The 67,668-nt window shown below is 38.6% G+C and overlaps 1 protein-coding gene across 4 annotated transcripts; it reads left to right on the top strand.

Annotated features, from left to right (window-relative positions):
- Nucleotides 1-7,779: 7,779 nt before the first annotated feature.
- Nucleotides 7,780-57,010, top strand: LOC134208663 (uncharacterized). Of its 4 annotated transcripts, none has more exons than XM_062684433.1 (5): nt 7,780-8,458; nt 37,512-37,830; nt 43,850-44,132; nt 54,742-55,066; nt 55,124-57,010. In XM_062684433.1, the coding sequence occupies exons 2-5, from the start codon at nt 37,527-37,529 to the stop codon at nt 56,357-56,359; spliced, it is 2,148 nt and encodes a 715-aa protein (XP_062540417.1). In that variant the 5' UTR covers nt 7,780-8,458; nt 37,512-37,526; the 3' UTR covers nt 56,360-57,010. The 4 variants fall into 4 exon arrangements, with proteins under 4 accessions (XP_062540417.1, XP_062540415.1, XP_062540414.1 ...); XM_062684431.1 differs by having other exon boundaries at nt 43,688-44,132; XM_062684430.1 differs by having other exon boundaries at nt 43,667-44,132.
- Nucleotides 57,011-67,668: the final 10,658 nt, after the last annotated feature.

The following is a 67,668-nucleotide window of genomic DNA, read 5'->3' as shown; positions in this document are numbered from 1 at the left end:
GTCAATGAAGGAAAAATACATACGATTTGACAGTTCGGTACCCAACATGTTTCGGACAACAGAACAAAGGGAACCAAAGCGACAATCTTTATCTTGTAACTAAAATATCTTTTGTCTTATTGCATGATTCACGTATAAGTTATACAGCAATATTGCTTTCCAAATTCAACATGGCGAATAGATCGAATGACGCATTTGAAAGCAATAATAAAACTACTATTAAAACTTCAAAGCTAACAATATCTCTGGATATCTCAAGAGTGATATAAAACCTTTGTTCGTTAGCATTGCTTATGACCACCATAAAATAATAGGCTTTAATTATTCCCACAATTGTTACTTGGGTTGTTTAACTATTACATGAGGTATAAAAACCCATGAAAATCGTTACAGCTAAGACATTAGAGCAGTATTTGCTTAGCTAGCGCATATTGCTCCTCCTTCCCCTAACAGCAACCAAAACCCCTCAACTTCTACTAACAAAATATCACCGATAAAATGCAGCGAATCTAACAATTTCGCATATGCCCAGTTCCTATACAGATTTTGGTGGATTCTTAAACAGAATTGTTAGAAAATCTAACATCCGCCGGTTGGGTGCAGGAGTCCAGGAGCAGTGACCCTACACCTATCTATCTATCTTCTATCTTCTATCTTCAATCTTCTATTTTTTTTTTTTTTTTTTTATATAAAACTCAATGTTTGTATGTTTGTATGTATGTTTGTATGTATGTTCCAGCATAACTTCCGAACCCATTGACCGATTTCAACCAAATTTGGAACACACATTTTTTTTATCTTAAGTTGACAACGATAGGGGGGTTAGGCATGCTCTTTGGAAAAGGGGGAGGGTGTGGGGGGAGGAGTATTGCTTAGTTTGTCGATCAACTCAGTGTAACTTCTGAACCCCTTGGCCGATTTCAACCAAATTTGGAACACAAATTCGTTATCTTAAGGAAACGACTATATGGGGATTAGGGATGCTCCTTGGAAAAGAGCGAGGGTGTGGAGGGAGGGGCATTGCTTAGTTATCTATCAACACAGTATAAGTCTTGAACCCCTTGGCCGATTTCAACCAAATTTGGAACACACATTCTTTATCTTAAGGCGACGACGGTAGGGGGTTAGGCATGCTCTTTGGAAAAGGGAGAGGGTGTGGGGAAGGGGTATTGCTTAGTTATCGATCAATTCAGTGTAAGTCTTGAACCCTATGAACCAAATTTGTATCAAATATTTTCTGTCCTAAGGAAGCGATTTTAGTGGATTTTAGTTTAGTGCGTAGATCATTTTAAAAGAGGAAGGAAGTGAGAGAGGAGTATTGTTTTGTTATCGTCTAATTCAGCATAACATCTGAACCCATATTCTCTGTTTAAAGAAGACTATATCAGACCGGGTAGGAGTGTCATAGCTGGATGAGAGAGAGGATATATTTATTAAACTAACAGTTTAGCATACCTTTTTATCGTATGGGTCAATTCAAACCAAATTTGTAAGCACGTAATCTCTACCCAAAGGAAGCTATTAAAGAGAGGCTAGGAGGAATGCAGGAGGTTATTGCAGTTTGGTATTGTTTAAAAAACTAATTAATTTAAAATCCCTCTTATTTAGTTCATCCGATGTTCTTTGACATTGTACAAGGCTCCGAAAACAAATTGCCCGAACTCCTTAAAATTAGAAAATCCTCGACAATAACGTTTTTCCACAAATGACTTTAACGAAAATGATATTTCCCGTAAATAATACTTCCCCATATACATATCCCAGAATATGAGATTTCGCTGGAAATGATATATCCCTGAATGAAGCAGGTCATTAATATGACACTATTCGGCCAAAGGTCATTCGACATGCAGGGCATTCGGGATAATTATGAACAGCATCAGAAAAATCATGCATAGAAAGCAAGCATTTGCTGGGTATAATACAATGATTATTGTTACCCTTAATCGGAATAATGGTTGGCCCAGTGAAAAGCATGAGCATGAGCATGAGCATGATTGACCGCCCACGGTTGCTACTCTGTTATTGCCAGGTCAGCTGTAATTACACAGAGAACCAACAGATGAAGTTTGGGACTAACATCATCTTCAATGTGTAAGAACTGGTGACCCGAAAATAAGCAATACCAGCGCCGGCCGTGTCCGATTGCAGGTCAATTAGGGAATAGGTAGGAAATTGTTGACGTGATACTCGCTTTGATAGAAGCCGACGAGTCATCTGCACTTCCACGAGAAATCACTGGGATGTTGGATAGATGGGGTAGGGAGTGTGGCAGGGTTCGTTTTGGTAAACGGTATGCCGTGTATAGCGTGTAGTTTGATCGATAAAAACAAAACTAATAATTTTAATTGAAGCAGAACAAAATTCCGGTGACCGGCCGGTCGTTCTGCTCACCGCACAAAGCAGAACAAAATTGTGATGACCGGCCGATCGTTCTGCTTATTGAAGAAAACATGTCTGCACGCGATCTAAACTTTTACTTTCTAGTTAATTTACTAACCCGTTCTACGATATAAATATTGATTGAGGATTGATTAGTCGTTGGGAGTGACTTAGCTAAGAGGGTTAATATACACTCCTTGGGTCCTCAACGTCTTGGGATGGGACACAGTTTTTAGTCTAGTGCCCTGGCTTATGTACTGATGGACAAAAGTATTTGTATGAATTCATACATATTACTATGAAAACATGACGAACACTCATGCTCCTCAGTGTACATATACGCCTAGGATCAAGCGCCATTACTCGCCCTCTGAAACGAGAGAAAAAATAATAATAATAATATTGAATTGATGGAATGTATATGTACTTACATGGAGCTTATCACCACTGTTATTTTACTTAGAAATATCGACAATAATATGTACTCACTGCGTTGAATATAAATAAATGTACACGCAGGTTACGCAAAATAATAAAAAAAAGTGGACGCGATAGTGGTGGTATAAACTCTTCAAACAATGCTCAGTGATTGTAAATTGGGATAAATAAAATATAAAGAAACCAATTTAAAAAAAAGAAGAAAAAAGTGCAGATTTTGCTGAGCTGCAAAAATAAAAACTGAGTGTATAATAAATATAAATTCCTTTTCTTATGGATTTTCAGTAGCGGTAAAAATTAATTCTGTTTCGCATAGTGGTGTTATCCACTTTTTATGGTTGGCCCAGTGAAAAGCAATGATTAATGTGTTTTCTTCTGGATAGTAAATGTGAATGCTTCTTCAAAAGTAGGAATTTGCCCGGGATAAGGCAATGGAGGGTGTGATTCCTTCTTTAAAAATATGCTTTCGCCCGGAATAAGGCATCGGTGGATGTTTTCCTTCTTTAGAAATAAACGTTTGCCCGGAATAAGGCTATTCAAACTCACAATCCCTTCTTCAAAATCAGTCAATGTTTCCAAAAGCCTTCTTTTAATCAAATGATGAAGTATCAATAAGTAAACACAATTACCCTGTTGACCAATTGGTTTGATCATTTTCCGATTGTAAAAATTCTGCGAACCAAACTGGCAATTCCGAGCAAGGCCGGGTACATAAAGCTAGTAATAAATAAGTACGCCCCACCAAAATGTCCCGCTCAAAGGGCACAAGCCCAAGTCCTGGTGCCAGGTGGGACACTGGCTAGAGCGCTGTTCTGGGTCATTACAGGATGGAAAGGATGGGTCAGGAGCAGAGTCTCTTAATTCTCGTGTATACATGGATGAGACAGTGTGCCATGAGCTACAAAAGCTCACGTAGCACCGATTCTGTGTGACGAGAGAAGCTAGCGCGCGCATAAAATAACTGAGTGAGCGTGTCTCAATGTACGTCTCATGAGACTCATCTCATGCGCTAGGAATGCATAGTTAGCGTTCCTTAGGCGACGATATTATTGAATGAAAATATCCCGCTGTTTTACGCACCTCCGCTGTTGTTTGCAAACAGCGCATGAGCTGATCGCATTGAGATGTCTCTATGCGACTCACCAATGTTAATGTGAGGCACACAAGCTTCGTGAGACACGCGTGCGCTTAATTTTATGTGCGCGTAGCAGTCGTTGCTCAATCTCATGTACGCGTGCATGATGTCTGGTCAGGAGTGGATGGAAGGTGTCATGTGTCCCATCTACAAAAAGGGCGATAAGCTGGATTGTAGCAACTACCGCGCAATCACATTGCTGAACGCCGCCTACAAGGTACTCTCTCAAATTTTATGCCATCGACTAACACCAATTACAAGAGAGTTCGTGGGGCAGTACCAGGCGGGTTTTATGGGCGAACGCGCCACCACGGACCAGGTGTTCGCCATTCGCGAATTACTGCAGAAATGCCGCGAATACTACGTACCAACGCATCATCTATTTATCGACTTCAAAGCCGCATATGATACAATCGATCGGGACCAGCTATGGAAACTAATGCACGAAAATGGATTTCCGGATAAACTGATACGGTTGATCAAGACGACGATGGATCGGTTGATGTGCGTAGTTCGAGTTTAAAAACGCGCAGAAGGTTACGGCAACGTGATGGTCTATCGTGTCTGCTATTCAATATCGCTTTGGAAGGGGTAATACGAAGAGCAGGGATTAACACGAGTGGTACAATTTTCAATAAGTCCGTCCAGCTATATGGCTTCGATTGATATTATGGCACGTAACTTTGAGAAGATGGAGGAAGCCTACATCAGACTGAAGAGGGAAGCCAAGCGGATCGGACTAATCATCAACATGTCGAAGACGAAGTACATGATAGAAAGAAGTTCAAGAGAAGACAATGTGAGCCACCTACCGCGAGTTTGCATCGGTGGTGACGAAATCGAGGTGGTAGAAGAATTTGTGTACTTGGGCTCACTGGTGACTACCGAAAATTATACCAGCAGAGAAATTCGGAGACGCATAGTGGCTGGAAATCGTACGTACTTTGGAATCTGCAAAACGCTCCGATCGAATAGAGTTCGCCGCCGTACCAAACTGACAATCTACAAAACGCTCATTAGACCGGTAGTCCTCCTCATTAGACCGGTAGGCGAGTTGCATGAGCTGCTGGGAGAACCATCCATCGTTCACACTGCGAAAATCGGACGATTTATTTATTCTTTTTCTTCTTTTTTCTACCACAGGCATAACATTCATGAAATTCTTATCGTTCACTTATAAGCTGGTTAATTTAAATAATCTTTGGTTGGCCTATTGATCACTCGTGTCGCGCGCATCGGATTCGCTCGAATTTGACGTTTGTTCACTACCGCTATCTGGTGCGTGATTTGCCCAACTTAGTGAAATCAACAGATGTCGTTAGTGTGAAAACGACGATAAATTTGATAAGTGAATGTTCAATGTGTTATGTCTGTTTGTCTGTGGTAGATCCATTGAAAAATAAGAAAAAGAATAAATAATTCAACAATAATTTATTAGATACAAACAAATATTTAATGTTTTTTGCCTTTCTCGTATACTAAGTATACGTAAAGGCCATATGTTCGCTTCAAAATCGATTTTCTTTATAGGAGGCCCGGAGACCCATGGTGTTATATACCCATCGACTCAGCTCGACGAATTGAGGTGATGTCTGTGTGTATGTGTGTATGTATGTGTGCGCAAAAAATCTCGTAGTTACAATCGATACATTTCATAATGAACGAGAAAGGCATCATCACAGCTAGGGGTTTTTAAACTATCCTGTACCATCTCCATACTTTCCAGATAAGTACAACAAGTTCGATATAAGACTCAGCATTAGCCAACTGCTTGATTCAGCTCTATTATTGATTATATAATAGAAGCGCGAATTTTGTTCTAGACAGCCTAATTCACTAGCGGATGTATGCATGTTGGTAGGTAGGGGAGAACAGTCCAAATTGTACCCCTTAAGCTTACATTTAACAATGATCTCTTATTCACAACAACAAGGTTTTAATAACTGTTTAATAATAACGCATTTGAAATATGTTTAAAATAGGTCTGGGGAAAAATGCCCGAAAGGTGTTGTACAAAGTATCGCAAATCGTTAAATTTTTGTGAAATTGAAGGGATTTTTTTCATTTCCCTTATGAATAACTAATATTGACTTGTAATGGCAATGTTCGTTCATAAATGCCATACAAAACATTATATAAATGCACTAGTCATAAGACGGATTTGTACTATTCCATTTAATTCCACCACTTTCTTACCTTTGACAGATACGTATTTCGACCTCAACAGTAGTGTTGTGCGTCTTCAGTGTTTTGTACCTGTCAAAGATACAATAAAGTAGTGGAATTAAATGGAATAGTACAAAGTAGTAGTCTTAAGACAAGTGAATGCAATCCACTAAAATTTTCTTATCATGATATAAATGGTTTTATGAGTTGGGAGCGTTATGTACTGTTCTCCCCTATCACATTAGAGAAGACGCGTAAAGCGGTCAAAATGAAACACGAACACGACAATCGTCATGATTGATGAACGATAGAGCTGCAAACAATGTAGGCAGCATTACTCTCATCGCGTGTGATCTCTGCTTCTCGCCAAAATGATGCGATTTCTCATTTGAATTTTAGCAGCTGCTTGTAGCACATAGAAGGGCGGTGAAGTGCGTCTTAATTTATCTCGAGCACAGAAAAGTGGTAGCGCTAGAGATGCCTTACTTAAACTGATCAGTTATGCATATTCTGATACATTTTTTGGTATTATCAAATATACTGCAGTTTACTCATGCAACATGAATCACGGCATATGAATCGTATTTTATCTGATCGATCTTCTATAAATCATTAATTCATGTATAATCGATCCATCTTGCTCACACTAAGATTTCTGGTATATATTATGATAATCTCAAACATAATTAATTGGATCTTTTAACCTATTAATTGTCAGAAACAATAACGAACATTTTTGCTGAAGGTATGAAGAAAATTCATCCAGCCGTTTTCGAGTTACGCGGATACGAAAACAGACCATTGATCATTTTTATATATATACAGATGGTCATAAGATCTCCGTTTCCTATAATAAGATGGAAGTGTTACATAATGTCGTTAAGTCAAGCTTGGGGAAGGCCGGCTTCAGAAGGCCAAAGTTGGTCCAAAACGACCGAAAGGCCTCCCGGTTCACCAAATGTAAACCTCTTGGATTATTTTATGTTGTATATATGCTGTCGAGGAAGAAAAAATGATCATAAAGTGCCTATATAGCCAAATTCAAAGCCTCTATTGCGAAACACTGTGATTAACACCTATGTTATATTAACTTTCACTAGAAACAATTACCATTCCAATTCGGATTGATGTAAATAATCGAATAATTGATGTGAAATAATCGAAGTTTGAATTTATATGAGAATATAATGAACATATATTTGATTTTTCTTTCCTATCTTCTATTTTCTTTTTGTTTCATGGATACAGAAAAAAAACTTATTAAAATTTAGCTTTAATAAAAACTCATTTACAAATCTATAAAAACGTTTTTGCTAAGCTTATCCATCTTTCAAAGACACTATGCATAGCGAATCACTGCAAACTTGACGTAAATAAGCAGCATGTTCTTATATGTATAACCTCTGTTATAAACAAACAAAAACATTCGCGCCAGACACTCACTCTCGTTCTAGGTATGTAGCGTTTCTGCTAAAACTCACTCAAGTCTTATCACATCAAAAATAGCACGGACTAGAGTTCACGACGGGCGATGGGAGTAGAATCGCGCTCTTTCTCCACGCGAGCAGAAGGTACCTACACCCCACGTATTCGAGACCGACCCAGCGTCATCGCATCGCACGCTCTCGGCGCGACCCGACCCAGCAGCGACTGGCGGAAGCTCCCACCGCTCAGAGTGAGAATGTCCTTTGTGCAATGCGGTTCAGTCTGCGAGGACCATGACCGCTGGCGTTGTATAAGGACGACGGTCGGTGGAAAATTCAGCATTCGGACCAATGTGTGCAATTGAACACCGTGGAAAACTTTGCAGCTGGCGCCATAGGATAAGGGGATTTTAAATATGTGCAAGTGACGCGCCAGGAAATAATAATATGGATGCAAGTTGTTCCTTTTATCAACGAATAGTAGTGAAGGATAAGGAAAATCAATTGAAACAGAGGCAGTGGTGAATCATATGCTGGGTACAGTCTCGTGTTCCCTCCTAGCCATGGGGATGAAAAATAAGATGAAATCTTGTGAATGCTCATTTCCGACTGAGCAATAATTGAGAAGTGCGAGGCAGCAGACGGCGACGGATTCATGCATTGGATAGGATCCAATGGAAACTGTGCAAATCTTATAGGCTAGTAGTGAAAATTGTGCCCTTTCAAGAAAAACGGAAAAAAGAAATTCTAGACTGCTGTAGTGAAGGCGCTGGTAGTGAGACTAGTTTTTTTTATGTCTAAGTGGCGTATCGGATGCTGAGTATCTCAAAAGCATTTCATTCAGTATATCGCACCACGAAGTGAACCATATCCTGGCACAATTGGAGTGACGAAAGCGAAATTTGAGCGAAAGGTAGGCAGTTCTCGTGAGTTTGTGTTTATACTCGAAGTGGAATCGATGATTGCGCGTCAGCAAAAATCATTTTCCAACTTTATTTTTCTCTGTTTACACGAGCGGCTCGAAAAGTTGTTTACAATCGGCGAAGAACTCAGCGTTCTATTTCTATATTTGTATTATGAAGATGATACTCTATGACGAGTACATATGTCAGTTATTCTACAGAACAGCGGGCGAGCAAAAAAAAAGAATGGTGAAGCATTTTTGGTTGTGCTATCAGCTACAAATATTGTCTTCATGATATGTTCGGGGCCGGCAAAACGACATGGAGCATGGTTGAGCGCAATTAGATACGATTTGTATTTGTATCAATCGAATCTACTACACAAAAACTTGAGTAAAAACATGAGTACTTTTTTTTGCACTGTAGATTTCCTACTGCTGCACAATCAAGAAAGCAAATCATGCCGTAAAAAAACATGTTTCTTTTGTAATCAAGAAACATGTTTTTTATAGCACTTTTTAGCACTTTTTACAACTCAATTTTGAGACTCATTTTTTTAAATTGATTCCTTTCGCAAAATAATGTTCAGTTTTTGCATCTTTCATATTATGCTATTCTATCAGCTGAAAATATTGTTCGAATAGTAAAATATGTATATACAACTAGAAGTGATGTGACCCTTTCCATTTCTTAATTGGTGTTTCTATTTAGAATCAGTATAATATACATAAGCAATAAATAGGGAAAATTCCCAAAAAAAAATGTAGAAAGCAATAAAATTGAGCATTTATTTTTTCAAATGACTTTTTCTGCAGCGTCTTTTCAACGCTGCGTGCACGTGCACGTGTTGAAAACCGCCACGTGGGCATCGACCCTTAATCACGAATTACATTCCTCACAAGCGGAATAGCGAATAGCGGCAAAAAAAATTGAAGTTCATTTTTTTCCTCTTTATACGTCGGAACTTCAATTCGTATGGAGAATTTTCTGAAATGTTTTGTCAATTGAAAAAACTAATAGTTTTAGCTTGTTTTAGTATAGTTACGTTCTAGTAAGACAAATTAATTCAATGCGGCAAAATGATTAAAAGACAGTCTGAGCTGTGCAATGAGGATCAGGTGTCCGAAGTTTAAATCTTTGTGTCCGAGATATGAATCCAATGCCTGCTGCTGTCTGAGGTTTGAATCAAATAGAAGCCGGACATTTTCATAAATTGCAAACATTTTACGCAATATCTCGCACATATTAAAAACGTAGTTCAAAGATGTTTGAACCACTGCGTCCATTGAGCCGAACTTTTGTGGTATACCCCTGATTACTATTAACTATTCGCATCTTGAAGGTTGATCACGTAAACAACCTAAGACGCGTCTTTTTCCAGTCCAGCTAAATTGAGTTGATCAAACCCACTACATTTTCAGGATTTGCAGTCCACTATTTAGAAATTTAGATCTACACTTGCACAATGCATCACAACTGCAATGCTGATGTTCCGAGGTTTCACGTTCCATGTTACAGACACGACAAATATCATTCTGAACCTGGCCAATATTTTTCAAATGATATCTATTCAGGCAATGTCCGGTTATTAGGCCAGTAATAATGGTGCAAAGAGCACTTTTATTGAGCTCCAAGGGCTTGTTGGTTACTGAAACATTGGGAATTATAAATCTCTTTGATTAAGCACACTTTTTGGTGACCAACCAGTTGATCATCAATCTTTGTGCTTCCCAGGATTTCAATTCCATTTTTAATGACACAGTATGATATACCGCAGAAAGGTGCTGGGCCAATAAACTGTGTGTTTGAACCTTGTTTCGCCAGATCGTCTGCCTTTTCATTACCTTTAATGTCACAATGTCCCGGAACCCAGTACAGCTTTACGGAGTACAGATGAATTCTATGCATAGTGATTGCAATGGTAATTTAAGAACAATCCTCATGGAATCCAAACTTAAATGTACTCGCGTTTTCAAGGACACGCCACTCAATACGGAAGCAATGCACAGCTGTCATTTTTATTATTTTACCTTTGCTGCGTCCATTGCTTCCGTATTAAGTGGTGGTTTCTTGAAAATGCGATTAAATTAGGATTCCGTGAGGATTCTTCTTAAACGATGTTATTTCTAGACCAACATTTGAAAATGGCGTAACAGCCAAATTTAAATCCTTCTGATTCTTCTTCATATATTGCTATATATGTGGACAAAGAATCAGAAGGAACAAATTTTGGCTGTTACACCCTTTTCAAATGCTGGCCTAGATTTAAAATGTGAGTTAACAGGCTGATTGTATGTCTTAAAGTACTTAAGCGTCCGAAGTTTGAGTTTACACGGTACAACAAAATTTGACACGTTAGTAAAACAAACGTCCGAATCACAGCATGGCTCACTTCGACTTCATAAATACGTTTCTGAGCCGATGTTAGAAATCTCGCTTAACTTTTCAAATGGACCTAAGTAACATTTTGTCATGAATTAATTTGAATATTGCAATCAACCAATATAATACTGGCTGTGCATGTATTTGAGATAGTAATACCAATTTCGCATTACGTTTCGTATTGCGAAACATGGCTTCCCGACAGAGTTTGCAGAATTTGTTCTCAATTGTATAATAGACAATAAAAAAAAGACATAAATTCGCATTACAAGTCACAAGAACTTTTAAAATTAGGCTGATTTTCAATATTTCAATCAGTACACAATATGGACTTTTGGACTTTGGTAGCCGAAGACGCACATCTGAAAAACTAGTTAAAGTTGAAATCATAACAAAATTAATATTTGAAGATTTTTTAACAATTGTATCTAATTTATTTAGGCCAATACAAATATTAAATTTATTTTATGTCCGACGGCTCTTGGAAGGTACGAGGGGGGAGGGGAATAAAAAAAATAACAAGGAAACAAAAAAAAAGTCCAAAATGCAATTATTCCGTGCAAAATTTAATGAATTTAATGAAATATTAATGAAAACAAAGAATATGAATATTTGTAACATATTTTTAACCAGTAGTGAATTTAACACAAAATTTTATATAAATAAAAAAATACTGAAACTTATTTCTGAAGAAAATTTGGTTTTTGTTTTTGGAATTGCATACTTCCCGGGCTACATATACGGAATACATAGGTGAAGTCTGAAGTAGAATCGGTGGAGCACATCATATCAGCATGCCCAATGCTCACGTTCCTAAAATGATTGGAATGCCATGCTTGTTAGCGGCATAGTTATGACCTCGGACAAACCCATAGACAGGATACAGGACGCGAAATTCACCCATGCAAGAAACATGCACGGGTGTGCATACGGGGTCATTATGGCTCATCTGAGACACGATCGGAGATGTCTTCTCAGGTGTCTGGTTGCAGATAAGAGTTAAAGTTCCACTTTTTATATGAAAAACTAGCAGACCTTTCGAACTTTGTTTCGCCTAAAATTAATTAGTTTTCGAGTTATGCAGAAATTTATGCTTCATCTTTCCAGAAGGGGGAGGAGTTTCGAACCACCACTGAAACATATTTTCCCTTCCAAAACCTCCACATGCCAGTTCGGTTCCATTTTCTTGATTCATTCTCGAGCTATGAAGAAATTGGTGTTCCATTTGTATGGGAGCCCCCCCCCCCTTCTATACTAGCGAGGGGTCACGAATCATCTTAAGAACCTTCCCCGGCCCCAAAAACCTCTGCATACAAATTTTCACCTTGATCTGTTCAGTAGTTTCCCTGTCTATAAGGTGCAGACCAACAGAAATTCATTTTTATGTATATAGATAGAAGATAGATAAAACATTCTTCCAAACAAGTTCAAAAATAAACTCTATTACTCTGTGTTTACGTATAGCGATGGGTATTGTTACATTGTTACATAGGCTATACGGCACTGGGATCGGGTTCCATCCTTGACTTGGGCCCAAGTTTGATTCTTAACGACTTCGTTTATTTCTCTGTTAAGTTTCCGTCGCCAGGATATATTAGGTCTGCCTCTGCTGCGATGTCCGGCCAGATTCATGTCCAGCGCTTGCATGCAGATTTCGTCTCCGCTCTTACGTGGTGTGAAGCCGGCCTACGTCCATTCACACCGTGGAGTTGCTGTTGATATTGGATTTCGATGGCATTGTCGATGGGGCTCAGCATTCCAGTTGTGAGGCTACCAGGCCCGAGCTGTAAAACGTAGACATCGGCTGATGCATACTTGCAACTCTATATGAACTCTGCTAATACGCACCAAGTCTCACTGGCGTATAACATCACAGATTTCACGTTAGAGTTGTGTATTCGAGGTTTGGTGCAAGGGCCTGGGCCGATTGGATGTTCTATATTGATCTTGGTCCACCACCCGACGTTGGCTGGATTTGATTTTCGACCTTCTCCACTGTTTGTCCGGCTACCGTAGAGTTGGAGTTGTTCATATAAAGCGATTTGGTCTTGCTGACGTTTATGAGTGGGAGTGTTCGACCAGGTCATTCAGTTTACTCTACATGGTAGAGCGCTCTTACGTTGGTAGAGCAGTATCATCTTCTGAGTCGAGGTCATTCGATTGCTCTATGGTGGTGGGCTGCTAGAGCGGCCCTTGATTTCGTCGATTACGATGAGCAGCAACAACAACAGAGATACAATACATTTATCCTTGCCTCACTTTAGCGACTCCATTGCACAGGACTCTCGATTTTGTCTAGACCTCCCTGGGACGCCCACAGTTTTTTTTTTGCGATTCAGACAATCGAAGGCTTCTCCGTGACCCCCCATTTGGACTCTTGAAATTCAATGACCTGCTCCCGGATAATGCGAAGCATGACAGTATGATTCTCACATGATCAACCTGCCGGCTGCCGTCAGAGAAATGTCAACCTTTCCCTATATACGAATTAGGATAAGTCGTCAGAACTTGAAGAAGTTGTTCTAAGTGGTCGAGCCAACGTTTAAACTGATCAGTTAGATCGGTGAGTGACTGACATGTCACGTCTTTCTCTGCCATCCACCAATTTGTCCTTGCTCCAATCAGATTTCGTGGAATATCTTAGAGGAGGCGATTATCGCCGGTTGTTGCGGCTTTCCCCCCCTTGCATTGTCGGCTGGGGAGTCGCACCCGCTCCTCCCGTCTGCAGCAAGCGTTTGATTTACTTCTCAGGAGCTGCTTTTAGTTGGCAGGACCAAGATTAATACATTACTAGGTTTCCAATCTGCCAAATTCATGGAAGAGAAGAAGGCGGGGTGGAAAACTCATTTCTAGTGCAAACAAACTCGCTGGCTCTGCCATACTTTAATCCAAGATGGCTGAATCGTGAATCTGGCAGATTGGAAAACCGAATAGTGGGCAGGACTAGTGTTTGGATTCTCTAGAAATAGATCAGCTGAAAACGGAGACGGTGCCTTCTTGAGTCCGTAATAAACGCAGAGGTAGCATCGCGTTTGACTATCATCTTCTAATTGACGAGATCCGACAACGCATTGCTCAGATTCAGCGGCTGGAGGAGAACCAACATAGATCGACTAGAAGATCTGAGAAGAACTAAGATCGTTCGTTGAAGAACTTGGAACTCGGGTAGTGCATGTTCTGGAAGGTAGCAGTGTAGAAGAGAAGTGGGTGGCGAAGAATGCTTTTATCGAAACCGGCGAAAACAACTTGGGTGAGATGCGCATTAAACGAAAAGAATGGATTACGCGGCGGAAGATTTAGGAGCGTAGAGTAGCAAAGACTGAGAAACAGGGAGGACCAGAGGAGTAAATTACGAGTCCCGTCAACGGTATGTTTATCTGTAAGTGGGAGTCGGGCGCTGCTGAAAACAGGACAGTCGGGCATAGGTGGACATCCTGACCGATGAAGAAAGGATGGCTCAGCATCCGGAGATTATTGCCTCAATTACTCACTGACTTGGACAGCTAAAATGTTGGTTCGAGCACTTCAAGTCTCAGCCATCCGACGCATGTGTGAGAGGCTGCTTGATAACCCTATCGCACATGCGTAATGCATAGGAATTATGCACTCCTCGATACATCCATGATCTACGCGCATCAAAGCAGGCGTTGCTTTGAACGATAAAGAGTCATCCTCTTTGGTGTTCGAACTGCCGGGTGAGCAGGTTGTGTGCTGGGCGATAGTGCGTGCTTAATACGGATTTCACAGCATGAAATCTAAAGAGGCCCTCAAGGTCGATCGGCTTTCGGCAGAGGTGTTCAGGGCTGACCCTATTCTGTCTGTGCGAATGTTGAAGCAACTATTGTGCAATATCCGCTCCGCATCATTCTGGAGCAGGTCAAACAGGTTGAAGTGTCCCTTTATTTGCTAAATATTTATTGACTACGGAGGGGTTCATATTGTCTGAATTACGAAAATCTGTGTGGCGCCCATTAATGCAAGCGATTTACAGATAGGGTCGTAGCTTCACCGACCCCATTCACATAGTCGCTGATGTGAAGTAAAGACGTATTTCATCTCCACGGTTACTTCTCATCGTAATCCATGAGATCTTGGTAGGTACGATTGACCTTGAGCTGTACATACCTTGAGCTGTTTGACAGTTTATATTTGTGAAACACCTAGACGCTCTTTTCTGCGGAGAGGGCTCAATGAGCTGACCGTATGCTTCTTTGGGACGTCTTACCATCAACCATGTTGTTGAGTTTCATCGAGAACAACCCCTCAAAGTAGTGGAACGATCGAAAGATTTCAATATCTTGATAGTCTGATATCATCAGATTGCAAAATTGGGATCAACATGGAAGCACTAGTCAGAATGGCTACCTTCGCGAGTTTTCGAAAATTTCGGAGACCCAATCGGATTGGATTTATACACGCACCAAAATTCGAATGTTTTACTCTATCGTGAAACGCACATGATTGCACGTCACCAACCAAGCAGACTGCGGAGAATCCGCAAATCGTCCTCCACCTGATCGATCCACCTTGCCTGCTGTGCACCTCGCCTCCTTGTTCCCGTCGCATCGTTGTCGAGAACCATTTTCACCGGATTACTGTCCGACATTCTGGCTACGTGCCCGGCCCACCTAATTCATGTTGGCTTTGAAATAAAAGAAATTTGTGGTGCTGAGTGCTGATAATCAGTTCACTAGAATAATGAGGACATTTTTGCATAGAGTTGTTGAAAGGAATTGACTCGGTAACCCAGAAATATGGACTTACATGTCGGAATTTGCTATCTTGGATGTGACCAGTATAAAGGATCAGAAGATCAGATCATCGATCAAAATGGCTTTCAGATGTTCGGGGCCCATTAGTTTTGATTCGACCAATTTAGTTTTATTTTCATAGCAAACTTTTCTCTCTTGGAAGGAATAATCACGGAATTCTATTGAAATACCGATATCTATTGTCTAAATTTATTTAAAACAAATTTTATTTTGAATCCTTCGAAGTGCATTCTATCTGGTATTGCAGCAACTAGTTCATATTGGCATAGCATACAACTTGGCTGGTCTAAAAATTTATTTGTTAATCAAAAATTTGTTGTTGTGCATTAATTATTTAAAATAGTCTTTTCAAACAGTTTGCTTATTTGAGAAAGCAAACTGATCGGGCGATAAATAGAAGCCTCAGCTGGATTTTTGTCCTCCTTAAAAAATGGATCAACTTATACGTTTTTCAAGTTATCTGGGAAGTATGTCAATTGAAAACATTTGTTAAATATATTTACCAAAAAGGATAAAGAGCTCTCAGGAAGTTTTTTAATAAATATGTAGAAAATACCATCATCACCCTGGGCTTTTATATTTTTAAATTTTCTAGTAATAGATCTCACTACATCCAAATAAGTTCCCAACGAAGGGTCAAAAACATTCTCTTAATTAAGAATGTTTTCGAGCCTCCGCGGGACTGATCCTCAATAGGACTAGTGAGACCTAGACTAAAATTATTGGCACTCTCAAACTGCCGGACAAGTTTTTGAGCCTTTTCACCATTTTCACCAGCTCTGGAATTGGCTTTTGAGGTTTTTAAAAGAGAATTTTCGTTAATTTCCAAAAGGGTTTCGAACTGGGATTCAACTTTGTGACATAATTCTCAAAGTTGGTATTTCTCAGAATAGCGGAACGATTTTTAATTTCATTTTGCAAATCTCGCCAAAAAACATTTAACGCGGGATCGCGAATTCTTTGGTATTACCTTCGCATCACATTATTAAGACACTGTAACAAGACACTGACATCTGACACATGATCTTCGTCAATGATAATGTTGTTGTTAAATTTAATTTCACATTCAGGAATTGAATTTGTAAAAGATACGAGAGCATTATCAATATCAACATCAAATCATCAACATCAAAATTCCTATCGATATACGTTTTATATAAATCCCAATCAGCTCTATGATAATTAAAAGTAGAGCTAATTGGATTGTCAATGGCTTCTTGTGAGATTTCAAACGTCACAGGAACGTGATCAGACAGCTGACACGAATTCGTTAAAACTAAATCAATTGTAGAATGATTTCGCCTGGAAGAAAAACAAGTTGGTCCATTGGGATATTAAACCCAACTAACATGTTCAGTTACATAACAACGGTCTTGAAACAATGTTTTGCTCTACAAGACTTCCATAAAACCATTATAAAACATAAATGTAATCCACGAGCGGTAATGGCCGCCAGCTTAACCGCGGTTTAGTCTCTGAGATGACGTCTGTGGAGGTCAACTGCACCCACCGATCCTAACATTTTGACAAATGTGGTATATAGAAGGCTTCTTATATGCCATATTGGGCAGAATGCTCGGAGCGGTGGGTGCAGTTGGTGGGCCTCAAAAGACGCCAAACCAGAGGCTAACCCGCAGGCAAGCTGGCGGCCATTACCTCTCGCGGAAAACTGGATAATATCCCGCGGATAAATCTTCAAATAAAATTCTACCATTGGAATTGCTTTGAGCATTATTCCAAGAACGGTGTTTAGCATTGAAGTCACCAATTATGAAATTTTTGGATTTGTTGCGAGAATTTGAAGATCAGCTCTCAACTAATTCCTTTTCTGCCCATTGCACTGGAAAGGCAAATAGGCAGCAATAAAAAAGAATTGTGCAAAATTTGTTTCAACAGAAACTCCCAAGGTTTCAAAAGAAGAATATAGTTATGTTTGATACGTCTATTAATGACAATGGCAACTCCACCACAGGCGCTGTCAAGGCGATCATTCCTGTAAATAAAATAATTTGAATTTCTTTTGATGAAGAGTCCAGGTTTTAATTATTTTTCAGTTATAATGGAAATTATAGATAGTATAATCTATAGATGAGCGTCTTCTTTTCCCTTTAAAGAGCGGGCATTCCAATTCAAAATTTTCATAAAAATATTTGGTTCCTTTAAAACGAAGTTCAATAAAAAATGTTTGAATAAATTTGATACCAACCTGAACAGCTTCAGTTTTGGTATTTGCTTTGAAGATTGCAGCAATCGTGTGATGCAATTGTTCAGTTATAAAATCAAAATCGGAAGCAGACATGCTACCTGAGTTGTCAGTACAATCGTTATTTTCCGTTGAAGAATGGATATGAAAATTATTCATCTTCGGTAAATTTTCAGAAACGAAATTGTGCCTGCCTGAAAAATTTGAATTCGACGAGTTCGTTCGTTCGTTCGCTACCCAGTCAGAGGTAGGAGCAAAATTTGTTCGTTGATTGTGGTGGGTATGAATTTTTCGTCTGGCAAATGATTGCGGATTTTGAGCGTTTGTAATACAGTATCTCCCCGCTTATCCGGACCTCGCCAGTCCGACGACTCGTTAGTCCGGATCTTGCCAATTCGGAATTTTCCGGATTAAAAAGTATCAACACCCATTTAAGTCAGTTTGCAAATTTGTGCTGTGATTTTGTTTTGATTCATTTGTATGGATTTGACAGTCGGATTAACGAGAGAAACCCCGATAGTCCGGCCATACATTTGTCGGATCAGCGGAGGTATACTGTATTTTTATCCGGCGAATCTGGGATCCTATTGGAATTTCCCGTCATCAATTTTGCACGGGAATTCAAAACTTTTTTGCGTGAAGGGCATTCTCAGAAATTGGATTTATGATTGCCCCCACAATTGGCACATTTAAATTTATTGGAATCTTCTCTCACAGGACAGGCGTCCTTGGCGTGAGAGCCTCCACCACAAATCATGCATTTAGCATCCATGTGGCAATGTTTAGTTCTATGGGGTTTTGGAAATTTCCCCCAGGTAACACGAACATGGAACATAATACAGGCCTTTTACAAACTTTTTACATTATTTCGCTCACTTTTGTTGAAGTTATCAAAATGAAATTCTTCAGAAATACCCTTCTGGAAAGTACCAGAGTGAGATTACATTTTCATCTTGGTGCAAATCCAAGTACAGTACCCCCACCTATCCGGACCTCACTAATCCAACGACTTGTTAGTCTGGATCATTTAAACACTTTATGCTGTCAGTTTTCAAATTTGTGCTTTGAATTTATTTTGATTCATTTGTATGGATTTGACAGTCGGATTTACGAGAGTAACCTAATTTTTCAATAAATGATTGTTATTTGTATGCATGTTTACTAAAAAGGCATGTTTTAGTTTGAAATAATTATAATACCACTCCACTTCTAGGTAATTTTAGGCTTGGATGCAAAATATGTTCTTAATCTAATCGCTAGAAATCAAGATATTGATCTTCAAGCATGATTATTTTGTATGTAAAACCAGCGCTGGTGTTATAATTATTTCCATGGATGTATTGTAAGTAACTCGCCGGTGCCTCGCCAGATTGAAAAGACACAGAACAACATTTAAGTTGTTAAAGAATGAGCTGGCTAAAGTATGAATAGTAGTAGACCTCACCATAGCTCAAAACCATATGAGTACTTAAGGTCACTCCTCACGGAATCCAAGTTTCAAAGTGCTCGCGTTTTCGGGGGCACACCACTCGATACGGAGGCGGCGCACAACTGTCATTTTTGTTGATATAGCTTACTAGCGTTACTTCCGTATCGAGTGGTGTGCCCCCGAAAACGCGAGCATTTTGAAACATGGATTCCGCGAGGAGTGACCTTAAGGCAAAAGGCTGGGACCCGTCTATGGAGGAGAGATCCTATGATACAATAAAGTAAAATCTAAACCATAACATTGCATTGTAGTTAATCCCTAAAAAGAAAATTCAACAAAAATATTTACATTTATACAAAACATGATTTATAACTATAAAGTGTACATATAATTATCACAATTAGACGCACTATTCGGTGTTTGACAACTCAATATACGGCCGAACTATGAGTTTGTCAAATTTCTGTCGAATATCCATCCATTGTACTCGAAAATAACCTATTCGTTATGTAAATATGAAATTCTGCTAAACCGCAAACAGTCCGCAGTGCCACACTTGAAACAGGTGTGAATTATTTTGGCAAATATTCAACTCTGTTGGTTTTCGATCACACGTTCCGAATAACGTGGAAAGCAAATAGGTTGTATGTCGACATTGTTGAAAGTGACGGCATTGTTACACGTTGCTCGTGTTCGATAGAATGAGCAACCAATTTATTAGAGGTTGAATAATAATTGGCGATTCAGAATATTTCAATCGATCGATTCACTACGTTTGGTGAATAATCTGATTTTTTTTCCGTCAACCAGAATTACGTTTTCTTATTTTATTTTCTGTAGAATATTGTGAAAAAAAATTTTGTCATAGTTTTTTTTTATTTCCAGAGAAATAATTTAGATTGAAATTACTATTCGTTAAATTAGATGAATATGACAGCATCATGTCTGATTGTTTGACCATATGAATTATCGCTAACAAGGCAGACTGTTCTTACTTATATTCAAGCTAGTATATGCACAAAGATAAAAGATATGCAAATAGCAGCTGTAATAAAACATATGCGATGCACATTTCCTTGTTGTAGCCAGCAATACCTTCTCACATATCAGCATGATAGCCTCAAACTTTTTAGTCATTTTCTTTAAACCGCAAGCAATCTTCATTATTTAAAACATATGTGCTTCAGTCAAGCCAATGCAGCTTCCAAATCCGTGACGGTTGGCTTCATTAGCGGTGATGACGCTATCGTTCTATCAGCTCAGCCACCGACACAGAAGCATTCTACCCGATGCTTGATTCGTGGGAAATTATTTAGCGTTACCTTGTGAATCTCCACCGAACAGGAACCACGATAAGTCGTTTTAATTGCTAATTTCAAACTACACAGAAGTGCACCTAAGTTCCAAATACGTTGCCTGAGTCAGGAAGGTATTTGCTGGGCAGCTGATTCATGGACAGCACCGGCACCGATGCACACGATAACGAATCATCAAGGTTGTCTGAATAAGAGGTGATTTTTTTACCCAGATGAGATCTTTATTTTTTGGCAGTTCGATAAAAAACGTGGCAGAGTTTTTTTTCTATTTAAAGGTTAGGCTTAGAACCTTCTATGGTAGATGGAACAATGGTTTAATATACTACTGTGTCTCAATGATGATTCGCGCGTAAAGTCATGCTTAAGACCTGACTGGGTGTTTGAGGCATAATGAACACATCAAGCGGATGTGCTATTATGTATGTGATGAGTAAGAAATATTATCACTATCATCACTCTTGTCCAGCGATTGATGCTTGTGCTTACACAAAATTACACGTGAGTTATATACTGCCGCGATTCGCATAAGAGTCCCATGTCGATTTTTGGCGATTTTGATTTTCTTCCAGAAATAAGCTTAAAATGATCTCATCTTCAAGAAAAACATAATTTTAAAATCAAAACCCACTTGTGTTGTCCCATCTTGCTATTTATTTGCATAACAGTCACATTCCAGATATTGAATTTAGTAATGGCGGATTTCTCAGAAAAAGCTGCATTGCGAATTCGATTCCATTGTCTGCTATAGAAAATTGGTGCAATCCGATGGTTCATTCTGGTTTTAGACTGCCAAAGTTCCACTTTTTTCTTCTGATTACTCGGATTTGTTACAGATTTGCTCTCATTTCCTACGAATTCCAAATACTCTCCAGGCTTAACAGATTCATCATAGATTGCGGAACAAGTAGGCATAATCCGAGACGTTTGGCCACTTAACTAGTAGATGCATAAGTATTAAATTGCTGTTATCTTCCATTCGATACAGTTGACAACCGTATACTAATTTTACTGACAACGAGGTAGTGAACAAAGTTCAATGTTCGGATCTAATTGATAACATCCAATAAATGCTTTGGGTGTCTCCAGGTGCTACTAATGGCCATCCTTCTGGATTAATGAACGATTTTCAATTCCCACATCTTATTACTCATTTCGCACTTTTCATTTCTCGGCTCTCTTCAAACTTTTATCTTCAAATTTCTCACTTCTCACTTCTCACTCCTCATTCATCATTTTTCACTTCTCATTTTCAAAATTCTGACTTCTCATTTTTCAGTTCCTATTTCTCACTGGCAACTTGTCACTCTTCACTTTCCATTTTTTCACTTTTCATTTTTCACTTTTCACTATTCATTTCTTTCATCTCACTTCTCGCTACTCAGTAAGCATTGATAATCACTTCTCAGTTCTCACTTTTCATTTCTCACTTTTCACCTCTCACTTCTCACTTTTTACTTTTAAGTTCTCACGTCTTATTTCTTATGAGATGTGAGAGTTGTTTCATTGCTCACTTCTCACTGAATACTTCATGGAATTCTCACTATTTGCAATCCAATTTTTTTTTGCTTTCTACTATTCGGCCAAATGAGCCTGAGCAAAGTTAGACAATTTATTGATTACAAATTCTATTATCCGGTAATTTATCATTTTGGTTGAAAAACGGCCAAAATTTTGGAAAATATAACAGAATTTCGCTCCTGAAATAACTTAATGAATAACAAATTTGGTTATCATTTAGTTACCAGTCATCACTGTTTTACTAACCAAGATATTATTTTTTTTATCGACTTAGTCACGCAGGGCAAGAAAATGCATACGAAAATGCAAGACTCAAACTCGAATCGAGCGAGTGCAGCGTGTCGTGACTTGGCACCCATCCAATTAATCTTACTTGAGAAACAGGAAAAAAGAGTGCTTTCTTTACTTTTTCATTTACTGAAATGTGTTGATATTTATATCGTGGTGCCATGGTCATCATATGTAAACAACAGTCAACAGAGAGGAAAGCTGAACAGAGAGGAAAGGTAATTAATAAATAATTAATAATAAACCCAGTTATTTTGATAGCTAGAATATTTATCATTTTGGTATAATTGCCAGTCAACGTAACAAAAATGATAACCGAGTTTCAATAAAATGGATGAAGCAATTAAAAAATTTGAATATGGAAAGTGAATCGTCCTTTTATTAAATACTATGCAAACATTCCCAACTATAGAAGGTACTATTTAAATTACAAAAAAGTCAAATCCAGGTGAGGTGCCACACCTCAGGGAGAGATGCCGCACGTGGGAAATGTTGGAGAAATGAGATTTTTTTCTCAATAAACGATATTTTCAGAAAAGCATAATCATTTATATTTGTATTTCAATCTATTTAAACAAACAAATTGTCGATTTTAAAATTGCACATGTTTCCTTTTTCTATATCCACGACGTTTTTTGAACGCAATGTTCCATTCCTGGTTTTCTTTCGTACACCCAAAAAACAAATCTGACAATTATTGTATAAAATCTGGGCATATACAATTCTGTAAGCTTTTTATACAAATATTGTATTAAAATAATACAAATCTGTATTATTTTAATACAATAATTGTATTAAAATCTTCCGAAATTGTATATGCCCAATTATGTCTCTGATTTTGTAAGGTTCTTATGCAGAACTGTATTAAAATCTGCCATCCGCTGGTTGGGAGTGTATCTGCCCTTTTTATAATATGTAACCATATTTATAACAATCAAAAACGAAGGATTGGGGCGCAAATTGATCTGTTTCGCATTATTATGATGTCATGTCATGTTATGTGATCAGTAGTGAAATGCGCATGATAACAATAAAAAATGACAGAGATTAAGTCGTAATCGTTCCTTGTAAAAATATCATTAATTTGGGAGCAATGGAGCATGTTATTAAAACGGGAACAAATATCCTAGGACGTCTGTATTTTCCTCGTAATCCTTTGCAGTATCTTGGTCTTCGTATTTCACATGATTTTCCCACTTAAAAGTAATAAATCATTAAAGTGCTGATAGTAGGTAGGTGCGGCATATCACCTTGATTTATTTTTGCGGCATCTATACCGATTGTAATGGATATACTCCACATTGTGCCTCCTTGCGCTCAGCTTCTGCTACACTTGGATGGATAGAATTATACTGCCAATAAATTCCAAAAACAGCTTCATTCCCTATCTACATGGGACTGTTATGAATTTAAGTGCAGTATAGATTATAGAATCTATAGATGAGCAAAGGCATGGATGAGTTTGATTTTTTACCGTGTACCAGGCGCATCTTCTATCTCAATTTTTCGTGGTATTTGAGAGGCTTCGGTACGCTACCTTACCGGGGTCGCGTTACCTTCATCGCGCTGGTTGGGCTGCCACCTTAGGTATAGCTGACGCGATACAGCATTTCGTTAATCAGCCGCTGGGTACCAGGCAGACGCTGTTTGAGCCGCACCTCCTGGTGAACAGACGCTCGAGGCGTACCTTCTCACTCTAGCTGATGACAGACTCAGAAGGACAACAGTGCCCAGGCTGCACAGCTATGTACACAGCTCTTAGCTAGCGGTTTTTTGTCATCGATCGACCCGTGGAAACGTGAGATAGGAACTTGTTGGGACCAGAACTATATTGGGCGCCCCTTCCTTGATGTCAACTCACCATTTTGCAGTCTGGTTTGCAGGTGCTGCGAACAATATTCGGCATGAATCACGAGTTGTGCCAGGTGTATCTTGGGCTGGATATTGTTAAGCTTATAGAACACGGCAGACTATGGTGGGCTAGACACGTGGTTCATATGCCGGAAGAACGTCAAGCGAAGATAATATTTAATAGAGAACCCGAAAGAAGACGTTAGCTTCGTGAAAGGCCGCTTTTGGCAGTTAAAATGGACCTGACGCCAAGGATGTTAACGATCATTCAGTAATTTCCGTTCGATCATTTAGTAGTTTGTCAATAACATATTCCAGAAGCGGAATTTCAAAATGTGTTGTACGGTGGACTTCTAGTGCGAAGGTTTTTCTACAACTCTGCCTATTGGATCGTTGTTTGAATTCCACTAGTAACGGAGTTATAGCTATAGTTTCAGTAACTTAGACTAAATGATAAAAAAAAATCCAATCATTTAGTTTGAGCTACTGCTACTAGCGCTCTAACTCCGTTAAAAGTTGAATTCTAATAACGAACCATTAACAGGGCTGGTAGCGTTAAATGCCGTTCAAAATAGTGACTTAGTGACCAACGATGACGAAAAAAGTGACCAAATAGTGACTTTCAGATGCAGAAAAAGTGACCAAATAGTGACTTTTGTATAAAGTATTAAACAGGTAGTGAGCTGAGTTGCATTTGCATTGTCACTGTGTAACTCGTAGTAGATTGGAAACATTAGTAACTCGTAGTAGATTGGAAACATTAGTTTCCAATCTACTACGAGTTACACAGTGACAATGCAAATGCAACTCAGCTCACTAGTGTCATGTATCATTTTTTTTCAAATCCTTATCTAGAATGATATCAGAAATCAGGAAAAGACAAAAAATACAAAAACATGAAGACTACTACTGCTGACCGCGCCCATCTTCACCGTAACTTCTTCTTCTTCTTCTTCTTCTTATTGGCATTACATCCCCACACTGGGATAGAGCCGCCCCGCAGCTTAGTGTTCATTAAGCACTTCCACAGTTATTAACTGCGAGGTTTCTGAGCCAGGTTACCATTTTTGCATTCGTATATCATGAGGCTAACACGATGATACTTTATGCCCAGGGAAGTCGAGACAAATTCCAATCCGAAAATTGCCTAGACCGGCACCGGGAATCGAACCCAGCCACCCTCAGCATGGTCTTGCTTTGTAGCCGCGCGTCTTACCGCACGGCTAAGGAGGGCCCCAGACTCTCCCTAGTTACTTCACCGTAATTTTGAATTTTAATAAATAATAATAACATTTTTAATAATATCAAATTTTAATACATGCAGTGCCCATTTACCATTTGCCATTCGAGCCCCTGATCTCGGTTGCCCGTGAACCGATGTTACTAAAAAAATTACCAGGGTTCAAATATAACATGAATTTTATCTTACCTAAGTTTCGACCGGTGTCAAATCTGCCCCGACTGAAATCCAATTCGCGCCAACTACGCGAAAAATATTAATTTTTGTTATTACAATTTACTGAACGTTTTCTCTTCCAGTACGTTTCATAATAAAACTGATTTTTTTATATTTTTATAATCTTTATTAAGAAGACTTTCAATCCTAGGCTGGCTTGCTTCCGATTTATAGAGAAAATGGTGGTTGCAGCTTTGTTGTAATTGTTGATAATTACAATAAAATAATGTAAATTCGTTTTTCGAAAAAAAATGTTCTGTATACGAATCATTTGAATTCATATAAAAATAAGATAATTATTTGAATTTATATCCAGAGAGAAATAATTCAGAACCTAACAAAGTTGCTCAAGTTTCGTAAAATGTGATCCTGAATCTTGAATTTGATGCAGAAATAGCTTTGGAAAACTCTGAAGATTTTTTTTCAGAAATTTCAACAGAAGTTAAATTTCGAAAAAAATGATGGTTTGTATCATGTTGTGTGGTTCGTCGTAGAGATATCTCCGAATTATGTCAAAATTGACGTGACAAAAAATGGATATTATAGATACAGAAACGATGAAAAATGACCACAAGTGAAGTTCTTACCCTTATAATGCTTATTAAACGAGTGCTCAAGAGTATAATGTATTCAATAATGGCTAGAAAATATCCACATAATTGGGTAAGCATAGACTTCAAACGTGGAGTCCCTTCTCAACAACATTTTTCTATCGAAAACCAAACCCTAGGCCCTATAAATTCCCACGCGCAAAGCGTCAAAACCGTTATGTAAATCCACGTCAAATCCGCGAGATCCGCATAGTCGTAACAATTGTGCGCTTTATATACGGAGTTGTCTAAACGTATGCCCAAGCTTCGCTGTGTGGTTCGAACCCACTCTGCGCAAATTACTTCTTTTTTAATTGAAAACATCTATCATAAGACGGCCTTTTGAAATTTATGACGATTTCTTGTGACAAACTTCCATAAAGCATTTGATTGAAATTCCTCAGTGCAGAATTACTTTTGACTTGTCTTGCTTTTCAATTTTTGTTTTCGAGACTATTATTGGATCCTGAATTAAAAAGCCTGGTTCCAGTACTCCTTAATTTTTTGTTTTCAACACTTCGTATTTTAACATTCCTTTATTCATGGAGAAGAAGATCATAGTTCACATGAATTACAAGTAACCTGGCGAATTCCACGATACACTTGGAGCTTTATTGGTGCAATTTCTTTAATTTATATATTTTGCTAACAGATTTAAATTAAAGGTAGGTACAAATGATTTTTATTTTGAAGTTTTTTTTACAAACGGCGGTGCGAAAATAGTGACTTAAGTGACCATTTTCCGAAAAATAGTAACTTTAGTGACTTTTGGATGCAAATAGTGACTTTTTAGTGACTTGGCTCAAAATAGTGACCAAGTCACTAAAAAGTGACTCGCTACCAGCCCTGCATTAAGCAAAGTTATAGAAAAACCTTCGCAATTGAAGTCCACCATACAACATAGTTTGAAATTCAGCTTCTGGAATGTGTTATTGACAAACTACTAAATGATCGAACGCAAATTACTGAATGATTGTTAACATCCTTGCGACGGTGCTCAACGTTCAGTTCGGCTGGAAGCGATTGGCGCAGGATCGAGTCCGGGGGATACTCCATTCGGCGTAGGTTCATCGAAGTGATGTAGCCCATCAAGTATCAAGTAGTGCAAGGCGCATGTGACATCACATCCCTTAATATTTTCATCAAAATCGAGACGTCGTGTGACACCAAAAACTTCATGATGTTAAAAAACAATGATGGCCACTTGGGTTCTATCCTGCCACATCACCCATAATCCGGATGACCTATGACCTTCAGGTATCACACAACGCGTTTTGAACCAAACATTCTTCACATAGTTTCGAGACCATCCATTCTGGCAAATGGTGGGTGCAATCAATAGTGAAAGTCGTCTGTGGCCTCCAAATATCCCAGAAACAATCCTCCGGAAAAATGATCCGTAAAAGTGGCCAATTACAAAAATTCATCTCAAAGCATCGCGATTTTGTCGTAACCACCCATCCTGGTGAATTGTGTATGCAATCAATATTTTAAGTCTTCTGTGACCCCTTAAGAGCTAGATTACCGGGCGCGAGTATTAGTCATAGCGCAACTGACAGGTGACCAAGTTTGGTAGCGCGGTAAGAGCGCTGGTATTTAATGGACTGTCAAACGTCACAGTGACTGATACAGAAATGAGTGACTAAACTAAAATTACATCACAGTGCGGGTGATCAAAGTCCACGCGCCCGGTAATGATGCTTTAATGCACCCGAAATGGTACTCCGGAGGATCCGGATAATCCGTAAAAGTGGTCAATTCCAAAAAGGATTCACGGAGGAACTTCCGGAGAAATTCCCGGAGAAACTTCTTATGGAATTCCCGGAGAAACTTCGGGAAGAATACTCGGAGGAATGCCCTTAGGACCTTTCCGATGATTTACTTGATAAACTTCCGAATGGATTATCGGATGATCTCCTGGATCAACTGTCGGAGGAAGTTCTGGAAGAACCGGGGCACCGCACAATGAACACCACCGAGGAGAATTACATCCTTGTTGGCGAGTATGCGTTTTTTTCGCAATAAAGGTGAGAAATTTTGGAGTCCACGTACCGACCTTCCAATCACTTCCGTTTTATTTTCTCACGTTTATGTTTAGTGGTTTTTTGTAAGACTGACTTGCAGGGCCTGACACTATAATCAAAGTTTTAAATAATTTACTTACTTTGGTCTGACTTCTTCAGCTGAATTAGGCGCTTAACCACACCTATGGGTAATCACCGCTTAAGAGTTAAGTAAAGGTGAAAAAATTTGCCCTTAGAGTACTCTCACTGATACCCGAACGATGATCAGCTGCCCATGGAAACAGACGATAATGTAAGCCGCATACAGAAGAAACCCCTTCATTCCTGTCGGCATTCGCAGTTGTCCACGCTGGGGGAGCGGGGTATCTTAAACCTACCAAAATCTGTCCACGTGGTATATGGACAGCTCCTGAGTAGGAAACTAAGGACCACTAACTGGGGTTCATTTTATTCGTTCATAATGGTATGGCACCTGATCTCCCAATTCTCATCGATTATTGACGAGACAAGACAGGGAATTGTTCCATTCTCCACCTTATCTACAAATGAAAGAATAATGCGCGGATTTTATTGATATTTTTGTTAGCAAGTCAAAACGCTTTAAAATCAGTGTTTTTCATCCTTTGGATTTTGATAATATTGTGAATACGCGTTGAATAACCAAAACTTTGACCTTACATCTTTGTGCTTATGTTTCCGAAAAAGAACCAACTTATAGAACATAGTTTATAAAAAATCACCTGGTTAGAGATGAACAAAGCTACCTCTTTATTATTCTGAGTTAAGCTTTAATATTATATTATTATATTATTTAGTTCTGGATAACTTAGTTCAGATGAGTGTTCTTGCGCAAAAAAAAACCTATTTTGTTTGATTTTTAACAGTTCACAGGATGTCGATTGCATACTCAATAAACTATGGAGCAATATCAGAATATGTTATTGAAGAATGTAAGACCCAAAACTCTCAGAATATTTCATGTAAATACGCGACATTGATAATCGATAAGCACTATTCGATCACTCAGTAGCGCTAATTGCGCATATTGATCTCATGTAAACGAAGCTCCATTAATCGGTTGTCCATGTTAGCACCCAAATGAGTGTATATTTAACATTACGCATTTCATTTGAGTACAATAGTTACCTATTATAAACCCTATAACAGGCTCATTCTTCACTCAAACACGAATTGAACGATCCGAAAATGCAAAAAAAAAAGATCTTATTTCGGTATCAGTCACAATATGTTCTGCTTCGACTAGCAAGATAATTCAAGGACTCCAAATGATGACGGTCTGTATTTCGATAAAATAATCATTATGAACGGTTTAATAACGCTTCAATGCAATGGGGCCATAAAATCCTGGCCTGAAGCTTTCCCCGGAGCTGACAACTATTTCAATACTCCCTATACAGTCAGTCAGGGCTCTAATTTTAGACTAATTTGCAACAGCACCGCGCCAGTCGGTCGACCACGGGCCACGGCTATTATAAACACTTACACATCTGGTCTGTATGCATGCATGCATGCATTTTGCACCGTATATGAATTTGACTGGCAACTGCACCGACTCAGCGTCAGTTATATGTCATTTGCTTTATACTGGGGCGTTTGCAGTTTTCCATGCCTTTTGTGACAAACCATGGAAACTGGATATAACGTTCCACTTAGAAGGGGATAGGGTTACTGAATACGGTTGTAAAATTTATTTTTAACCTCATTCCACATTGGTTTCCCTAGTTTGGCTTTCAAGAAAAGCGGAACGACTCATCCAGCGAAAGGAGTAATGAAAGTTCCGCTCCCTATATACCACACTTCCGTTGCCATTCTATGCTGTTCCGTGATGCAATCGGTTTGAAAATGTGGCGGAAGTCGTTTGCCATAACCTTATTCGCTCGCTCACTCACAAAAGTATCCCCAAGCCGTACGGTACCCAAGTGCATAAGAAACCCTTGAATAGCTGTTTCATCATTTCCAATATCCTGCCATGGTGCTCTATAGTCGTGCAGTGTCCATACGAACCGGCACCCACAAGCACGGTGTGTCAAATACTGTTATTATCAAACACGAATGTTCATTATGCATGACTTTCGAGGGTGGATGTTATTGTCTGTTTCCTTGGTAACAAAACGCGCCGACCATTTTCTAGGCACTATCAAAATCGTCGCCAACATCTTTATTCTAAAATTATGTTAGTTTTATTAGAAAATAATGTCAATCTGCATTAAAAACAGGGCTCAATTTTGGGAAATAATGTGATTATTGAGTATATAAAATTTTGTTCACAGTTGATTTGACAGATCTTATGGCCATTTCTGCTGGCGACGATTTTGGCGTCAATTTGTTTTGCGACGATTTCATATCGTCGCGGCCGATAAGGTGGGAAATTGATAATATCCAAGAATCAAACGTGTAAATTGAAAAATAATGAGAGATTTTTACCACAGATACAAAACAAAACCATACAAAGCATATTTTTTCGCGTAAAACATCACGTAAATCCTAAAAACCGTGTAGAAAACGACCTAATCAAAAATCGATTTACGCATTCTTTTCGAGTTAGCCGACCTTTTCGAAAAAAAACGCATAAATTCCGAAATCCACTCAAAAACTTAAAATGAAGTGGCCAGTAAGTCCCCAAGCCGCTGCTCTAAGGCCACGGCAGCTACCGGGGTGGACTCACAAGGCCTCTTTTATAATATCTCCCTAGTCCTAAGGGTCGTATAACTTACTTCGGAGATAATTCCTTAGTTTGTGATTTTAGTCAGATTTTATGTGGTGGAAAAGCGAACAAATACAAAGTGCAGTGAATCAATGGAACACAAGATTTTAGGCCCAAACGAACAACTGTAGATCGGAGGGCCATACAAAATTTAATAATAAATTTTTGTTTTTTTTTGTTTTAACGTTTTATGTACATATATCCATGTGCAAGAGGGGTGAAGGGGGAGGTAAGGGTCTGTTCACAAATTACGTAACGCTTTTGGGGGGAGGGGGAGGTCCAACTTGCGTTATACTTTGTTACACTAAAAGGTGGGGGAGGGGGTGGGTACTACCAAATGTTACGCATAACGCGAATAAAAATTTATTTGAATGTTTTTTTTAATCACTGATTGGAGTATGACTGACATTTGAGGCATTCCACGGGGGCATGTCAGTCGATCCTGAGCGACCATTTCGAAAATATTTGAAACTCTGCACAGTTTTTCAATTTCATCTAAATCGTCATTTTTCGATATCAAATCTTCATATTGAGTCACGACTAACTTTTCAAAAGGGTGTATGTGAAAATGGTTCAAAAATATTTAAAAAGCTGCACAGCAAAAACGGAATGTTCGATTGTTATGATTTTTTCAGCAAAGTTAGACAACTAAATGGTGATTCTTAAGAAAATGTGCACAGTAAAAAAAAATTATTTTTGCCTTTAAAAATATCATTTTTGTCACAAAAACTCAAATATCTCAAAACCCTATCTTTTTTCGAACGTAATTTTTTTAGGGAAAACGGTCCATTATATTAGCTATCTACCATAAAATTTGGTGATGGTAAACTAATAAACAAAAAAAGTTATGACATTTCAAACATTTCACAATTTTCACATTTAGTAAAAAAAAAAATTTTTTCTGTGTAAGGTATTTCGAGAATTGCAGTTTGATGCAGATTTTATTGTTAAGGGACGTGATTTAAACAAGTTGTTTTCATGATATTTTGATTTAATTATTCATAGCATCTATAAGAAACTTAGACACGATCCAGTGTTGTGATAAAAAGTATTGATAGTGTCATAATTTTCATTGCACGTGACTGGCGAAAAATTCTTTTAATAGTGTTGAAAACTTTTGATAATAACGTTTATAGAAACATATCAGAAATGTTATTTTTAAGACAAAAGCTGCAAAATCAAAGATTTATATACTCGTGTACGTCTATAGTTTACCTGCAAAAATATACCTCTTAGAGAATAGACTTTATGATCGGGAGGAAACGGGTATCTTCAACAACAACAAATGCATGATAGGTACATACCATGACAATGCTCACGAAAAAGCAAAAAATTACTACTACTAAGGTTGTTAAAGATCTTATAGTAATTTTTTCTTCAGTCAAGCAAATGACACCAAACTAGTCAGTAAAAACTTAAAAGTGATTTTGTTTATTGAAATATTACGAACAACATGAGTAGCCGCTTTCTCAACTGTTGTAGGCGGTTTGATTGAAAAAGTGTTCAAAAGAGTTACGAAATCTCACCGAAAGCACCATAGATAAACTGAAAGCGACTGGTTATGCTCCAATGTCCACATTGAATACAAATTTACGCATTTGCACGTCCTGCCGTCTAAACGTTGACAAAAGAGCAATCTGTATATCATCGGTTGAGCAGAGCGCAGGAAGTTCGAAAACGACAACAACTGAGGAATTGCCAGATGTATCGACAACAACTGAGGAATTACCAGAAGTATTAAGTGCTGAGAGCCTTGCCACCGTACCATCAGCGAAATCTGTTTCAACAAATCAATCGGAAGATGAGTGTATCCAAAAGGTCAACATCGAACGCTTTAACGAGGGCATAGCTGGGATAAAAGTGACTCCGATTAAATGGAGTAAGATAGACTTCGTTTATTACCCGGAGAAAAAATACCGTGAAATAAACGAAGCTGTACGAAGAAACCTCTTCAAATTAGGACCTGATGATGTGGAAAATACAGACTACGATGAGGTAATTATAAATATGAAGGAAAGGTTCTCGAATGCAGCCACGACAAGGAAAGAAAAATTATTGATTTTGTCGATGCTGCCAAGTTCGTGGTCTATTCAGGATGCCATTGATGAGTTCAAAACCAATAGAAATACAGTAAAAGAGGCAAAACAATTGAAGAATAACTGTCTTTTAACCAAAAATACTAGGTCTAGTACTGCATTAACAGATGAGACAAAAGAAATAGTAGTTCAATATTTTGAAGATGATGAAGTAAGTCGAGCTATGCCTGGTCAAAAAGATTATGTATCAGTAAAAAGATGGAAAGCGTCAAGCAATCCAAAAACGATTAATGATGACGACTTTGAAAGAAGCGTACACACGCTTCAAGGAAATTCACGATAATATTAGAATAGGGTTTTCCCCATTTGCAAGCCTTCGGCCAAGGCAATGTAAGCTTCTTTCCAATTCAGGAACAAATAATGTGTGTGTGCACAACCCATGAGAATATTAATCTTATTTTACATAGTTTGAAAAGAATCAATTTAACAAAGGATATTAAAATGTTAACTGGTAGTCTTTTGTGTGAAAATACAACATCAAATTGCTATCTACGATCTTGTTCGGATTGTCCAGATTCTTCATCATTGGAAAATACTTTATTCGCTGAGTTTGAAGAAAAATATATTGATCAGTTATCATTTGAGCAATGGGTGACCACGGATAGGTGTGACATAGAAACTATTGTAAAACCTGTAGATGAGTTTGTGTCATATTTTTGCTTGAAATTAGAAAGTTTAATCCTCACGATTTCATTAAAACAGAACAATCCAGCTTTTAAAAAATACGAAAAATACATTACAAAATGGTGAATTTTTAGTCATTTGTGATTTTCTGAAAATTACAGCTTTGTATTGCAAGATGAAGTGCAGTCCCATCACTGGAACGTACAACAAGCTACAATTCATCCATTCGTTATTTATTTTAATGGAAGTACGCAAATTGAACACTTAAGATTTATTATAATTTCCGAAGATTTAAGACACGATTCAGTATCCGTAAACTTGTTCATTGAAAAAATGATTAACTTTTTACGCGTTGATAAGCATAAAGCATAAAAGAAGTCAAAAAGATATATTTCATGTCTGATGGAGCAGCGTCGCAGTACAAAAATCGTAAGAATTTTTCGAGCCTATGTCAATTTAAATCAATGTACGGAATTGATGCAGAATGGCATTTTTTTGCTACATCACATGGCAAAGGTCCTTGTGATGCTATTGGAGGAACAATAAAGCGCATGGTCACAAGAGCAAGTTTAGCCAAAGAACGTGAGCATCCAATTAAAACTGCGAAAGAATTTTTGATTGGGCAAATCGTAGAAAAGAAAAAGATTTAACCAAATTATCATTTTGTTTTACTACTACTGAAGAGTACGAAATAAAGGCTTCAGAGCTCAGCGAGCAATTTAATAACGCGAAAACGACCCAAGGAACCCAAAAATTTCACTGTTTCATTCCATTGTCGGAAAATAAAATTAAAGCAAAACTATACTCAAACTGTGCTGATAATAATTCAAAAGTGTTCGATATTTTAAAAAATTTGAATAAAAATAAATAAAAAATAAGTATTAATAAACTGTTTTCATGATATCATAACCCATACCAAAATTCAAACCCAAAACTCTTAGAGTTTCTATAACAACATTGTGTAACTGCCACATTTAATTTAATACTTAGGATAATATTAATTCATTTTTATTTATTTATACATATAATATTTATACATATAATATACATAATATCGATGAATACATAAATATGGAATATCATACAAACAACTTGTTTAACTCACGCAAGGCCCTTAACAATAAAATCAGCATCAAACTGCGATTCTTGAAAAAAAAATACACGGAAATTTTTTTTTGTTTACTATATGTAAAAATTGTGAAATGTTTGAAATGTCATAACTTTTTTGTTTATTAGTTTACCATCACCAAATTTTTATGGTAGATAGCTAATATAATGGACCGTTTTCCCTAAAAAAATTACGTTCGAAAAAAGATAGGGTTTTGAGATATTTGAGTTTTTGTGACAAAAATTATATTTTTAAAGGCAAAAAATTTTTTTTTTTACTGTGCACATTTTCTTAAGAATCACCATTTAGTTGTCTAACTTTGCTGAAAAAATCATAACAATCGAACATTCCGTTTTTGCTGTGCAGCTTTTTAAATATTTTTGAACCATTTTCACATACACCCTTTTGAAAAGTTAGTCGTGATTCAATATGAAGATTTGATATCGAAAAATGACGATTTAGATGAAATTGAAAAACTGTGCAAAGTTTCAACTCAATAGAAAATCATGAATTAAAAATTTTCTTAAATTTTGATGCTGTTGCTTGGAATCGCTCATTTGTATTTTTTTATTCTGATAGATAGCCAGTTTTGCTCAAAAATTGTTGCTAAATTTCGAGGCATTTTTGTCTCACGTATTTTATGATTAGATCTAACAAACCAAGTTTAAGTTAATAGAGGCAAGAGGGTTTTCATTGTAAGCAATTGCGTTTTAGCTTAGGCAGTTCAATTTACAAATTATATCGTTAACGTATATTAGTCATTATCGAAATCAAGCACATAGTGGGACTGATATGCGTTAAAATACCAAGCGAATATTGTATTTCTTGACAGAACAGTTCCGATGCTAAACTATTTAAATGGCCTGCATTCTTGATATCCTTGCTTTTTCATTATGTGGCGTCTTTCTAAAAGTATTCAAAAAATTACAAAACCTACATGATTCATATGCTCTAGAGAAGAAAAAAAATCTGCCTTTAAAATTTTCACAGTTACGCGTTATATGGGGGAGGAAGGGGTTCCAAAAATGTTACTTTTTGTTACGAGGGGGAGGGAGGGGGTCAAAAACCCGGATTTTTGCGTTACGTAATTTGTGAACAGACCCTAACATGGGCGAGCTCACCGGTCTATTGCAGCCGTTATTACAAACAAACGGCCATTGTTCCGCGGGTCCGGAGGATGGTCCTGAAGCGCGCCCTTTCTTCTGGTCAGGATTCGAGCAAGCTGACACCAACATGTTCTGGAATGGCACAGTCTTTTCAATACGTCACCACTAACTAAGCATTCCCTACCAGAGGACACCACATCTTACCACTTCATTTTCACTGTAGTTTTTTATCCACAACACTCGCTCGAAATAATGTGTTTCGATCAAAGTAAGCCTAAATCTATTGACACTAACTTTTTGAAATGGTGTTTTATCAACCGTTGTGGTGTGCACTATTTTGAAACGTAAGTATAATCTTTTTTGGTGTTTGAAAATGTTTATCACTTTTCGTTGTTTAACACTTTTGAAATTGCAAAGCTTCCCGATTCTTTTGTGAAACGGACGAAACCGACCCGTCTTTTCTTCACCATTCGGGACCAAACTTGAAAATTGAAAAGAGTGTTTCTTCCAGTAGCTTCTGGAAGCCTTTCTTCATACGGAAAGAGTTTTATAACGGATGAGTTCTCGGAGCAACGGTGATTTTCTTAAACACTAAACAAAATTGGATTACTACTAAGTATATAAATATATTTAGTTAAAGAATAAATTCCGATTGACGGCTACATGCTAAGCCTTAACATTCCGAACTGGACACTTGTTTTCCAATTCCTTTTTTATAATTCCATGTAAATAAATTTCAAATATAAATATGTAAATAAAGCGTCTTAATTGATAAAAAAAATTGGAGAATATTTAATAAATAAACAAAAAAAGTTAATAGATAATTAAAGGGAAATAAAAGAAAAATTAATTTAAAAATAATAAAATTTACAAATGGTCGGGGTTCAGCCAAAGCACACCAAGCGCCAACGAAAAATTACCGATTTTTCTGCTCAAACTTTCGTTTATCAGATTTAATTGATCGCAAATCGTATTGGATATTTATCAACCCCATAAATGAGGATATCCTACTGCAAACGTATGCTTAAATTTATAAGAAACAATTTCCGTTGTTCTTGAACGAACAAAATATCACAAGTCAGTCAAAAAGCCGCTTGGTGCGGTTTGGCTGAACCCCGACCAAATAAATAACTAAAGCATCTGAATAAATAAACAAAATCTACTATGGGAATACATAACAAAAAATAAACAAATACAAATAATAAATAAAACTACTAAGCGTAAAATAAACATTATAATCAAACACAAAACTGTGGGAACATACTATAATTGTTAATTTAAAAAAGAAATATAAAAACGCAATTAAAATTTATAAAAATGATATCCTCTGAACTATCAACTGGCTAGATGTAGCTACGTTATTACCAAAATGGGTGGCGATACCACCCAAAAACCACCCATCCTAGACCGGACCGAGAAACGAACACGCGAGGCGAACTGGAGATCATTGTGTATATTTAACATCTTTTTTTAAATTTTCGCAAAGGCCCATTTCATTTCGACACACCGTGAAGAGCCGAGTCTGTTAATAATGGCGGATTTTAGCAACCTTTCCCTTTTCTCCATTTCCTTCCAGCAATGTTCCACCAGCATGAGATCTGGCAACGAATCCGACTGGGAGCCCCTGCTCGAAACGGACGCAAAAAGCACACCGTCATCGAGGAGGCCCCTCGCTGGGGCAGGCTCAGGAGCAGGCGCCTGTGCGGCTAATAGACGCGACAACAAAGGCCACCACCACCATCAGGAAAAATGTGGCCGCATCAAGCTCGGGGTGCTGGTAGCGCTGGTGTTCGTCACCTTCTACCTGTCGCTATCGACGATCAGCATACGGCCGGTGGTGCACCAGATGGTGGTCACCATTCCGGACGATGACGAAGATCTTCCAGGACCAAGAGGTACGTACACCGATGGCTGCTTGGAAAGGGTAACCCGTTGTGGGAAAAGTTGCGCTAGCTGCATCCGGCTACTCGTGTTAGTTGAACGAGATACTGAGATAGCAAAATGCTAACAATGCGGCTTTGCACGAATCCCACCTATACCCCTGTTTCACATTCTCACCATCATTCACCACAAACTTTCATTGTTCTATTTTTCACGCTATGCGTTATTATTTGAATTCATTTTTATCATTCTTGCTGATTTGTCCTAAGTATTATGATGAGTTTATTGATTATTTTAATGTTTGTTTTGAACAGTAAAACAGTTGCGATGACTTTTTGCTATGATAGTCTCAGAATCAAAGAAAATGTTTCAATATTATATATAGCCCCTCCCCTCGGATATGTGATCTTGATGCGATGGGTGGGCTTACACCATCTTGTTTGATATTCTCTTTTCCAGATTTTGACACATGGGCTTTATCGAAACTCGAATCAATTTCAAATTACCGATGACTGAGGCAAACTCGTTTGCCGAGATGTGGTTATTAATTTTAAAGTCTGCATGATCATATTTGCTTAGATATAGGATTCCCAAACTGTGGGTTGCGACCCCCAGGGGAGTCGTGGGCTGATGAATGGTGGGTTGCGAAAAACTTATTTTGATTCATACTTTTAAACATACTTTGTCCCAGAAATCTATTCCAGCTAGGGGTTCCATTTTTCCCGGGAATTAACTTCCCGGGAAACGGGAAATAAAATTTTAACTTCCCGGAATTTCCCGGGATCTCGGGAAATAAAACAATTATGCAAAACTCAAAATCGTAACGTGGAATAATAAATTAGAATAAAAATATACTATAGACAAATTGATACTTGCTACATTGTGCAAAAATGATTTAAGAGTCTGAATTTTTTTCTCTGTTTAGTTTGATAAGCGTTGCCTTTGTCTGCGAAACGTTCGCTATATCATGAGCATTCGATGGCGAAGTTTCAGCATCTGCTCTCGTTAGAGAGTAAGATCTGCTGTGTCCAGATGATTCCTTGATTCTTCCTTGATATGAAGGAGAAGACAACTTTGGCAGGATTTGATCTGTTATTGTCGGAAGGTTTCTAACATCAACCATTCTGGTACTCGTCTGTATATTTTCTTAATGCAAACAATATTCTAGTCAAATTTTATTTATAATACGAACCTTGATACGAACACTTAAGCACATTTCGCCTTTGAATTTGAAGTACGTAAGCATTATTTTTTTTTCAAATGCAAAAAAATACTTTCAGACGAGCGTTTTATGGCCACACCTTACAAATCCTAACTATCAACGGGCTTGGTAGTCGTATGGCTACTGCTTCTGCCTCATACGCAGGAGGTCGTGGGTTCAATCCTAGGTCCGTTCCATTCTCCTACTTTGTATCTTTCTCTATATTTCTCATGTTCTAGCAATCGCTAGAACTGGAAATGGACTTCATACCGTTCATTACTATTCCTATACCTTCAACTTGAGTATCCTAGCAGTAATCTGCTCGAATTGGAAATGAGCTAAGCCCGTTTCCTACATCCAATTAGAAAATCCATCAGTTGCTTTCTCCTATCTATTACATTGGCAGCTCGTTAACCAAGACGGACCTCTGCCTCTCGAACCTAACCCAAAAATTCCTATAAATGCCGCATGAACTCGTGGCAAGTGCAGAGGTATATTTGGCTTGCAGTGGGCGAGTGGTTGCATCAACATTCCCTCCCCCTCCCTACATTGACTTGAATTCTGAAGTAACAGGCGCCAGTATGACCTTACAAATGAGATCACCAGTGCTTGTACATTGAAGATGTGTGTTAGTCTCAAGCAAACATTTGTTGGTTCCCTGTGCAAGAACAGCTGATCTGGTTATAATGGAGTAGCAACTACGAGCAGTCAATCAAGCTCAAGCGTACCTTAAAAATCCTAATTAAATATTAATTTATTATTTCTGTCAAACTTTGTTTGTAATTCCGAGCAGTACCAGAAACGCAAAAAATTGCATAAGTTTGGTGAGTTTTTGTTTTTAGACTGTTGTAATGACCTTATAGTAAAAACTTAAAATATTGTACTCTGACATATCCAGACAGTAAATTCTCAATAGTTCATTAAAATTTAGAAAAAGAAAGACATATCTCAAAACAAAAACGAGTGTTTGGGACATAAGTCTGTTTGGAACACGTATCGGGGTTTGAATAAAAAAGTATTAAAAGTCTTAAAAATAAACCTCTGATAATATAACTACCAAAGCCGTCACTCCCCTTGCTTAATAGAAAATTTGTCGCTCTGCATAATTATTTAAATAACTTTGTTCTTGCTATTAAGTAATTTCATCAAATACTAGATTTTTATTTCGACTTCGTTAACAAGGCATTACTGGGCCTACTAAACTAAATAGACGACCGATGGAAACGTATGCTTTGCTTCGCCTCCCTTCAACACGCATTAGGGTTGAACCGTACAATACTGTAGCATCTACAGATAAGAACTTAATTTATAATATGGGGAGTGATCTTCTTTGAAAGCGAAATATGCTATTAAATAGAAGTTTCATCATGGGAACAGTGAGAAGATGTTAGTCAAAAATATAATTGACACTCCCTCATCAAATTTGCAAAATAAGAAATTTATTTCCAAATACTTTAACCATAGATCGTCGTCTCCAAAAATTGGTAAATACTTTAACATAATAATTTCCCTGGAAATTCGGGAAACTAAAGTGTGCATCCCGGGAATCGGGAATCCCGGGAAAATTGATTTCCCGGGAAATCGTTTCCGGGAATGGAATCCCTAATTCCAGCACATAGGGTAAAATGCCCAATAGTGGACCCCCTAGTAGCGGAATTTTGCTCTTCCTGTCATAAGCCTTAGAAATTTTCAACATATTGACTCTGCTTGATATCTAAAAACAAGCTCTGCATCTCCTCTTTACGACACATACATAAAACGCCCAAATACACGACGTTATTCGTTAAAATTAACATTTTAAAGTCTAACCTAATTCGCCCTATAGCAGACCTCATGAGGGTCCATAATAGGAAATTGCTTCCCTATAGTCGACACTTCATTTGATTTTCATGTCCCGTTTCGAGGCGTTCTTCTTCGCTATTATGGACCCCCCAAAATATTCCTATAATGGACACTCTCGTGTTTATTTTTTATGGAATGGTAAAAAATCATCTAATTTTACTTTCCATACACAGATAGAAAAATTCACTGAAATTTGAACTAAAAATCATGCACATAAATGGAACATCATTATTAGTGTAATTCCACGCGTGATATAGCCTAAATGTAAACAATATTCAACGTGAATCATCAATATTGCTTGCAAGTTGTACGCAAACTTGTTAGGAAAAGAACCGTTTCAGCGCAGAATAGCGTAGATTTTCGCATTTCAAGTTTTACGCGCTGTTTACTTTTCACAATTTTTTTCTGTGTAGCATTTCCAATGCATGTCATCAAATCATAGGACTGTAAGGTAGGTTCTCCCGATAGAATTTCATAGCAAAATGTTGACATTGTGCAGTAATAATGCAAAAATGGCTGGAGGGTCCACTATTGGTTGGGGGTCCACTATTGGGCACTTTACCCTAAATATGGATCTAAGTAATGTATACAAGACTAGAGAAAAACAAATTCTACCAAGGTCTTTTTTTATACCTCATTAAAGTGGTTTCTCATGCCTATGGTAAAATGCATTACTTCAATGACCAAATCCAATCCAAATCCAATCCAAATCCAATCCAAATCCAATCCAAATCCAATCCAAATCCAATCCAAATCCAATCCAAATCCAATCCAAATCCAATCCAAATCCAACCCAAATCCAACCCAAATCCAATCCAAATCCAATCCAAATCCAATCCAAATCCAATCCAAATCCAATCCAAATCCAATCCAAATCCAATCCAAATCCAATCCAAATCCAATCCAAATCCAATCCAAATCCAATCCAAATCCAATCAAAATCCAATCAAAACCAATCCAAATCAATCCAAATCAATCCAAATCAATCCAAATTCAATCCAAATCAATCCAAACCAATCCAAACCAATCCAAACCAATCCAAACCAATCCAAACCAATCCAAATCAATCCAAACCAATCCAAACCAATCCAAACCAATCCAAACCAATCCAAACCAATCCAAACCAATCCAAACCAATCCAAACCAATCCAAACCAATCCAAACCAATCCAAATCCAATCCAAACCAATCCAAACCAATCCAAACCAATCCAAACCAATCCAAATCAATCAAACCAATCCAAATCAATCCAACCAATCCAAACCAATCCAAACCAATCCAAATCCAATCCAAACCAATCCAAATCAATCAAACCAATCAAACCAATCAAACCAATCCAAACCAATCCAAATCAATCCAAATCAATCCAACCAATCCAAATCCAATCCAAATCCAATCCAAATCCAATCCAAATCCAAATCAAATCCAATCCAAATCCAATCCAAATCCAATCCAAATCCAATCCAAATCCAATCCAAATCCAATCCAAATCCAATCCAAATCCAATCCAAATCCAATCCAAATCCAATCCAAATCCAATCCGAATCCAATCCAAATCCAATCCAAATCCAAATCCAATCCAAATCCAATCCAAATCCAATCCAAATCCAATCCAAATCCAATCCAAATCCAATCCAAATCCAATCCAAAGCCAATCCAAAGCCAATCCAAAGCCAATCCAAAGCCAATCCAAATCCAATCCAAAGCCAATCCAAAGCCAATCCAAAGCCAATCCAAAGCCAATCCAAAGCCAATACAAATCCAATCCAAAGCCAATCCAAATCCAATCCGAATCAAATCCGTTACAAATCCAATTTTAGATTCTGATTTGACACCCAATACCTTCGGGTAAGACGTTGTCCAACTTTAAAAAAAAGTCCTTGACCCATCAACCTATCGCCACAATATAGTCCTTTCATAGCAATCGGGATGATAAAAAAAACAGCGGCGTGTTTAACCCCCATTTTCAATAGCATCTCTATCCTTTAACACTGTAACTTTTTTAAATAGGCTTTATGTACGTGTAATTACGGGGTCAGTCATCTAAGCGCACTTGTGCGCCGTGTAGTGTGGGTTCGACTAAGTAAGGAAAAAATGCTTTTCATTAAGCGAAAAACTCGGCACTCGGCACTCGATCGAAGACTGTGATCTCGTTCGAAAGTCGAGATAGTTTTATCATGTACATGATTTGTGTTATTAATTGGGTACAAACATACACTTTTTTGAAAAGTGTATTTTTTTTATTTTATTTATTGTGTATGATTTGATTAGTTTTAGGAAAGAGCTATTAATTACATAACGCTAAAATTGGCCATTTTCGTCCCCCTCCCTTCTATGTCATGCTTTCAATATGAAGCTTCTAAAAAATTGGTATGAATCGTCAAACTTCATATAATCCCTCCCTTCCCTCTATATGAGCGTTACGTAATTTATGGACATTCCCGTAATTCATGTCATCCCCTTTCCACGTATAGTTTCATTTACACCGATTTCGGCACTTCTTTCTCATCAAAATCACGAACACTTTAAATGAAATAACTATTGATTTTCATACGATTGGTTTTAATGTTTCCAATGTGTTTTTTTTTCTTTTCGTTTTGCCCTCGATTCTCAATTCAATGTTATACGCCAACCCACTCAACGGCAATAAAAACACCCGATTCCCGATGACCACTGAATGAAATTCTATGTTGCACGCTGGTTTTCTATCTGTGTATATTATCTAAATGCCAAAACCTACAATAAAATCACAATTGCACCATGCTATTTGCTGCAAACCGACCAACCCTAACTATTAAATCCATCAAGGCCTAGCCTCCCAGAAAGTAGTATTCCAACCCTCAATCAACCAAAACATTCCCGTTATTTCAAACTCAATGACTAATCCACGCCTCGTGCTCAACAAACAACCCAAACATTCCACAAACGACGCGCATGCTGCTGATGTTGCCAACACTTTGACCAACGCAACACCGAACGCAGTGCCAAAAGGATTTATCGTCTGGGGCCCGGGATGCAAGATCCTGGATTTGGATCCGCTGGCGGACGACGTAATGAGGCTGTTCCGGAAGGAGCAGTTTGTGCCCTGTTCGACGAAGCACCCACTGACCAGCATCGAGCAGCAGACGAGTTCGCACGGAAACGATACGGTGGTGCTACGGTTCCATCGGGATCGCATAGCGTCGCATCTGCCGCACTACATGAAGTACATCGAATGCTGCTACCAAAGCATCGAACGATCCGGGATCAACGATAAGGCTGATAAAAACTATAAGTGAGTATACCTATAGATTTTCTTGTTCTTTGGTTTATAACGATCAGGGATGTTTGGAGTGCATTTTCAAAAATATGTATAAATGAAGGCCAACTTTATTAAATCTTCGGGGTAAACTACCGATTACTGTCTTGAATTTGACTCATTTCTGGCATTTTTGTGTCAGTTGCACAATATGCCTTCCGAAGGTTTAATTCGATTCAATCCAGCCCTTAAACGTTCAGAAAACAAGCTATATAGCCATCACCAACGTTACCATTTCGAGGCGTTTTAACATAGAGGTACTCCGTAGGTAAGTGACAGAACTTCTGCATGCGATCCAGAGCATCCTTACGAATTCGCGCCAGCCAAACATTTTTGCTTGGATTCTGAGGAATGAGATACTGTACAACCAAATCTAAAATGGATCCCATGATGACATGGATGTTCTGGGAATCCAAATCGGGTTAAAAGTCCCTTTCTTGAAGGTGAACGGCATTCCTTCGTTATACCAAGGTTATCAGCCTCCCTCCCCCAGTGTCCAGGTAGATCCTTCCTTCATACGTTCCTGTTTACCTGCCCATCTTCACCCAGAATAATTAGGTCAGTATCATCGTTCAACACCACTTCGAATTGATACACAATTTCCATCACTGTATGCTCTTGATTCCTTTATCTTCTTTATTTAACAAGACATCAAGATAGCTTTCACCTGAAAATGTAACGAATGTTTAAGCCCACCCAGCGCAGCGCTCTGCTACTCGATTACCAAGCTCCATGATTGGGTACAACCTTTTTTAGTTATCCCCAACTGACCGTCCAAAATAAGGAAAATATGGATGGAATATGTGAACCAAATTACTCCCGAGGACAGCAGCGCATGAACGAGATTCATTTATAAAAAGAAGTTCTATCTTTCCAAGCTCCTCAATCGACCGACCAAGAAGGTCTTCACTAACGAAGGCCATCATGGCCGATGTCCATGTAGCGGTTTTTAAGCTGCGCGCACGCGTGTCCACGCATGGTACACAGCATCAAATAAAGTAATTCACACGTATACGTGTGCACGAGTGTGCACGGTAGATGCCAACTACCAGCCATGATAACACGGGAACCCTCAAGTGCTTTCATCATTTGAACCGTTTGTTTGAGAAACTGCATATGTAACATTTTTGACAAAAAAAAGGATTTTTATTATTAATTAGGCCTATTACTATTCTAAATTCTCGTCCGAAAATACGTATTCTGGCAAAAATACGAAAAAAAATGTTTTGTTCAAGGTTGTATGATTTTTCTTCGTTTGTTTGAGAAACTATGTGCACGCAGTGGCGCCGGGAGTGGGTAGGACAAGTAGGACATGTCCTACGCACGAATTTTCCTGGGTGGGACAGACAAGGCATTGTCCTACCCATGATTCTCGGGAGAAGACATCGTCTAGGTAATTGTTTTAGTTTCAATACTGTGTGGTAGATCTGATATCCAGGTGTACAAAAAATCATAAAGTACTAGACAGTTTAACGTATTATTAGTTTGATATATTAAAAGTCCACGAGAAAAAGTTTTGTAGAAACTAGAAAGGATTTATCCAAAACTTGAAAGTCAAAAACGACTTAAACTAAATTCCCCAAAAGAGCAATTGAAGATCATACAATTTCCTGGGAGTAGATTGCTACGATGCATAGAATTTTCAAAAATTTTCCGAGGTAGAATCTAATCTAATCTAATCTAATCGAACACACACGCAGCCAGTATCCTGGAAAATCATTGAGTTAGATGACGCCCAATAGTTTTTTCGTCAATATTGGGCTTACAGCATACCAGTGGTATGCCATAAACGTCAAAGCGGCCAGGCCCACTGCATTGTGTTTGCCGCAGAGATGCAGCTTGAGCTTGAGCTTGAGCTTGATTGACTGCTCGTAGTTGCTACTCCATTATGACCAGATCAGCTGTTCTTGCACAGAGAACCAACAGATGTTTGCATGGGACTATCACACTTCTTCAATGTGCAAGTACTGGTGATCTCATTTGTTAGATCATACCAGCGCCTGCCACGTCAGAATGCAAGTCAATGTAGGGAAGGGGGAGGAAATGATGATGCAATCACTCGCGCACTGCAAGCCGAATATACCTCTGCACTTGCCACGAGTTCATGCGGAATTTATTGGAATTTTTGGGTTAGGTTCGAGAGGCAGAGGGGTTCGTCTTGGTCAACGAGCTGCCAATGTGATAGATAGGAGAAAGTAACCGATGGAATTTCTAATTGGATGTAGGGAAAAGAGTTTTATAGTTCATTTCCAATTCTAGCAGATTATTGCTAGAATACTCAAGTTGAAGGTATATGAATAGAAATGGAAACGGTATGGAAGTCCATTTACAGTTCTAGCGATTGCTAGAACATGAGAAATATAGAAAAAGATACAAAGTAGGAGAATGGAACGGACCTGGGATTGAACCCACGACCTCCTGCGTATAAGGCAGAAGCAGTAGCCATGTGACTACCAAGCCCGCTACTTGGCACTATTTCCTTCTAAGTTCCAAAAACTTTGAAACCAAATCCACTACCAACAGTAAAGGCTGGATCACAATAGCGCGTCGCGCTGGGCGTTGAAGTCAGCGTTTTGTACTAAAACGCAACGAGACGCATTCACGCTAACAATGCAACTTTCGCGTTGTGCGTTTATTTAACAACAATAATGATTAAAACAACAATGGCTTTTAAAATGCATGATTTATTGCTCATCAGATATTATTAAATAAATTGAGAAAATTATTAACGAACTTAGTATTCAGAAAGAATATCAAATCGGCTATAACAATTATTATAAAAATCCTGTATTCTTCCATGAGTTTTAAAAAACTAGAATCATACATCTGAATGCAATCTTTCTCCAGGAATTCCTTCGACAATTGCTCCAGGAATTCTATCCGGAATTATATCATGGATTCTTTAGGAATGCCTCCAGCAACTCCGAAGAAATGTCTTCGGCTATTCCACCATAAAATTCTCCGGGAATTGATCCGAAAACTCCACCATTATTTACTCCAAGATCCTCCTTTATAGGTTCTGCAGGGAATTTCGTGCTGTTTCTCAAAAAAAATCTGAAAAATTGCACCGTGGAATTCCTAAGAGATATTCCTTGGAAATTCCGCAGACTTACCTGGGAATTTCGCGAAAAATCTTCGAACTTCTTGTGTAAATTCCATAAAATTGTCCTTGAAAGTTTCGAATAATTTCTTGTGAACATTTCAAAGAATTTCTTTAAAAATTCCACCGAATATTTATACAGAAATTATACCGAGAATAAAATCAACAATGGAATTTTCGGAGAAATTTCTAGAATAATTCCCAAAGAAATCTTGAAATAATTCCGGTGGAAAATTTAGGATTTCTGCTGGGAGATCCTCTCGCAGTTTTTCCAAAAATTCCTCCGGGAATTCTTCCAGGAAATCCACCGGCAGTTCCCAGAGGAACTACTAGTGGAGCTCCCGGATGAATTTTCAGAAGAACAGCCGGTGGAATACCCGGAGTTGAATTTCTAAAGGAACTTCCGAATTTCTATTTTCCGTGAAATTCCTAGAATTCGTTATCGAAAAATTTTCCTCCGGTCCACTGGGTGTTATGTGTCCTGTCTGTTGTCTATGTGTTAAGTGTTCAGTCTGTACGACCTTTGGTCGAAGACGGTGTTTCTGTCTTTTTAAAATTCCTTGTGAAGTTCTTGAAGAGATTCCAGCAGGATTTCTTGGAAAAACTCTTGGAGGAGCTCCCCGAGGAACTCCCACAAGCATTTACGGAGTAATTCCCAAAAAGAAGTCCTGTAATTTTTTTTAGAGAAATTTCTAGAGGAATTTCCGGAGAAATATCTGAATGAATTCCCGGAAAAATACCAGGAGGAATCAATGCAGAAATTCACAGATGAATTGTTGAAGAAATTACAGGATGAATTCTCGTGGGTTTGTTCTGAAGAAACTTCTGGAAGAACTCTTGGAAGATATTCTGGAAGAACTCTCAAATTAATTTCCGAATGAAATTCTGGAGTAAATTCCGAGTGAAGTCCGGAAAGAATTCCTGGAGAAATTCCTAAAGAAATTTCTAGAGGAATTCTTGAAGGATATTCTGAAGTAATTGCAAAAAGGATTCAAGAATGAAATCCTAGAGGATTTCGCTATTGAATTTATGGAGGTATTTCCTGGAAGTTATCCCGGAGGAATTAAAGGAAGAGTTCCTGGAGGAATGCCCGGAGAGGTTCCTAGAAGAATTTCCGAAGAAATTTTTTATAGATTTACAAGTGAAATTATGGAGCAAAATCGGAGGATTTCCGTCATAAATTTCTGAAGGCACTTCTGGTGGAATTTTGAGAAGATATTCCGTATGTATTCTTGAAGGAAACCTCGAATGCATTCCTGAAGGAAATGCCAAAGATTTTTCTGGAAGAATAGCCGAAGAAATGTCTAGAAGTAAAACTTGGAGTGAAGAAAAGAAATCTTCAAGGAATTTCCTCATGAATTTCCTAAGAAAAAAATTAGTAAAGGATTTCTAGATAAGGAGGAATAACAATTACATGAGATGGATTTTCGAATTATTTTCAGAGGAATTTATTGATAACTTTCCGGAGGAATTTAGAACTTCTCAGGGGAGCTTCCTGGGGAGGGGAGCTGGATCCTGTATACCCTAATAAGTTGTTGGGAATCTTTTGAATTTCAACCACCTATTTCTGAGTATAATGGGATCGTAAAGTGCACATGTTTAAGGGAATTCATTTCAGTACCCATTCAATCTTTCCACAATTTAAGAGGGGGGGCCTGTGTGCACGCACTTTGGCGAGCTTAGAGTTTTGCACTGGAAATACCCTAGGATGTTGAGTTTTGAGAAGAAGAAGTTGAGTTTTGCCAAAAACTATTGATATGTATGGAAAAGATCGAAAGTATCGGTGCCAATTTGTTCAAAAACAGTTTTTATTGTTTTTTTCGAAGTTGTGTAACATGGATATATGCAGTTTCTCAAGCTTCTTCTTCTTGCTGAAATGCGTGCGCCACACCCTCCCCCCCAACCACAAAAATGAAAAAAATAAAAAATGAGTCCACCTAGCGATGGTGAAAGGCATCACGTTATATTTGCACTTTAGGGAAATAGATTGCATTATTTCCATCATTTCTCATTTAGTAGCATTCATTTCAATGCATTGCACCAATTTCCGAAAAAAAACATTTTTGCCTTTCTCGTACAACTAAGTTGTACCGAAAGGCTATCATTTCACTCCGAAAACGAACTTTTTATAGAAGCCTCTGAGATCCATAGTATTATATACCAATCGACTCAGCTCGACGAGCTGAGCACATGTCTGTCTGTCCGTGTGTATGTATGTGTGTATGTTAGGGTGGCTCAAAAAACACTTTTTCAAATTTGTTGATGGGCCGCCCTCTTATTCGGTTCTATTTGATGCCCTGATGCTCTGGACAAAATTTCAGCCAAATCGGTCAACGTTTGGGCGGTGCTAAACTCGTTGGAAGTTTATATGGAAAAATGTATGCAGAAACATCCCAAAACAGTGATTTGCAGTTGGACGGCACAATTTACGATCAAGAACCATAATACTCATTCAGTTCTTGTAAAATAAAATACAGAATGTTATGCTGAAAACCGCGAGAAGATTAGAGTTTATTAGGCAAAGATATTAGCATTTTACTGGAGTGTTGTAGGGGTGAATTTATTTCTTTTCAAAGGTAAAAGAAACGAAATTTGCTCAAACCCCACTTCACAGAAATGCTAATAACTTAGCCGGGCAAACTCTAATCTTCTCGCGGTTTTCAGCATACCATTCTGTATTAAATTCTCCATGATCTGAATGAATATCACAGTTCTTCATCGTAAGTTGTACCGTCCAACTGCAATTCACTGTTTTTGGATGTTTCTGCATACATTTTTGCATATAAACTTCCAACAAATTTAGCACCGCCCAAACGTTGACCGATTTGGCTGAAATTTTGTCCAGAGCATCAGGGCATCAAATAGAACCGAATAAGAGGGCGGCCCATAAAAAAAATGAACAAAGTTTTTCCCATACTAATTTGAGCCACCATAGTGTATGTGTGTGTGTATGTGTGTGCACAAAAGCTATAAAAAACATTAGACAACTTTTCGAATAGAAATCCTTAACCGATTTTCTCGCAACAAGTTTCATTCGACAGGGGACAAAGCCTTGTTGATCACTATTGAATTTTATAACGATCGGTAATTGCGTTTAAAAGTTATGAAGAAAATGGTACATCGGACCATATAAACCCCATATAAGGTTGGTGTCTTAACTAAATGCGAGAAAGGCACCACCAACGCTAGGTGGATTAATCTGGGTTTTTATTTTAAACTAGCAGACCCGACGAACTTCGTTTCGCCTAAAATTGTTTTACTCTCTGATTAGTTCTCGAGAAAAGCACAAATGTCTGTTTCATTTACATGGAGCCCCCTTTCCAAAGGTGGGAGGGTCTCGAACCATCTTTAGAATCTTCCCCGGCCCCAAAAACCTCTGCATACAAATTTTCACGCAGATCGGTTTGGTAGTTTCCGAGTCTATAAGGGTCACAGGGTCAGACAGACAGAAATTCATTTTTATGTGTATGGATTTTGTTTCCAGAGGAGGGACCCTTGGCAAAAAACATGGTTTGTTAATAACTCTGGAACGCAATATCCGATCAGGTCTAACTAGGCCACAATCTGCGTCGAATGCAACTTGTTGCGAGAAAATCAGATAATGCTCAGTACAAAAAAGATTGTCTCACATTTTTTTTACACATTCACACACACATATACAGACATCACATCAATCCGTCGAACTGAGTTGATTGGTATATAACACTATGGGTCTCCGAGCCTTCTGTATAAACTTCGGTTTCGGAGCGGTCCTATAGCCTTTCCGTATGCTTAGTATACGAGAAAGGCAAAACAAATAAAATTCTCTTCCATTGCTTTGTATTTGATGGGATAGACATAGTTTTTTAAAACCCTTTCAGGCCAACGGGGATGGATGGATAAAAGTGAACAAATTGCTGGAAACTAATTTCTCTATTGGAAAAATATCAGGCTTGGGCGATCAAGGCCTTACAGCAACACGGTGAAGTTTTTTTTATTCCTTTATTTATTTAGTAGGCACTCTGTGTTCGACGACCGCTACTGTGCCGAGATCTACTGTGGTATTCTCGTCGCTTAGAATCCACACAGAATCTATTTTTAGATTACCTATTGTCCATATCATCGTCCGTTCGTTCGTCCATGTAGATGCTTTGTTCCGTTTGCCATGTATCGAGTCCGTTGGAGGTATGTCTCCGAAAAGAGGGTCAGTTTGTCAGTCGCCGTCAGGTAGCTGTGTTGGTCAGACGCGTTCCCCATTACGCCGTACTGCTGCTGCACTTCTGGCGATTGACGAGAGGTTGATGGGGGGGCTGGGAATCGAACCCATGACCATCCGCTTATAAAGCGGACGTGTAGCCGATTAAGCCACGGGACCCCGTCACACGGTGAAGTTATTAAAAACAAAATATTAGGTTCAGTCGCCTCTCCACATCTCGACATTGAAGAGACCATCGAGATAAGAAGAGATAGAGGAATGAAAGGAAAATTGTAATGGGTACTAGATCGAAAAAGGCTCGTTGCTACAAAAAACTACAACAAAACAAATGTAATTTCTTGTACTCGTTGTGTTTGTTATTGTTCAAAACTAGTCTAGTAGCCTAGAAATTTGACTTAAGCGACATAGCGAGAGCGAATCCTGAACTAAAAATGACCAGAACACATCGAGATAAAGAAATCTCGCTTAACTTTTCAAAAGGACCTAAGTAACATTTTTTTCATGAATTAATTCGAATAGCGCAATCAACAGAACAACATGAAAGCTTTCGATTGCGCTATTCAAATTAATTCATGAAAAAATGTTACTTAGGTCCTTTTGAAAAGTTAAGCGAGAAATGTCTAGATATGAAGGTTATCGAGATGTAGAAATCAAAAATGTATGTAGATTAATGGGACCGAGAAAATCATCGACATATATGAAAAGATTTCGAGATGTAGAGAGTCGACTGTATATTGGTAGCGGATTGTACTGTTTCAAAATAAGATTTTTATTCAAACGTATCTGCAAAGCTAATGCAATCTATATACATAAAAATGAATTTCTGTCTGTCTGAACCTTATAGACTCCGCAACTACTAAACCGATTGGCGTGAACATTTGTATGCATAGGTTTTTGAGGCCGGAGAAGGTTCTTAAGATGGTTCGAGACCCCTCCCCGCGTTGGAAAGGGGGCTCCCATACAAATGAAACATCAATTTCTTCATAACCCGAGAATTAATCAGAGAATAAAGCAATCTTAGGCAAAACGGGTCTGCTAGTACACATCTCTGCTAGCCATCCAAACTGTCCTTGAGATCAGGACTTGAAATCTAAAGCGGCAAAAACGCTGTTTTTCGTTACTCAAAGTTTATTTGAGTATTTAACCTCATCCATTACATTTTATAGAAGGTGAGAAACATACCGCAAGGTAGATCTGGGAAATTCTGGGTTATCCAAACTATTCTTAAGTTTGGGACTTGAGATATACTATTTGGGGCTACAGATACTGTGAAGCTTTTTTTTTTGGTACTCGAAGCTTCGATATGCACTCAATTTTATCCATTACATCTTTCGAGAGGCTTAGCATTATCGTAAGATCGTTTTGTGATATTCTACGTTATCCAAACTGTCCTTGATATCGGGACTTAAGATCTACAGCTGCAAGAAAATCTTTTATTGGTGCTCAAAAGTTTTGGTGTACTCTAGGTCATCCAAACTGTCCATGAGTTCTGGACTTAGCATCTACAACTGCAAGATTTTTTTTTCGGTACTTACCATGTCGGTTGATCTTCACAAATATGTTTAAAATGATCTTGTTGAATACATATCCAAGCTTGGAATGACGAAAAAAGCTAGTGTCGTGGCGGTAGATCGTAAGTTCTAAGCTCAAGGATGGTTTGGATGACCCAAGATATCCGAAAACCATCTTATCGTGTCTCCTGATCTTCACGAATATATTATGAATATAATTAATTAATAAGTTCTGGACTCAAGGGCGATTTGGGTGACCCAGAATATCCCAAAAAAATATTTTTCAACTTGTTTGGTCAATTCTCCATGTATTAAACACGAAATCAAATGGATCATATCAAATTTACTGGATAATACCGCGTAGAAAAATTTGGGCCTAAAAGGGTAAGGCTGAGCGGAGAGAATCACGTATAAGGAATCCGAGGACGGAGAGGCCTTCAATTGCATTCCAATATTTGAACACAATGGAGCCCTCCTTACTGCCGCTAACCGCAAGTCGAGCACATCTGTATATGGGCCTCCATATACAGATGTGTTCGACTTGCGGTTAGCGGCAGCTTAGCCATGCGGTAAGCCGCGCGTCTATAAAGCAAGGCCATGCTGAGAGTGGCTGGGTTCGATTCCCGGTGCCGGTCTACACAATTCTCGGATTGGAAATTGTGGCATAAAAGTATCATCGTGTTAGCCTCATGACAGTGGCGTAGCCAGAAAATTTATCTGGGGATTTTCTGAACATTTTGTTTTCGAAAAAAATTTCTTCTCAAAATTTTATCCCTGGGTGGGTTTTATCTCCAAAACCACCCCCGTGGCTACCACTGCCTCATGATATACAAATACAAAATGGTAACTTGGCTTAGAGCCCTCGCAGTTAATAACTGTGGAAGTGCTTAATGAACACTAAGCTGTGAGGCGGCTCTGTCCCAGTGTGGGGATGTAATGCCAATAAGAAGAAGATTTGAACGCAATAAATTAAATCGTTTTTGAAATGGTCGAAAATTTATCTTAGCAAGTCCTCCTGTAAACTAGAATCGTTTTCCCAGATCCTTGCTGATCTCTCTAATATTTAAATGTTATATTTTGGATCGAAAGAAATAACTAATGTCAGATGATTAAGATGATCGAAAACTTCAGAAGAATTTTTGTGTGTTGCTGTTAAGCCAATTGATACACCAAAAAGCACAAAACTTCTAACCTTGCATGCTCTCACTCCCGTTGTTTCGTCTTCAAGTATTTATTTATGAAACGAACCGTTCTTCTGCAACAAGATTTGTAAAACAATATCATGAAAGAATATTCTGCAAACATCTTCTTCTTCTTCTTCTTCGTTGGCATTACATTCCTCACTGGGACAGAGCCGCCTCGCAGCTTAGTGTTCATTAAGCACTTCCACAGTTATTAACTGCGAGGTTTCTAAGCCAAGTTACCATTTTTGCATTCGTATATCATGAGGCTAACACGATGATACTTTTATGCCCAGGGAAGTCGAGACAATTTCCAATCCGAAAATTGCCTAGACCGGCACCGGGAATCGAACCCAGCCACCCTCAGCATGGTCTTGCTTTGTAGCCAAGCATCTTACCGCACGGCTAAGGAGGGCCCAATTCTGCAAACATCTTTTCCTTAAAAAAACAGCTCAGATAATCAAGATTGTGGACGACGCGTCGACGACGGTCAAAATGTTAAAAATTTGGCTATTACAAACAAACCTGATCATTAAATAGAAACGAACAAAAATTACCACTACTTTTAATCGATTACATATTTTTTCATCAAATACAGTTTAAGTGAGTGTAAATATTTCTCCACCGATACCCTACTGCCCCCGAACGTGACCAATGGGGTGATGGTCCGTTGCAAAGGTAGCGTGTCGGACAATAGTAAAACCCGTAAATCGGTATACACGAACGTCCATGCGTTCATCCGGGCCAAACCAGCCGTACGGGAACGGTTAGACCGATACCGGGATAGCTACAAACAACGACCGCTCAGTGTGCTGATGATTGGAATCGATAGCATCTCGCGGCTAAATCTCATCCGAGCAATGCCCCATACCGCACAACATCTGTACGACACCGGATGGTTCGAGCTGAAAGGATACAACAAAGTAAGTGACATTGCATAATGTCCAAAGCTGTTTACTAACTAATAATTTTACTCATAGATCGACGACAATACGTTCCCAAATCTGATGGCGATCCTAACAGGCTACAACAGCACCTTGGCCTACAATACGTGCAATCCCCGCAAGGTAGGTCAGCTGGAAACATGCCCGTTTGTGTGGGACATGTTCACCAACAGTGGGTATGTAACAGCCTACGCTGAAGACGAAGCCAGTATCAACACATTCAACTACCACAAATACGGTTTTGTCAAGCCTCCCACTGACTACTATCTGAGACCCATGGCGCTGGCAGCGGAGAAGAATCTTGTAAAGAAATTCAAAAGCTCTCTTACTATGTGTCTGGGGTACGAGAACTACGCAGACTTCATCTATAGGTATGCTTTAGATTTTGCCACATTCTACAGGGACGAACCCAGTTTCGGACTCTTTTGGACCAATACGTTTAGCCACAACGACATCAGTGATCCATCGTCTATGGATCAACGAATCAAATACTATCTGCAGCAGCTGGACGATCGAGGTATCTTAAATAGTAGTATGGTGGTATTCTTTAGCGATCATGGATTGCGCTTTGGGGCAGTTCGTTCTCTGCTGACCGGGTGGCTCGAAGAGCGACTTCCTTTCATGTTCCTGTGGTTACCGGAATGGTTCAAAGAACAACATCCGGAAGCGGTCCAAGCATTGAAAATCAATCGAAACCGACTGACAAACCCCTATGATCTCCACGCAACCCTGAAGCACGTCCTTGAGCTCTCGGAACGAATCGATAACCTCCCTCCGCCGTTAAGTTGTCCCAACTGCCAGAGCATATTCCAAGAAATGCCCTGGAACCGTTCCTGTGAAGAAACGTCCATCGCACCGCACTGGTGCACATGTTCGAACTTCGAAAAGATCGACAAAAGCTCTAAAATCGTTCACGAGGTGCTCGGCTTCGTGATCAACGAGATCAACCGTGACCTGGATGATAATCAGAGAAATCTAACGAAGAAAATTTGTGCCAAGATTCAGCTGAAATCGATCTCGCTGGCCAAGGTGGCTCGGTACCCGGACGCGGTTGAACCGCACACCGATTATTTGTTGATCTTCGACGGGAAACCCGGATCGGGTAAATTTGAAACAACGGTGCGACATTATACGATCCGCGACCAGACGAAATCGCCGTTCGAGGTTACCGGATCGATCAGCCGGCTGAATGAGTATGCTAGTCAGAGCGAGTGTATGCACGTGGATTACCTGAGAAAGTATTGCTATTGTTTGAGAAAGAAGGGTAGTTAAATTGGTGGTCGGGCCGGGTGGGATGAATATGTAGCATCACTGTGACAATAAGTGTGAAAAGATATTCAATGCAAATGGTTAAAAACCGGCTGCAAAAGCTGTCGATAAAAGCTGTGAAATGTGCATAATTGAAACACAAAAACCAACCAGATTTTAAGTATTGTTGGTAAAATTTTAGTTTAGTTTTGGAACGTTCAGCAGTACTTTTATCCAACGGAATTGGTCATTCTTAAATGCTAGCTATATTGTCAATACCAATGCAAAAACAATTCGTAGAAATATCTCAGATTTTCAAACTCAGTGCTTAGTAACTTAAATTATTTTCAATGATTCAAGAATCTCATTCAAAAACTTGATTTTTATACAATGTAGAATGTTTTAATTTTCTATCTCAAACAAATAAAATAATGTGAACTTGAAAAGTATATTAGTAATTAGGTTGGAGTGTATAAATCGATTGTACATACGTAATGGAACGTACACACGGTCAAGCAGTTTGACCAACATTGACTCCACCTCTCGTTTATTCCAACATCCATCAAGTTTTACCAACAGCGGCACGAACAATCAATTTATTCGACCAACAATATCACACACGAACGACCGAAGCGCCAACTTGAGCACCAACAATCAACAAATATATGGGGGTTTGTGCAACTTCACTACAAATGCTCAAACATGTTCGGCGAACCTTGACTCCACCCTGACAACTCAAACCAAAATCAAACCGTTTTAATTTTATCCAACCGAGCCGCCAACTGTCAAATGGTTGTTCGAACAACTTCACACACGTTCCAACAAAGCAGCAACCGAAGCGTTTTCTTGGGGGTGGAGTCAATGTTCGTCAAACTGCTTGACTGGTGTGTACGTTGCATAAGTAGCAACATAACGTAATAGCTGCAAAATTTCAGTCTCATCAGTGAGATACAGAGCCACTTACTTACGCATTGCTGAAGTGGAGAGCTCCTGGGAGTAATGTTCCCGTTATTCCTCCTCGACGCTTTGGAAAACAAATGGCGGCGCCACCCGCTCACTTGTTTGTCGAAACGTAGCTTGCTTCAGTCGTTGCTAACCTGCAAAAAATACTCAGATAGGACCAAGTTTTTTTTTTCATTTTGTTCAAATATTCTGCTATTTTCCCATTTTTGAATGGTTGATCGTGTGGCTTTTCCCGATTATGTTTATGTATTAAATATTCTATTGCTTGAATTATTGTTTTCGAAGAAAATTTCTATAGCAACAGCTTATTCCCCCCTTGTAGGGGTCTTCCCTAGTTCTGCAGTAAGACGCAGCTACAAAGTGAGACTGTGTTGAAGGTGGCTGAATTCGATTCTCAGTCAAGAAATTTTCGGATTATTAGGAATCATTGTGTTGGCCTAATAAAATACGAAAGCAAAAATGTAAATTTGGCTTAGAAACCTGAACGGTAATGTCCCAAAGGAGGATGTACGGCCAATAAGAAGAGAAAATTAGCCCCATGTAAGTCTCTTTTGTTATTTGAATAAAGTATGCCACGAACTTTCAGATTTAGCTCGAAAAATGAGCAACGCACTATATAGACTAGGGGGAAAGACGGCTTTGGCAGGTTTTGTTCTATTATTGTCAGGGGGGTTTTTGTCGACCAATTTTAATGAAATTTGGCCACAATATTCTTTAATATGAAAAGAATGTTTAGGCCAAATTTGAGCATAATCAGTCATAAAAAAAACCCTGACAATAATACCTAGAACAAAACCTGCCAAGGCCGACATTCCCCCTATATACCTTTTTTTGCACACAACAAATATGTCTGCCCGACAATAAACTCCGGATATTATTATTCTGGTAGTTGTTCTGAGAATCATCTACAAGAATCGTTGACGTTTTAATTGTAGATATTAGAAATATGGTCTGCTTGTCAGCAACTTATTTTTCAGGGGAGTGATAACCGTTTTTCAATCACTTCGATTGCATTTTTTATAATTGCTCTGCGATAAGTCTCGCGAAAAGTATCTGGTATCAGGTATCAGAACGTCGGCTCCAGGGGCACGTTCACCTCAATTCGGGAGATTTGTGCCATCGCCTTCACAGCCTTTCTCATCACGCACCTGACGGAAAAGGAAGTGAATAAAAAGGAAAGGAATATGGATGGGAGAAAAATGGGAAGTCTAGGAAAGGGACCCTTGAAGAGGGCATACAACGTATACAACACGTACAAAAGCTCATAGCTCCTTACCACAACGGGTTATGAACAACAGAATATTTTGAAGGTTCAGGTTTCTGTAGTCAATTTCACTTAGTAAGTGTTTACCAAATATTTGGAAACGCAGTTGCGCATAAACTGGGCAGTTACATATCAGATGATAAGAAGTTCCATAATCGGATTCACAACCATCACAGACAAAAGATTCAACACGTTGAATATTTGCCATGTGATTGTTTAGTCGGCAGTGACCTGTCAAGGCCTTGACTAAAACACTGCAATTCTGTTTAGACAGATTAGCTAAATAGTTTGCTTCTACCGGAGATGGCTCTCGGATATACAATTTTGTTTGTCGACATGAATCCAAACTACTCCAATACCGTTTGTGCTGAGTGGAAGCCCAAGAGCTAATCAAACGCTTCACCCAACACTTAGGGAAGATCCATTAATTACGTAACGCAAAAATTGGACTTTTTCAACCCCCTCCCCCTATGTCACACTTTTTGTATGAAGCTTCTGAAAATTTTGTATGGATCGTCACACTTCACTCAACCCCCCCTCCCCCCTCTAAGCGTTACGTAATTTGTGGACGTTCCCTTAGATATTGGAATAGCTGGCTCAGGACCAAAAAAGTCTTGTGATGCTCCAGTGCGAGCTAACTCATCAGCCAATTCATTTCCAGCTATGGAAGAATGGCTTGGTACCCATATAAGGTGTAAAGTATTAACTGAGTTCAGTTCCTCAATTTGAGTTTGATATGCGATTACCAACAACGAAATGTGTGTAGAACTGCGGTTTACAGGATTCTCTTCCATGAAACCGAGAACCCATAATCGGTAAGTACAAGAAAGTGCTTCTTGTTTGAGCTGAATGTTTAGTGGGACCACGTCGAAGAGAACCTCGAAAACAGCCGTGGGAGTCGAAGATAACGCACCAGTCATTGTCATTAGGCACATCCTTTGAAGATGGCCTAATTTAGACTGAAATGTCCTCACTTCACCCTTATGTCACCACACAAGACATCCATAAGCCAAAATTGATCGTACAACTGTTGTGTAAATCCATTTGATATATTTGGGTTTAAGACCCCAAGTTTTACCAAAAGTTCGTCGGCATTGGCCGAAAGCCATACACACCTTTCTGACCCTGAACTCAATGTTAGGTGTCCAGGAGAGCTTGAAATCAAGAATTAGTCCCACATACTTTACCTGATCCGTTACTTTGATTTCAGAGTCAAAAAGATGTAATGGGCGAATACCATTACGGTTACGTTTTTTCATGCGAAGTACAACAGATGTTTTATTCGGATTAACCGAAAGGCCATATTGGCGACACCAACTTTCGACTGCCTGAAGAGCGTTATGCATCATTGAATAAAATAGTAATACACAAACCGACTAAGGTACACCGGGGCAAGTTGAAATGCGGGGTAAGTTGAAACGGAAGCTGTAATTTAGATCAGCAATGACCGAATGCCCTGATTATTTTTTTCAACCAATTACTTCTCTAAACGCACCTACTGACTGCCATTCCCGGAGGATTGCAGCTACTAAAAGCAATCCCTGCTATTGTTTATTTTTGACCTTTTGCAAAATCTGAACCAACTTTTTGGCGTGCCAATGAAACAGGTCTCAAAATGATGTTTGGAAGAGTTTTTTCATCAATTTTTCACGGTAGGTAATCATTCAATGTTGAATAAGCATGATGATTTTGAAAAATTGATGGGAGATACGTTTTAATTTTTGTATTTTGCTCGTTTGATATTGCTCCGCATCAGGGTAGAAATATTTCACAGTCAATGCAGTGAAAAACATGGATCTCAGTATAATCTGCAGTCGCCTTCATCGCCGCCGTGGTGAGTGTGACTGGGTGCAGCCGAAAAATCATTTCCAACACCGACCATTCAATTTCGCATTCAGCCACTCACAAGTCGCTCTGACCGGCTGCTCAGTTCGCGTTTTACCGTATGACTGTGAGTGGCCCATTAAAACGCGTGGTGAATTTTTTAAATTTGCTGGGTGAATGTGTACATTTTGCTGTGGTAGATTTCATCTTCGCGGCGCAGTGGGTGATATGAGTTCTGTTGTTTAATTTTCTGCCTCTCCGGGAATGTGAGGTTGATTTCAAAGCAGGAAGAAAATAAGAAAAATGATGTAAAAAAACATCACCTTCATCCAGCGCTGCCGAAAATTTACAACCCTGCCGCATTTTCAACCAATCGGGGCACATAGAAATGCGTGGTGCGGGGCAAGTTGAAACAACGGTTCAATACGTCGCCCTCGCAGTTCAAATTTCCAGAATTCAACATGGTCCGTAAATACATTCGGAAAACAAAAATTAATACAGTCTAAGACGAATTAAGTACTCTCCATCTAATTCCACCAATTAATTTTCGATATCTTTGCAGATACGTATTTCGACCACAACTGTGTGGTCGTCTTCAGTGTCTCGTACTTGACTCGACTAATTCGTCTTAGACGGTTGAATACATTCCACTAAAAGAGCTTTATATATTTTTCTAAAAATTAATAGAAAGGTCCAAAATTCTGAAAATTTATTTATTAAATTTCTGTCCATCTTGTCGTGCATGCAACCCCTAGTAGCACATATGTTCCACATAGGTTACTGCAACTCATATGTTACTAAATTCAGTCACAATCAAGTTGCCGCAACCATTTTTGCCTGACTTGTGCTGCTCGGGACCGTACTACAATCTCCACTAAAAATAGAATGAAAAGGGGGCATGTTTAAACTGCACGATCTAGTTTTGAGATTCTTAATCTACTTTGCCTCGCTGTGAGCACTGGCTCTCAAAAAATAAAACTTAGAACATGTAAACATTTCGATAACTTTCACATTCCCCGCCTTCTTTCTCCAATCGAGGGTCTATGGGAGATACGCTGGTTAATTAATGTGGATTTATGAAGATGCCACAGCCGAATTAATCAAGCGTACAATTCAAAGAAAAGAGTATAGAATATCAAAATCTGGAATGTGGCTTTTATGCGAGTAAATATCAAGGTGAGACAACACCTTAGAACAAAGCCTACTATTTTATCAGGGTTTTAGGAGACAAAGCTTATTTCTGAAAGATAGTCAATATCGTCAAAAATTTACATGGGACTCTTATGCGAATCTTGCCAGTATAGTCACCTTTACAACCTCGTGCATCTCGAGTCACACTGAGTACATATATTTTGTTTTTGATACGGTACAGTTAGCTTATGTCTGTATACAGCGCAGTGTTTCAACTTACCCCGATATGCGGGGCATATGAAATGCGATGCATATAAAAAAATATTTTAGTTTGCAAAATATTTATAAAAAAGTTTGGTAAGGTTGCTTATTTTTTATGTATAATCTTTGGCCCGAACTAACAAACACCGCAAATGGATTCAAAATTTATCAAAGGGTTCATTTTTTACAGCACTTCAAAGTTCAACATTGAAAAAACCGTTTCAACTTGCCCCGGTGTACCTTATCAATATTAGATAGTCGTCGGCAAATCCATAGGTAGGAGAACCGCCATTATTGAGTATTGCGAGAACAGAGAAAACTTCTATGTTTGCGGAGCAAAGAAGAAGAAGAAGAAGACTGAGTATCGGAAACTTCAAATGACATGCACTGTGCGAAAAGTGTTGATATTCCTTGATATCAAGAATATTCGAGAAGTCTAAAATGTTTCAAAAACGCATAAATACGTTCCGAAATGCCTTGAAAGTACCATAAAACTTATTTAAAACATAAAGCGGCAAGTAACACTCGTTAAAAGTTAAATAATTAACATTCACACCGAAAAAAATCAACCAACATTTTTTTCCGTGCATCCAGAGATTTGACGTTTGCGGAACAACTTTCCGATGGTCGACCGTCGGACCCTCGTTCGAATTTTTCTATCTTCTCGCAATAATCTCAATAGCGTATCTGCAACGAGGTTCCACAAAAGTGGAGATAATACCCCCCCTTGGGGGCAGCCACAGACACTTAATTTCCTAATCGCTGCTTGACGTAGTGTCGAGTAGAGATGTCGGTTTTTAAGCATCTGGTAAATCCATTTGATTATTATATTAGGTAGTCCATGACAACGTGCGGCTTCCAATATTGCATCGAAAGACACGTTGTCAAAAGCACCCTCAATATCTAAGAAAGCACCCAAGCATGATTACTTTTGAGCAAGGATGTTAACCATCATTCAGTAATTTGCGTTTGATCATTTAGTAGTTTGTCAATAACACATTCCAGAGACTGAATTTCAAGATAGGTTGTATGGTGGACTTCTAGTGCGAAGGTTTTTCTACAACTTTGCCCAATAGTTCGTTATTAGAATTCAAATATTAACGGAGTTAGAGCGCTAGTTGCAGTAACTCGAACTAAATTATTGGAATTTTGTTATCATTTAGTCTAAGTTACTGAAACTATAGCTATAACTCCGTTACTAATTACCCGTAATGCTGGGTAGACACCTTTACGTGGTGTGTTACGGGGTAAGATCTACCACGGTTACATTGTCAGCTACAGGCAAATCCTGACCCAACGAATACCTTCCTTATTATCCAACTCCGTGGTACTTATGAGGGTGTCGCTAAGTCGGTGGCCTCTCGTTAAGTAAGTACTACATCAACACTTCCTTCCTCTCCCTAGTTACGGTGAAGATGGGCGTGGCCAGGAGTAGTAATCCTCATGCTTTTGTTATTTTTGTTTAAGACTGGAATCAAGGACCACTCTCCTTTTTGATTTCTGATAGCATTCTAGATAAGGATCTCAAAAGTAAAACATGAGTATCACTAGTGTCCAATCTACGAATTACACCGTAACAATGCTAATGCTAAAAATAGCTATAACTCCGTCACTAGTGGAATTCAAACAACGAACCATTAGGCAGAGTTGTAGAACAACCTTCACACTAGAAGTCCACCATACAATATATTTTGAAATTCAGCTTCTGGAATGTGTTATTGATAAAATACTAAATGATCGAACGCAATTTACTGAATGATCGTTAACATCCTTTTGAGCAAATGCTTTCTCGATGTCGTAGACAACCTTGTGTAGAAGAGTCATGGTGGACTTTCCAGATTGATACGCATGTTGATTAACATGAAGAGGCATGTCATCACGAATGTGATGATCGATAATACGTTCTAAGCATTTCAGAAGAAATGAGGTCAGACTGATGGTTCTAAAACTCATTGCTTCTTCATACAAAGCACGTCCTCCTTTTGGGATAAACTTTATAGTGAAATCCCGCCAGGATATGGGAATATACCCAGTAGCAAAACTGCATACTAAAAGTTTTTTCAAAACATGTTTGATATGCTCAAAACCCCTCTGAAGAAGAACGGGATGGATCCCATCTTCCACTGGAGATTTTTAAGGAGCAAAACTGTTAAGAGCCCATTGAATCGATTCAGTAGTTATGATTCTACGCCCAAGACTCCTAGTTACATGGAAAGACATCATGAACATCCGAAGATGCTATATCTACACATCCAGGGAAGTGTGTATCAAATAAGTAATCTAACGCTTCTTCGTCAGAAGAAGTGTAGTCACCATTTGGCTTGCGAACTTGGAAATCCTTGGATCTCGCAACAATTTTATTCAATCGACTGGCTTCACTCAAGTTGGAAACATTTGCACAAAGGTTTTTTCAGCCGGATCGTTCAGCAGATCGTAGAGCCTTCTTGTAAGCTTTGCGAGCCAACTTGTAAGAATCCGTCCCTGCTGAATGGCGTCTGTTCCAACTCCTTCTATACTGCTTCCTGAGCTTAGCCAAATCGAAATTTCGCAGAACGCAAGGGGCAAGCTTCTTCAATACCCAACTAACAATTTCGGTGCTAAAAGCTTCAACTTCTAGCCTTTGGCTGTATAATATTTGAATATAAGCAGCCAATGCTGAATAAAAGAAATCCTCCGCAAATAATCCCTTAAACTTCAACTCGACTATTACCCAAATATCTATCAACTAGTCAGTTTGTGCCGAATATATTTCATCTTTTATCGTTTATGCAGCTTCCATATAGTCATAAAACAGCTCTGTCTGAATTAGCAACAAAGCTTATCGGTTAAGAGCTCATGTATGTAATTGAGTTGCTTGTTAGCAACTTCCCATATTTCGATGAATAGCATTCACAATGAAAACATTTTCGCTGTTGTTATAGCACTAACAATACAGCGTAATGGAGAATAGATTGAATGTATTTGAGGGCGAGAAGACTAAAATATAAGAGACCTTTTTGAACGATTTTGCTATATGACCTTCAGACTGCCGGTGATAGCGATGACCCATTCTCACCCCCCAGACCCATTGTCACCCCGATGGCGGTAAACCTTATACTGCTTTTTATACAGTTTGGAACTTCAAAAGCGCAATGTTTACATTTGAGCTTCGTTGCCGGAGCTGTGTATGAGCTATTGATTTCTGTAATGCAGCTACAATGGTATTCACCTGCTCTTATAGCAACTGACAAAGCGCTGTCATTAATGCTAGCAGATAGTGTAAGAAAACAAGCCATTTAGAAGCGATATTTCTTTTGACGGCTACTGTTAAACGATTAGCAGCAGAGTAGCATCTATACAGATCGAGAAAATGTTGCCTAAAAACAATTTCAGTGATTGATGATGCATAAAAGTTAGTCAACAGAACATGCTGATAGATGTTTGAACAATGGTTGAAATAATGCTAAAAGCATAATTTTTAAGCTTATGTGCTAAAAGCAGCATGTAGGCCTCTTTCTAACGTTTATACAGCATGAATCTGAAAATAGCGTTAGTAAAACGCCCTATAGGGTATGCGAAGAAGCACGTCCATAATTTTCTTTGTTATTTACATATGTCAAAGTGACGGTGATGACAGAGCAGCGGCCATTGAATCAGGAGATCAGGAGTTCGAATCTAGGTAGCAACAAAATTGATATTTCAGTTTTCACAAAAAAAAACATTAAATAAACTCCAAAATTTACTCTCCTCTCAAATAATATTTAATCAAATTGAATTCAGTGGCTGTATAAAACTTATTTAACAGATTCAAAAAATCTGAATAAGCGCCATTGAAGCGAATTATATTATATTATATGGTTTAGTAAAGATTGAGAAAAAATTGTGTAACATACTGTAAAGTAGTTGTTGCAGCAGGCACGTCAAAAACAGCTGAATAGATTCGCCAGATTTGCTGGTAAAAGCATTGAATAGAAGTTCTTGATCATATGTATAGCACACATATTCAGCTTGAAGCCGTATAGACGAGTTGAAATAACATTTACATTGACATTAAATGTTAGTTGGGTAGCTTTCACGATATGCAACGTTGTAGTAACGACATCATCCAAATCGGTAGGAGTTTCAATGGATAATAGATATCCATGAAATGTTGTCGAGAGCAACTCTGTATAGAGATCCCAGTTGGTTGAACGGTGATTTCTAAAACGCAAGGTCTACGAAGAAACATTCAACTGGTCAAAATAGATGTAGCTATGGTCAGATATGGATTCCTCATCTGACACATGCCAATTCATCAACTCGTGACTGATTCTATTGGAGCAGAGAGTTATGTCTAATACTTCTGCTCTATCAGATACCATAAAGAATAGGCGATTGCCTATGTTAAGTAAACCAATTTCGGTACTACTTAAGTATTCCATCAAGCTGTAGCCTGTCAGATTGATATCCGAGCTACCCCAGATGATGTGATAAGCATGATGCATAAAAGTTAGTCAACAGAACATGCTGATAGATGTTTGAACAATGGTTGAAATAATGCTGAAAGCATAATTTTTTAGCTTATGTGCTGAAAGCAGCGTGCAGGCCTCCTTCTAACGTTTATACAGCATGAATCTGAAAATAGCGTTAGTAAAACGCCCTATAGGGTATGCGAAGAAGCACGTCCATAATTTTCTTTGTTATTTACATATGTCAAAGTGACGGTGATGACAGAGCAGCGGCCCTTGAATCAGGAGATCAGGAGTTCGAATCTAGGTAGCAACAAAATTGATATTTCAGTTTTCACAAAAAATCGTTAAATAAACTCCAAAATTTACTCTCCTCTCAAATAATATTTAATCAAATTGAATTCAGTGGCTGTATAAAACTTATTTAACAGATTCAAAAAATCTGAATAAGCGCCATTGAAGCGAATTATATTATATTATTTATGGTTTAGTAAAGATTGAGAACAAATTGTGTAACATACTGTAAAGTAGTTGTTGCAGCAGGCACGTCAAAAACAGCTGAATAGATTCGCCAGATTTGCTGGTAAAAGCATTGAATAGAAGTTCTTGATCATATGTATAGCACACATATTCAGCTTGAAGCCGTATAGACGAGTTGAAATAACATTTACATTGACATTAAATGTTAGTTGGGTAGCTTTCACGATATGCAACGTTGTAGTAACGACATCATCCAAATCGGTAGGAGTTTCAATGGATAGTAGATATCCATGAAATGTTGTCGAGAGCAACTCTGTATAGAGATCCCAGTTGGTTGAACGGTGATTTCTAAAACGCAAGGTCTACGAAGAAACATTCAACTGGTCAAAATAGATGTAGCGATGGTCAGATATAGATCTCTCATCTGACACATGCCAATTCATCAACTCGTGACTGATTCTGTTGGAGTAGAGAGTGATGTCTAATACTTCTGCTCTATTAGATACCTTCTGCTCTATTAGATACCATAAAGGTTGGGCGATTGCCTATGTTAAGTAAACCAATTTCAGTACTACTTAAGTATTCCATCAAGCTGGAGCTTCTCTGATTGATATCCGAGCTACCCCAGATGATGTGATAAGCATTTAGCATCACTGCCGACAATTAGCGGAAGGCGTTTTAACGTGCAATAAATGACAACTTGTTTGAAAGCCTCCATTAGGGTCTCGCCGACATTTCTCACCAACACGAACGCAGGTTCGTGGTTGCAAACAATCCCATTTGATTTTGCCGTGACAGCTGCTCGTGGTTGCAAACAAACCGAGTAAAAGTGTGAGTGAAACGTGCGTGTACATACACGATCGCTGAAAGCCTAATAGGGGATGGTTCATCATGTGGTAAATAAACCGAACAATAGACGTATTTCCTGACGGGGGATCCGCCAGTTGCATCAATTGGGACAGCACATACATCTCTGGGTGTTA

The sequence above is a fragment of the Armigeres subalbatus genome, chromosome 2 (assembly GCF_024139115.2).
Source record: "Armigeres subalbatus isolate Guangzhou_Male chromosome 2, GZ_Asu_2, whole genome shotgun sequence".
Lineage (NCBI taxonomy): Eukaryota > Metazoa > Arthropoda > Insecta > Diptera > Culicidae > Armigeres > Armigeres subalbatus.
The sequence above is the reverse complement of the archived record's forward strand: the minus strand, read 5'-3'. Positions and strand labels throughout refer to the sequence as shown.

Coding starts and splice junctions, on each gene's coding strand:
- LOC134208663 (XM_062684430.1), top strand. CDS start 37,527: ATGAGATCTGGCAACGAATCCGACTGGGAGCCCCTGCTCGAAACGGAC. Junction 44,133..54,741: donor AAGGCTGATAAAAACTATAA/GTGAGTATACCT, acceptor CATCAAATACAG/TTTAAGTGAGTGTAAATATT. Junction 55,067..55,123: donor AGCTGAAAGGATACAACAAA/GTAAGTGACATT, acceptor TTTTACTCATAG/ATCGACGACAATACGTTCCC.